The following is a 72,089-nucleotide window of genomic DNA, read 5'->3' as shown; positions in this document are numbered from 1 at the left end:
TGAAACATGTTTATTTTGGTATATTTTGATTAAAATAAAATGTCCATATATATATATATATATATATATATATATATATATATATATATATATATATATATATATATATATATATATATATATATATATATATATATATATATATATATATATATATATATATGATCATAAATTAAGGAAGATTGCAATAACATTTATACTTTTTTGTGACGGATTTGTCCTCACATTCATGCATAATCTTCGATTATATGATGTCTATTTGTTATCTTATATATAATTTATAGTCATGTCAACATGATTCTCATCATTTAACATTTTTGATATGATGATTGACATTCATGCTTGAAAGATTTAGTATTATTTCTTAGAATCTTTTGCATGCGTTATATTAACTATTTCTTTTACATTAAGAAACAAACATAACAAGTTTTATACATAAGGAAAGGTGATTGATTAAGTAAGGTGGCTCAATCAAATTGATAATGAAAAATAGGTTGGTTTATAAAGAAACGTGATGGTGTGTTATTCTTGGATGATTGGGATCGCTCCAATATATGTGGGATTGTTCAACTATTGCAGTGTTTCTACTCTGTCTCTAGCCTAAAGCTTAATGTGCATAAATCTAATTTGTATGGTGTAGTTGTAGATTTTGAAGAGGTCAAAATTTTTGCTAGAATTACTAGATGCAAGGCGGATCAACTTCCATTTTTCTACTTGAGTCTCCCTGTTGGCAATAATATGTTGAGGCTCAAAAGTTGGGATCCTATAATTGAGAAATTTAATAATAGGTTGTCTAGATGGAAAGCTAATATGCTTTCAATTGGTGGTCGCTCTGTGTTGGTTTCTGTTGTCTTGGAGTCTCTTGGTATATATTGATGGAATTTATATATTACAAAAATCATATTTTGGCGGAAAAACTTAAACCCTAAGTTTGCATGCAACCTAAAAGATCTATATTTTCACTATTGAATGAAGTAACCAATTGAACACCAAGAACCCTATAAGAACCCTAGTATTTTTCGAAAATTATAAAAGGGTTTAGAAAAACATACCTCTTGATTATGCTAGTAAATAATCAAACAAAATCCTTCTTGTAGTCACTTAGAATGTAGCACCAGAAATCTCGTGCCTCTAATGGTTCACACCCAACCCTAGCAACAAGAAGGCTTAAAGAGAGAGGAGAGGGGATGGAGAATTTCGGCTACGCCTTATGGGAATAAGATGGCCAAAATTATGAACCCCATGGAGGATTTATATAGGTGACTAAGGGAACTAGGATAAGACATGTTTCCCTAGGTAAGTCTTATCCCCTTTCCTTGTTCCCTAAGGCATCTAAGGCTCCTTAATGCCCAAGGAAACCCTAGAACCCTTCTAGAATTTGTCCCTCCTCTTAGGGAGGTTCTAGAATTGGTCGATGTTAAACTTTTAAACATTTTCACATTTAGTCCTCCCACTTTTAATTATTTCAATTAATCCCACAGTTAATTCTGATTAATTTAAAATTAAATAATATTGTTTCAAATTAATATATTATTCTCATTATATATTAATAAATTACTTATTTTTATTTCTAATTAATTTATTAATCACATAATAAATTAATAAATCAGTCTCTCTATTTAAAACTCGTCTTCTTTGAATACTAGGTTTAAGGACAACGCAAAAGGACTTTGCAAATCATTCAAGTATATATTAATTCGGTTATTGGTTTAGACACATAATCCAATAGTCTTCCACTTGGATAAGTCTATAACTGCAATTACCAATATAATTTCTAAATTAGACAACAAAGAGTACTTCAATAGCAACTGTCGAACTCTGAACTAAACATACATTTGGTCCTAAGATAAGTGATCAAGTATTCCTTCGTTCTACTAAGATATCATACAGACATGAGACATGGATTAGAATCAATATCATTGTCCAAGTTTTGTTTCACGATTTCCTGATTTGTGATGGCGACATAAAACTTCAAATTGAGCACATCAATTGAGTCTTGGCTTGGCCCAACACTATAAGTTAACACCAAATCACCGAGGGGCTGAAAGATATCGTTTTTTTGTTAGGGTAAAAGGAATAAATAAACTTTGACTTATATGCTTCTATCATTTACTCACCAAATCATACAATGACACTGCGTTTTACAACATCATGTTACTGATGTGTTTTTGCAAGACCAATGCATAACCGACTTGTAAATTACAACTCATATATCTCCGTTTCAAGAATATAAGATATTATCGTCTCAGAATTACTCGTGATATAATCCATGAAGTTGTTCTCTAAGAGTGAGTTTATCCAATACTTAAATCTTCATTTTTAAGTACTCATGAATATTGTAGCAATATTATTATTATGTCTAACCTTATTAGACAATCTACAATCCAATTAATGACAGTTTTAATTCACTACTTACTTCCCAAAGTATGAGTGACTATGAAATTTGAATAATTAAATTATTTGGGAAATAAAACATGTTAAATGAAAAAAAAAATAAGCAATTGAAAAAGACAGTAAACAAACTCATAAATAATCTTTATCATTTAATCATTACAAAACAATTACATTTATTTTGTTATAGGTTCCAGACTACTCATCTATTTTTCCGTATGTCCAAAATATATATATATATATATATATATATATATATATATATATATATATATATATATATATATATATATATATATATATATATATATATATATATATATATATATATATATATGATCTTAAAACGATTGAAATAACATTTATATATATATTTTTGACGGATTTGTCCTTGAGTTCATGCAAAATCGATTATCTAATGTCTATTTGTTATCGTATATATAATTTATAGTGATGTCAACATGATTCTATCATTTAACATTTTTGATATGATGATTGACATTCATGCTTGAAAGATTTTGTATTATTTCTTAGAATCTTTTGCATGCGTTATAGTATTAACTATTTCTTTTACATTAAGGAATAACATTAACAAGTTTTATACCTAAGGAAAGGTGATTTATTAAGAAAGGTGGCTCGATCAAATTGATAACCGAAAATAGGTCTATTAATAAAGAAATGTGAACGACATTTGTCCGAGAGCTTTTAATTTTTAGTTTCTAATTAAAAGCTCCGTTTGATAGAGCTTCTAACTTTTAGTTTTTAATTAAAAGCTCGATTTTAAAAAAAAAAAATGTTTTGTTTGGCAATAATGTTTTTAGCTTTTAGTTTAAACCAAACGTTTCAATTCAAAAAGTTATCTTACATAACGTTTAATAAAAAAAAGTTATTTAGTTTTTGAACTATTTCCAAAATTGCTCTTCAAAATATATTTATATACTTCTTTGTTTTAAACAGTTGTTCTTTCATGTAACTTTATACATTTCAAAAGTATTTAACTACTTTTACCAAACACTTGTATATTAATAAAAGCTATAGCTTACAGGTACTACGGAAGATTACTTTAATCACACCAAATACTTGTTACCAGCTTTTAGATATACTAGCTATCAGTAACCAACGACCGTCTAATTTTGCGAAACATTTTCGATTTCATCGAAGATAATGTTAACTGTTTTTATGAATATCATTAAAATTGTATACATAAATACTATATATATATATATATATATATATATATATATATATATATATATATATATATATATATATATATATATATATATATATATATATATATATATATATATATATATATATATATATAAAGGGACGGTTTACTTGAGATTCTAAAGAAATAAAGATCTTGAAATTCAACCTCAGCCACATATTTCTCATTTCCTACTCTAAAGCTCCAACGTACACGCAGTGGCGAGATATGTTTAATCATAAATGATTATACATATATGTCCATTTAGAAACTGTTTAATCATATATGATTATGGTGGTTGGTGGGGGAGGAAGTGGTAGTGGCCAAGGTGGTAGTAGTATGGTCGGTTGGAGGCAGGGTGGCGGTGGCGGTTGTGGTAGTAGGGAAGACGGTGGAGGAAAAAGGAATGGGCGGCACTGCATAGTTATTTATGATTATAAACTCTTCAGTCGTGTCGGTACGCTGGAGCGTTACACCAAATGAGAAATATATAGTTGATGTTGAATCTTAAGATCTTTATTTTTTTATATAATGTCAATGGATCCTACACCTCTCTCTTTCTCTCTCTCTCTCTCTCTCTCTCTCTCTCCCTATATATATATATATATATATATATATATATATATATATATATATAAACAAGCTTATAGCTTTAATCACTTAATAATTTAGTAGTTTTTGAAAAAGAATTAACAAAACAATGAAATACAAATATGAGAGGATACATTATATAAATAAATGACCAAGTAGTCGTAATATAAAATAAAAATATTATAATTATACATAGAGATATCGATATTGATTAATAATATGAAAAATATAAATTTTGATATAATTTAGGGAAAATGACATTGTAGCACAATAAAATTTTGGTTTTGTCCCACACTGGTCACTAATGTTTGTTTGTTTTTTTTTTTGCAGAATAGGTCACTAAAGTATTGTTTTACTTGTTAATTACACCATTTTGCAATGTATGAAACGGTCAGCTGGTAACAAAGATAACATGGCACTCCACATGATATATTGATCAACAAAACATAGCGAAAGTGGTGCTAAAATGGGCCATATAGCATCCATGTGGCTTTTATGTTTAATATGTTTACATAAAGTCAAAATACCCCTCCTTTAACGACTTCGACCATCCCAGTTGCCTCCATCTCTAGCAATAACCTCCATCTCCGGCGACACAGATCCACCATCACCATTACAACCATCGTCCACTCCAGCCCAACCTTCACCATCCCTACCTCCCACCAACACCGCCATCTTCCAAAAGACAGTATATTGTCACTGTTGAATACAACATTAAAGGCTTTAGAAAAGCGGGGCAATCAGATAACTTTAAGTTGATACAAAGGGGAATAAGGGGTCCTTCGTAGCAAAAAGAGATCTTCAATTGCTTCAATTGGAAGTTTTGTATTGCTAGGATTCACTAGAGAAAAAGGTATAATTTGGCGATTAACCCTAAAGAATTTCATATACCGGTTATGGAGAGTAAAATTCGCTCTTAATGGCGACAAAGATGGACGAGGACAAAGAGGAATTGAACATAGTCGCCACTGAACAACACTGGGAGTTAGCGGCGACTCGAATCTTCGTGTCCGACCTGGACCTAGTGTTCTCGCCTCCAACTTGAAGAAGCCATGGTTGCCTCTCTCTCTCTCTCTCTCTCTCTCTCTCTCTCTCTCTCTCTCGTGCGCGCACACGTTTTAGCCCTCCTCCCCTTCACTTCATCGATAAAACCTCAACAACCACCAATCCTGGTTTGATGGTCTTGGACGAGTGACAACTTAGATGTTGTAAACCCCGTCGACCTCCATACCCTAGAGCTTGAAAATTTCGAGGCTGAAATCTGTGACCACATGGTCATCGAAATAAAGAAGATGAAACTGAAGGAAGATATACACCATTGAATCCACGATCAGAAACTAGCTCGACAGGTTTTGCATATGCCAGAGGATCAGTGGGAAGAGGTCGACCACAATTTTGAGCGTGCTTATGGCGAGGGTGCTTCTTCAAAAAGAAAAGACAACTCAGAGGATTTTTAGGGTTTATTTCAAGAGTTTAATTTTAGAAGATGTCGTCATCATTATTTCAAGGTTTAATTTGGGAAGAAGATGTCAACATATTTTTTTTCATATGAGAAGAAGAAGAAACTTTGATTTAATTTTGGTTTTAATAAAGGAAAAAGCAACATATAGCAAGCATTAGTTTTAATTAAAAATAAAAATAAAAAGACCATATAGACTAAGTTTAACCGTTAAACCGAAATAATATTGGATTATTTCTCTATTTAATAGGTAAAACAACACATTAGTGACATATTGCACCAAAAAAAAAAAAAAACATTAGTGACGGGGACAAAGCCAAAACTTTGTTGTGCTAGAGTGTCATTTTCTCAATAATTTAATTAAAATAAAGTTTTGAAAAATATAGAGTAAATGAAATACTAACGTAAAAGAAATCTCTATCGATGTTAGGTCTGCCCTATAAAGGAACTTGAATCCGTGGAGTTCGTTGAAATATTACGAGTAGACTTCCGTTTAATTCGTTTGAAAAAAATGAAATATAATGTATTATCATGTAGTATTAATGAAGATTGGAATCTGATTATATTTATACTTTTTTTTTTTTACTAATTTGCCACTGAATTCAATTATATTCGATTATTCTATGTACATTTGTTATCTTATAATTTACAGTCGTGTCAGCGTAATTTTGATCGTTTAATCTTTTTGATATAATTTAGCATTCTTTTTTGAATCTTTTCTATACTTATTATATTAACTATTCCTTATGTACCGAGGAACAAACATAACAAATATTATACTACCTAAGGAAAGGTGAGTCGACTAAGAAATGTGGCTCAATCAAATTGATAATGAAAGATGGGTCGGTTAATTAAGAAACGTGAATCACATTTGTGCCATTGCTCACTACGTACTACTTATGAGTTATGACATGAAGTTTATAATCTGCGGTTTTTTGTCTCTTTAAAGAAGATGTTTTGTCACTAGATCTCATCAAAGACAGTGTTAATTTTTATTACCAGCTATAGAGTAAAATATATAAATGACATTAAGTTTATATAAAAATTCAATCTTGACATTGTATTATTATTATTATTATTATTTTAAATTAAGATACTAAATTTTCAAAAAATAATAATTTTGTCACTATACTCCTAATATGTTGACCATTTAACTGATCAATCCAGTTGTCAACTAACGTGGGCATAATAATGTATCGGTCTTTGATTATGTGAAATTGACATGAGATAATGATTTAATATTTTTTAAAGTGTCAAAATTGAAAAATAAAATAAAATATAGTGATTTAATTGAAAAAGAAACATAGTATCAAAATCAAATTTTCTAAAAACCTAATGTTTTTTTTTGTCCTTATTAAACATAATAATTAGAACTTGTTGGAGGGTTGAAACCTTTTAGGGGCAAACTTTTGGATCAAGACAACATAACAAAATTGGCTTTAAACACATGTAATGTCATAATCTCGTTGATATTAGTTTGCATTCCAATCCTCATTTCCTCATTTCCTGAATTTTCCTTGACAAGTTCCTTGGCTACGATCCTTTGATGTCGCATGAAGCACATAAAAACTCTATCTACCTTATTAGATTTGTGTCCTTTGATGTGGCATGAAGCACATAAAAACTCTATCTACCTTATTACATTTGTGTTTGTTTTCTTGTGTAATTGTCAAGCCTCTAATCAGATTGTTCCAATCAAGAAGCCCGACTATGTCATTGCTCATGAGCGCTTCATATATTTTTATGTTTCTATGTCTCTCTTTATTGAGGTTTGATCTTCAAGTTAAAGATAGGTCGCGTTTGGTAGTCGCATTCTTTTCAAAATAAAAGGTTTCGATTATTCGTTTATTACAAATTTATGATAACAACTAATGTCAAGATTTTGTAGCCTCACATGGTGGTCATTGGAACTTCTTGTCTTAATATCCGACTTGCTACAAAATTCACAACTCAAAACAACACTTTTCTATATAATCTTTCATTTCGTCCACTGAGTGTAGGACATTCACAATACATTGAGTTATTTAGAGTTTAATTGATAAACACACAATATATAGTGCATTGAATTCATTTCATCCACTAAGGTGTTGTTTGTTTTTTGGAAAAAAAAACCTCTTCAGACCTCTTATTACTGCGCGGCGCAACACACGCACAACACTTTTCATCTCGCAACTGTTTATTTTTCAGAAGTCTTCGGATTAAAAAACCTATGCACGTGTTCTTCTAGGCGCAACACTTGTTTTGCCTCTTCCTACCTCTTTCAACCTCTTTTTTTTTCTTGCTAAAATATTGATTATATATTGCTGAAATCTTATTTCACATTTATTTTCGTTTATTTTTGTTTATTCTTGTTGAATATTTTTTCTTTTTTTATATTGAATAATAATAATTTGTTGATGAAATATCATTATTTTATGTTAAGATATCTTTATTTTTTTTGTTAAAATATAATTATTTTTTGCTGAAATGTAATAAATTCTTGCCGAAATGTCATATATTATTAAATTTTCGGTATTAAAAAACTATTTTTGGATTATAAATCAGTTTATTTTAATTTGTTAATATCTGCAGCATATGCAAATGTTAAAAAAAACAAACACGCTTTTTATTACAGTCTGTAGCCGTTTGGTCCACCTCTTCTATTGTAAAGGGGTTGCAGAGGTGGTCCGCAGACTTTATGAATTTTTGCATCAAAAAAACAAACAACACTTATCTTTAAGATATCATACATTAGCATCAAGGACGTGGAAGATTAGAATAGTAATTTTGTTATGTTGTTTTGTTCCAAAAGTTTGCCCATAAAGGGTTTCCAACATTTTTAAGTGTCTTGATTATCATGTTATAATAAGAACAAATTGCATAAAAGATATTAAGTTTTCAAAAAACTTTGATTTTGACATTGTTTTTCCAGGCCACTTAAGTTGCTACATTTTATTTAACTTTTCAATTTTGACCAAAAAAATGTCAGATCATCATCCCATGTCAGCGCCAAGTCATCAAAGACCGATCAATCAATATGTCACGTTAGTTGGCAACTAGGTTGACCGATCAAATGGTTAACACCGAAACAAACTGGAAAATGTAATATCAAAATCACTTTTAAAAAAAAAACAAATGTATTAATTTTTTTAAAAAAATAATAATACAGTGTCAAAATCAAAATTTTATAACTTAACGTCTTTTATTCAATTAACTCTTAACTATATTAAATTTTATATATAAATAATATTTCATTGTATATATAATGATATAAACATGTTTACTAACTTTAATCGATAATAATTTGATAATTATTGTAAGACAAAATAACAAAACTCTTGTAGAGAGTTTAAACACAAGGTTGGCGCAAACTTTTCACACGTTCATTGACTTACCTTTTAATTTTGACTTTATTATTTAATTGCTTGGAAAGTCTCTTTATACATGACCTTTCGTTCTTTCAGTTTTCAATAAGAACTTTATAATTTATGGTTGCGTGGTATGTTTTAAAATATTTATTTCTAATTTATGAAATTGAACAATGTTCTTTAAGATGAGTTGTTTTTTTGGAGGTTGTTTTTTCAATTCCATAAAATACATTTTTTATTGGAAGCTTTTTTTTCTTTTTTCTTTTGTCATATATCATTATCATTATTATCAATTGCAGGGTTATCATGACACCACGTAGCCATGAACAAGGGTGGACTTGGTGCCTGTGGGTCTCGGGCCACCGCTTTAATTCCAGCTGTTAGTGTAAAAATAAAAAAAATATTTTTATATTAGGTTTAACGTTTTAAAATATGAATGTCACTATTATTTTAGATTTGTTCGAAATTTTTTTAATGGCACCACTACTCAAACGTTCTGTGTCCGTTACTATGAACATCAAAAATTAATTCACAATGCCTCATGTTCCATTGTGTTGTATTGGTTTATAAGGGATGATTTTTTTTTGTTTGAGCGAAGCATTGCGATGAGTTTGGAACCGGTATAACGCAAAGAAGAGATGTACTTGAACTTGAACTTGACCATCCATAACTATTGGGGATTTCACATCCTATTTTGTGGCTTTGCAAAGGATGCTTGCCTAAGTTTGACTTGAATGGATTAATTATTTTTAATTATCTACTTTTGCATCTAGTAGTTGAATCATGATGATAGGCCTCATAAAACGTTCAAGAATCAAAAGAATAGATTTTCTTCTTCTTATTTGAAGTTTTCATTTCTCTGCTTGCTCTCATAACTAAAAAAACTATGCAAGTTGGGTATATTCGATCACAAACATCAACAATATCTTTCAGAAACATGTATTAGGATTTAGGATTCTTATTAACATTTTTGATGTGGGTAAAACTTTCTAATTCGAAAAAGAAACTCCATGAATGCGGATGAATTATACAACATGATTCCCATGTATCTAAAAAATCTTTAGATATTTTTTACCTGATGGTATAGGAAATTATTTAGTTCAAAAAATATATACGGAAAGACCGGAATCATTGCATTGGTATATAAAATGATCTTATTGATGCAGCTTGACCCGCAACAGTACCTTGACCAACTCCAGGTCTAATACAAGCAAGGTACACTATGCACATTTCTTACCATTTATTTAGATGTGAATTATCATTTATTTTTTAACTTAAAGATTGTATTTTTGTTTATGTTATCATCAAAAAGATTTCAGATGTGACGATACAAAATGAAATTAAAACACTAGATTGAAAATCGCTGAAACAAGTTGAGTGTGATGGTAAGAAATATAATGATGAAATGCTTTCACCGTGACAAGTGATTCACAAGAATGGAAATGAACATTTCATGCACATCTTTAGCCACCAGGGACTATTCAGCTAGAGGTTATTCTTCTCGAGCAGGTAAACTTGATTCTAATATGGATAACATTAATGTAGAAGAGTCGAACCCCTCTTCATGAAACTAGTTTCCTCAATTGTGATGTTTTTTTCTGCTTTGACATATGTTGCAAGTCCAAGTGTAAATTCGACTTTATTGGGCTCTTATATGATGTAGAATATCATGTCAAAACAACCATGTTCATGTTAAATTAATAAATCCATGATCTTTTATTTCCATGTTACTTATTTATGTGTTATTTATCTCATCTTTTACTTTTTTCCTTACTTTGGCAGTCAATTTGACAACAATCACTTTGAAGGAAATACCCAAATTAGTATGGACCTTAAACATCCCAAATATATATATATATATATATATATATATATATATATATATATATATATATATATATATATATATATATATATATAAATTAGTTTATTATATTTAATGTGTAACATCGCTAATTTCACAGGTATATTTGAATCCCTCCTATTTTATCAGTTGCCAATTGAAGTCCCTGGAGTCAGTTGAGTTGGGTCATGATAAGTATGAGGACTAAAGTTGCCACTTTGAGTCAGGAAGGAGTACTTTGAGCGTTGTAACATCCATGAATTTTACACCAAATCTAAACTTTTTCAAACATAAATAAAAACCAAATACCATTGTTTACAAAATGTTTTCAAATCATTTTCCATCAGCGTGTCCCAAAAATCATAAAATAAGGATGAGGAGCGGTACGGTCACGCCATCGCCTTTCCATGATCTCTTGAAGTACCTGAAACAATAAACTGAAAACTGTAAGCCCGATGGCTTAGTGAGCTATACCCAAAATACTAATACCACACTGACAATACCATATCAGTAATAATCAATCAATCATCAAGCATATTGGGCCATCGGCCTGACTGGACCGCCCGACAGGGCCTACAGTCTGTTTGAATCTATCCCGAGCCTTCGGCATGACTGGTCCGCCACGTGGTCCTACAGTCTCCCCGAACCGCTCATAGGGTATGTTGGCCTTCAGCACAAAGCAGGACCGCCTCAACCCAACCACAAGCAAATAACCATGTGCGCATACTATCATATACAAGCATATACAAACATCAAACACATCTATCACATTGATCATCAATCATAGAATTCTCCTGTAACTAGAGTACCGACCTAGCAGGTCACTAACATACCAATCCCTATGGATCATAAGAGCATAACATACTGTCTGCCCCGATTCTGATCTAACAGATCATAACCACATGTAGCATACCATAACAGTAACAACTAAAGGGCCGACCTTGGTGCCGTAGACCCTATCGATATAGTGAGTATAACTCACCTTGCAGACGTCAACACGAAGGGTAAACTCCAACTCTCGGATCACTTGATACGGGCTCCACCACCTATCATCATAGTACATCACACTCATAAGTCCTTAACCTTATAAGGTACTCTAAAACCCACTAGTCAACCCCTGGTCAAAGTCAAAGTCCTCAGTCAAGGTCAACAGTCCATGTTGACTTCAACTCGCCGAGTTCCCTGAAGTACATTCCAACTCGCCAAGTCATCGGAGTGACTCGTCGAGTTCCTTTGATTCTCGATCAAACTTTAAGGCCACCCTTCGAGTTACCTCCTTGCAACTCGACGGATACACACTCATACATATCCAAGAGAAAACTCATCCGACTTGCCGAGTTGTTCTTCAACTCATCGATTTTATGGCAAACTTCATCGGACTCGCCGAGTTGTTCATCCAACTCGTCGAGTTCACGGCCATCTTCATGTGACTCGCCGAGTCAATCCAGTCCTTTTTCCTTACAGACTAGTTTTAAGCCATGCAACGGCTCCAACTCATAGATCCAAGCTTCTAGGGTCCAGATCAGAAGTTACAACTTCAGATCGAACCCATAGCTTATCATACCAACTTGAAAATCCATAAAAATCCCTAGAAACTCAACAAAAGGGAAAAAGAGAAGTAAGGATGGCACTTTGATACCTCCAAAGGATGCTAGCTGAGGTAAATCCTACTTCCTACTCCTTCCTTGCTTCAATTTCCTTTGCACTCTTAGCTTCTTCCTCCAAGATTCTCTTTTCCAAGCTTCAAACACCACACCAAGGCACACACATGAATTAGGGTTTTAAGGGGCTCTCAAAGACTGCAAAGAGGCCAAAGGAGGCTAGTTAGGATTAAAGCCTTGGAAAGTTTTTATTTGCATGTATAATAGAGAAAACATAGATCCAAGGTTTATAGGGTTTAACCCTAATCCTCCACACTATATAAAGATGTCCTTGGTTGGTGAAATGGGCACTAGTGTGGGTACACTAAGAGGGCTAGCCAATTTCACTAGAGAGAACCAAGTATCCATATTCTCTAAAGTCTTCCAAGGTGTTTTGGTGATTTGTGATTCCATCTGAGGCTTCCACACTATTGGGGCTAAGCTCTTAAAGCTTGAAGACATCAAGCTACACCAAAAGGTATGTCATCTAACTAGTTTTTGTAGTATAGTTCCTCATAGTATGCTAGTTAGGATTAAAGCCTTGGAAAGTTTTTATTTGCATGTATAATAGAGAAAACATAGATCCATGGTTTATAGGGTTGCATGTACACCATAGGAGTGTTAGAATGTTCAAAACCCAACAGTGGTATCAGAGCCATGGGTTGTTTTTTGTTATATAGATGCAAATGTTTTATTTTCAAATTTGAAAAAAAGGAAAAAAAAACATGACGTTTGTCAAATTTTAAGATAATTACTTTTTTTGTGAAAAACTAATTATTTGTAAAATTTGAATCATTTGCTATATGAGTTGAATTAGATCAAATTTAGTAAAGGATAAAATGATATGATTATTTTATTAGTTTTAAAAGTTTGATCTAAAGAGTTTTTTGAAACCTCCATAAGTTATGGATATGAAAAGGTTTAAAAAAAAATTTGATTCAAAGTTTTTATGGAGTTACAAAATTTGGTGTTAATGTTTTAAAGAATTCCATAACTTATTCTTAAGTTATGGAACATGAAAAGTTTCATCATAAAACAAACATTTAACTCCATAAGTTATGGATTACCTAAAGTTTTATGTTTCCTTGTTTTATGAGTTATTTTCTAGATTAATGAAAAATATGTGTTAGATGTTTTCAATCCAAATTAATCTAAAAGTTGTTCATAAAATGTTTTTTTGTAACTTGTCCTCAAGTTATATGAAAAGTCACATTTATGAATCTTAAAAACTCATAAAAATGCCTTAGGTTATAAAAAAAATGAAGAGTCTTTTCTTATAAATAGTTTTTATGGCTCCATAACGTGTCCTCAAGTTATGGATGTCCAAGAGTCTCTTCATTAAAAGTTTTAATACTTTAATTAAAACTCATAAGTTATGAAAATCCAAGAGTTTTGAATAGTTTCAAAACTTGCCCTCAAGTTTTGGAATTTGAAAAGTTTTCTTTTATGAATACTTTAATTCCAAGTTAAGCCCTTAGGATTTTAAAGACTTAAAATTCAACCCTTAAACTTTATAATATTATAAGTTAATAATATTTGTATATATGTATAAGAGTAAAGTCAGTCTTACCGTTAGTAGGCCTCATTCACGAAGCCGGTCTATAAGGGGAGTATAAGGTTATTGCCTATAAAATGGCAGTTTAATGGGTGTCCACTCTCACCCACCGCTTCCTTGACTAGTGGAGGGTCGTTAGCCGAACGGGTTTGACAGGACTATAATTCTCCCTTCATTACAAGTATTAATGATAAATACTAAGTAACTAAACTCTTAATAATACCCAATATTAGTTACTTAGGAAAATAAAAATAAGGTGCTAATCCATGAAATTACACTTTGCATTTTGTTTAAGTCGGTTAGTGGAGCGTGTGTGGTTAACCAACACACTAAATCGTATTTAACAAGGTAGGCAAAGGGTAACTTAATGCTTATCATAGTATCGATGGGGCGTGTGTGGTTAACCGGCACATCGATTGAGGGGTAAACACTTAAGGGTACCAAGTAATTTGCATGGTTACTTCACACCTTGTTTTGTGATCCTCGGCATCCCAGTCACAAAACCTGAAGGGCACACTCGAGATTGAAACATGCCATTGAAAGTTCAATGAATCTCAAAGATCTAGGAATTTCAAATCCAATTAAAACCTAATTAATTATTTCGTTTTTCATGGTGGAAATTGGTGAATCGTCATTCACCTACCTTCAAATATTCTATAGCTTGGATTACGGCATCCCTCTTCCAAGTTATAAAATAGTTTGTTGGGTCCTAGCCTTAATATTTCATATTGGGTGTTATATTAAGGACTTTAAATCAACTATCTTGAATATCTCCCAAAAGATGTCAAGTTCAGACATCTATGATCTTCCCAAATATCTTCGAACCTCACTTCCTCCACCTCCTCTAATTATTCTCCCTAACCCACAATTTCAAGGTCACTCAAGACCTATTGGCAAGGAAAGGTCTAGGTGTGATCACATCTTGGAGATGAAGTCACATGCTGACAAGCCGGGAGAGTTGGGTGTCAAAGTCTTGAGAAAGTTAGTGGTTCAATCACTTTCTAAGCCACATAGTGAGTTCCTTTGGGACTCCTATGAGATAGACTATGACAAGACCATTAATGATCCTATCTATTTGCTTGGTTCTGCTAAATCAGAAATGATTTAGTGTACTAGTAAAGCAAATTTGATTAGGAGATCAACTTCCCAAAACTTTATGGACTGGGACAATAGTGACACAGGAAATCCAGAAATGCATTCTCTTCCCAATGGAAAGGGATTGGCCATAGTCAACTTGGTTGACCAAATGGTAAAGAGAAAGGCTAAGTCTATGATAGTCCCATGTACTATTACCTAAGGATCCATATATTTCTATTGCCAAAGGAAGGGGCTTTGATTATGAAGCTGCCAAACTTACCTAAGGATGATAAAGTCAATAAGTTTGACTTTATTTCAGGTAAAGTCCATGGTCTAACTCTATTAAGTTCCTACTTGGAGATTCTCATTACATGATGTGGCTGGGTCACATGTTGATGTTTTAAGAATCAAAGAAAAGTAAAGAAACATAAAGGAAGTATATGCTGATTCTGATCGCGAAGATGGATTTCGATCGCATGGTTCGGTGATCAGAATTTTGAGCACGTGCTTAAGAGTTATGATAGATTGCTTAGGAATAGATGAAAACAAGTTTTTATATACATCTGCATTGTAAGGATTAGTTTTTCTGCAAAGTTTTAAAATAAAAGAAAAGTTTTTAATTTTATTTATTTTAAAAAAATATCCTTACAATGGCATTTGGAAAAAAAGATGTTGTTTATATGATTCCATTGATAGCAATATTCGAAATATGAATTTGAGTCTTTCATTTGTGGTAGTGTCTAAATTTACCAAATAAGGAAAGATTCTCATCACCCAAGTTTCAGTTGGATAGAAACTTGGAATCATGCAAGTTGTATAGTATGATGAATGAGAACTTTCGAGCATTGGAAAATTAAGACTAACTGCTTATTCACATGGATGTGTGAGTCAAGAGAAGGACTAAGGGATCAAGTACACTTTCTTGTGCACTTGTCAAAGTCCACCACAAAAGATGGATAAGACTATTCGTCATGATTTACTAAGGTTTAGTAAATATGATTATACTTACAAGCTTAAGTATAATTCTGAAGCATTGAAAATTTTTTCAATGTATGATAGAACGAATAAGAAGAATCAAATTAGGCAGAAGGATAAAAGTTTCTCAAATCTGAAAAGATGGGAGAGTCCTTTAGTATCATGTTTTAAGACCATCTTAATGATTTTGAGACCTTATCACAATTCATCCTCTATGTACATTCTGTGAGTTAAGAAGAGGAGTTATGAATTGTTGAAGTGGTTAAATCAAGAAGATGATTCATACTTCATTCGAAAACAGTTTATAGAGTTATACTTTAAGATTGTAACTTGAGTGACATGTCTTAAAGAAGGTTTAAAACACTTGTCAAATGTAAGAGTAAAAGTTTTCTACTCTTGTACATTTGAAATTGGTAAGTTGTGATGTTTTGGATAAAACAAAGATCAACTAAGGCTAATTATGTTAAGTGTCTGTCTTGATTAGAATCCACACACTATCTCTTGAATATTTGGCAAGAAAGTCTTATAGGTCAAGGAGACAGTGGGAGTCTAAAAGATCCTAAAAGGGTTTCAAGAATTAATCAAGAACAAAAACATGTATTTCATCACTAGCACACAACTAGAGGTTTATAACCTATCGTGTTGACATTTCTGTGACCATTCCAGTTAAATTGGCTATACATTTGAGTTCTACATGTTCTCAATTGTTTGGATAACTACTTGGAAGCAATGGCAGGCCCTTGAGCTGCTAGGTGGCAAGAAGTTAAGATTGCACAAGTTCAATCCATATGAGTTAGGATTTGTCACTAACCTAGTCATGTGGTTATGGTTTTGACAAATTCACATGGATAGGAACGCTTACACCATAAAATCTAAGTGTCATAAGGTTTCTCTTCGATTCATGAAAATGATGGTAAGGAAACTCTTTCATTAAGTAGATTTTAAGTAGATAGCAATTGTGACTTTTGCAGTTCTCAAAGTCGTTAGTGGAGCATGTGTGGTTAACTGGCACACTAACATTGACTTATGAGAAATGGCAAAAGGTCTAAACAATTAAGACTATGATTACGACATCCCTTTTCATAGTTCTGAAATTGTTTAGACACACTTGTGAGCTATCTAAGAGAGGTGTGTGATTTTTATAAAGTGTTATCAAGGCAATCTAGTATCAGAAATCTGAACTTTGGTAAGAAAGTCAATAAAGTATTGATTTCTAGAAGTCCAGTTGATTTCTGGGTACATGTCAAAGCTAGTGGGAGCATAAGTGTTATGCTATTAATCACCATGTTAGTGGGAGCATGATAATTATGATAAAGGTTGCAAGTTAGCAATGTTAATTATAGAAAAACAAAAGGTCTCACTTGGGAAAAAAGTTGTTTTGCTATAATTAAGGGAGAGGATATTATACTTCATATCAAATCTAAAAGCTTAGCTTGAGGTCTTAATCGTATTTAGTCAAGAATATATATGAATTTCATGTTGGAATGGCTCAACATAAGGAAATTCTATATATGGGTTCACTATTTGCGTTCTAAAATTTGATTATGATTACGGCATCCCTTTTCATAATCTGAATTATGAGAACTTGGCAAATAGAAATGGAAATATTATAGCAAAAGACTGGTTTAGTCTTTATGTGAGACATCATGAATCGTGTCCCATATGCTTCGGATATAGGATCGATTACATGTGCTATATTCATCCTTTCTAAAATTTTCCAAATGCCTGGGGCATTAAGAAGGGAAAAGGTCTTGAATTGGATATGACTAAAATGATTAAGCAATTGTTGAGGACAATCTAAGGTTTACCAAGGATTGGTTGCTCAAGGACAGTTGGAAGTATAGTGTTGACTTTGGAAGGACCATATTAACATAGTCTGAAAAGAGGCAACTCTTGTTCGGAAGTGATAGTCAAAATGGAATATGGAAATGGTTCAAAGTTAGAAAGTATTCAATCTGTAAGATTAGAAAACTTAATGCAAGAAGGATGTTTCCAAGGAGTTGATCTCCGTTGGAATACTCTATAATGATTGTTGCTAAGTCACGTTGAATTTGTGCATAATCATTATAAGAGGATCAATGCATATAAGTTTAGAATCTAACAGATTTCAGTAAATGGCATGAATTTGGAATTCTTGCATTTGCAGTAAGGGTTTGGGACTGTGAAAAGATGATCATTGGAGTTATGCTCAATTGATCTATTTCACAAAGTAAAGATCATAGACAAACATAGTATGCATACTTTGTGTATGGCATGAGTAGTGTTTAGAAAACATAGTGTACATGCTTGGAGCATGGGACAACTATTGTTTTTAATTCAAGTATAAAGTTGATAAAACCGGAACAATGAATAATGAGTAATCAGTATGGTGATAAATAAAAGTGTTTATTTATATTCATAGGGTTTGATACCATATTTGATTCATTTATTCTTGTGTTTCACTTTGCATGTTTTTGACTTCCAGAATAAACTAGGTTATTCTTCTGGAATGACTAAGTTATTCAAACCATCCACAGTCGGTTATATGTTGGAAGTAGATATGAATTAAGACTGTCATGGGTTGGCTTGTAGAGGTCTAAGATGTTGGACAAAGGGCTACAACACTCATGAGTGCTCATAAGTTCTGAGTATTGGATTCAACCCGCGCTCATTGGAATCACTTCATGGATTTTATCACGAGTGATCATGAGACGATAATATCTTATTTTCTTCAAACCTAGAGATATGAGTTGTTACTATGAGTTGGTTGTACATTGATTGCACGAAAACGCATTCGGTAACTCGGTGTTATAAAACGTGCCTTTGTGTATGATTCAACAAGTAGTAGAACAAGCCATATGAGTCGAAGTTTATCCATTCCTTTTATCTTCGGGATAAAAGCGATATATGTGGGCCCCTCGATGATTTAATGATGATACATGTGAGTGCTTGGCCAAGCCAGGACTGATTTGATTTGTTCAATCAGTCAGTCATCATGAATCGGAAATCGGGAAACAACAAATGGACAGAGAGAATGATTATAATCCATGTCTCGGTCCATATGATATCTAGAATGGAGGAATATATGATCCCTTATCTAATGGACAAGTTCGTTGACAAGATCAGAGTTCGACAGCGGCTTTAAGAGCTACGATTGCCAGTTAGGTTTTGAAGTCATACTCAATAATAGTTTTAGACTTATCCAAGTGGGAGACTGTTGGATTAATGTCTAAGTCCATAACTATATTTGGTATGTACTTGACCCGACCCGGCATGGTCCATTTGGGTTGCACTTCACCGGCACAATTTATATGGATAGTATTATGAGAATAGTATATATTTATGATTTATATTAATATAATCATATTATTTAATTAGTATTGATCAAGAATTAATTTATAATTAATTAAGTGATCAAAATGAACTAATTAAATATGGACTCTTAAATATATATATGTGTAGTGGGCCAAGTTCATTTAGGTTGGGCTAAGTCTTCATGGATAGTCCATAGAGCTTTAACCCATGGATCCTAGGAAATGAAAGGTCATGGGTATTAGGGTTTAACCCTAATCCTCCACACTATATAAAGATGTCCTTGGTTGGTGAAATGGGCACTAGTGTGGGTACACTAAGAGGGCTAGCCAATTTCACTAGAGAGAACCAAGTATCCATATTCTCTAAAGTCTTCCAAGGTGTTTTGGTGATTTGTGATTCCATCTGAGGCTTCCACACTATTGGGGCTAAGCTCTTAAAGCTTGAAGACATCAAGCTACACCAAAAGGTATGTCATCTAACTAGTTTTTGTAGTATGGTTCCTCATAGTATGCTAGTTAGGATTAAAGCCTTGGAAAGTTTTTATTTGCATGTATAATAGAGAAAACATAGATCCATGGTTTATAGGGTTGCATGTACACCATAGGAGTGTTAGAATGTTCAAAACCCAACAGTGGTATCAGAGCCATGGGTTGTTTTCTGTTATATAGATGCAAATGTTTTATTTTCAAAGTTGAAAAAAAGGAAAAAAAAAACATGACGTTTGTCAAATTTTAAGATAATTACTTTTTTTGTGAAAAACGAATTATTTGTAAAATTTGAATCATTTTCTATATGAGTTGAATTAGGTCAAATTTAGTAAAGGATAAAATGATATGATTATTTTATTAGTTTTAAAAGTTTGATCTAAAGAGTTTTTTGAAACCTCCATAAGTTATGGATATGAAAAGGTTTAAAAAAAAATTTGATTCAAAGTTTTTATGGAGTTACAAAATTTGGTGTTAATGTTTTAAAGAATTCCATAACTTATTCTTAAGTTATGGAACATGAAAAGTTTCATCATAAAACAAACATTTAACTCCATAAGTTATGGATTACCAAAAGTTTTATGTTTCCTTGTTTTATGAGTTATTTTTTAGATTAATGAAAAATATGTGTTAGATGTTTTCAATCCAAATTAATCTAAAAGTTGTTCATAAAATGTTTTTTTGTAACTTGTCCTCAAGTTATATGAAAAGTCACATTTATGAATCTTAAAAACCCATAAAAATGCCTTAGGTTCTAAAAAAATGAAGAGTCTTTTCTTATAAATAGTTTTTATGGCTCCATAACTTGTCCTCAAGTTATGGATGTCCAAGAGTCTCTTCATTAAAAGTTTTAATACTTTAATTAAAACTCATAAGTTATGAAAATCCAAGAGTTTTGAATAGTTTCAAAACTTGCCCTCAAGTTTTGGAATTTGAAAAGTTTTCTTTTATGAATACTTTAATTCCAAGTTAAACCCTTAGGATTTTAAAGACTTAAAATTCAACCCTTAAACTTTATAATATTATAAGTTAATAATATTTGTATATATGTATAAGAGTAAAGTCAGTCTTACCGTTAGTAGGCCTCATTCACGAAGCCGGTCTATAAGGGGAGTATAAGGTTACTGCCTATAAAATGGCAGTTTAATGGGTGTCCACTCTCACCCACCGCTTCCTTGACTAGTGGAGGGTCGTTAGCCGAACGGGTTTGACAGGACTATAATTCTCCCTTCATTACAAGTATTAATGATAAATACTAAGTAACTAAACTCTTAATAATACCCAATATTAGTTACTTAGGAAAATAAAAATAAGGTGCTAATCCATGAAATTACACTTTGCATTTTGTTTAAGTCGGTTAGTGGAGCGTGTGTGGTTAACCAACACACTAACTCGTATTTAACAAGGTAGGCAAAGGGTAACTTAATGCTTATCATAGTATCGATGGGGCGTGTGTGGTTAACCGGCACATCGATTGAGGGGTAAACACTTAAGGGTACCAAGTAATTTGCATGGTTACTTCACACCTTGTTTTGTGATCCTCGGCATCCCAGTCACAAAACCTGAAGGGCACACTCGAGATTGAAACATGCCATTGAAAGTTCAATGAATCTCAAGGATCTAGGAATTTCAAATCCAATTAAAACCTAATTAATTATTTCGTTTTTCATGGTGGAAATTGGTGAATCGTGATTCACCTACCTTCAAATATTTTATAGCTTGGATTACGGCATCCCTCTTCCAAGTTATAAAATAGTTTGTTGGGTCCTAGCCTTAATATTTCATATTGGGTGTTATATTAAGGACTTTAAATCAACTATCTTGAATATCTCCCAAAAGATGTCAAGTTCAGACATCTATGATCTTCCCAAATATCTTCGAACCTCACTTCCTCCACCTCCTCTAATTATTCTCCCTAACCCAAAAGTTCAAGGTCACTCAAGCCCTATTGGCAAGGCAAGGTCTAGGTGTGATCACATCTTGGAGATGAAGTCACATGCTGACAAGCCGGGAGAGTTGGGTGTCAAAGTCTTGAGAAAGTTAGTGGTTCAATCACTTTCTAAGCCACATAGTGAGTTCCTTTGGGACTCCTATGAGATAGACTATGACAAGACCCTTAATGATCCTATCTATTTGCTTGGTTCTGCTAAATCAGAAATGATTTAGTGTACTAGTAAAGCAAATTTGATTAGGAGATCAACTTCCCAAAACTTTATGGACAGCGACAATAGTGACACAGGAAATCCAGAAATGCATTCTCTTCGCAATGGAAAGGGATTGGCCATAGTCAACTTGGAGGACCAAATGGTAAAGAGAAAGGCTAAGTCTGAGATAGTCCCATGTACTATTACCTAAGGATCCATATATTTCTATTGCCAAAGGAAGGGGCTTTGATTATGAAGCTGCCAAACTTACCTAAGGATGATAAAGTCAATAAGTTTGACTTTATTTCAGGTAAAGTCCATGGTCTAACTCTATTAAGTTCCTACTTGGAGATTCTCATTAGATGATGTGGCTGGGTCACATGTTGATGTTTTAAGAATCAAAGAAAAGTAAAGAAACATAAAGGAAGTATATGTTGATTCTGATCGCGAAGGTGGATTTCGATCGCATGGTTCGGTGATCAGAATTTTGAGCACGTGCTTAAGAGTTATGATAGATTGCTTAGGAATATATGAAAACAAGTTTTCATATACATCTGCATTGTAAGGATTAGTTTTTCCGCAAAGTTTTAAAATAAAAGAAAAGTTTTTAATTTTATTTATTTTAAAAAAAATATCCTTACAATGGCATTTGGAAAAAAAAGATGTTGTTTATATGATTCCATTGATAGCAATATTGGAAATATGAATTTGAGTCTTTCATTTGTGGTAGTGTCTAAATTTACCAAATAAGGAAAGATTCTCATCACCCAAGTTTCAGTTGGATAGAAACTTGGAATCATGCAAGTTGTATAGTATGATGAATGAGAACTTTCGAGCATTGGAAAATTAAGACTAACTGCTTGTTCACATGCATGTGTGAGTCAAGAGAAGGACTAAGGGATCAAGTACACTTTCTTGTGCACTTGTCAAAGTCCACCACAAAAGATGGATAAGACTATTCGTCATGATTTACTAAGGTTTAGTAAATATGATTATACTTACAAGCTTAAGTATAATTCTGAAGCATTGAAAATCTTTTCAATGTATGACAGAACGAATAAGAAGAATCAAATTAGGCAGAAGGATAAAAGTTTCTCAAATCTGAAAAGATGGGAGAGTCCTTTAGTATCATGTTTTAAGATCATCTTAATGATTTTGAGACCTTATCACAATTCATCCTCTAAGTACATATTCATCCTCTATGTACATTCTGTGAGTTAAGAAGAGGAGTTATGAATTGTTGAAGTGGTTAAATCAAGAAGATGATTCATACTTCATTCGAAAACAGTTTATAGAGTTATACTTTAAGATTGTAACTTGAGTGACATGTCTTAAAGAAGGTTTAAAACACTTGTCAAATGTAAGAGTAAAAGTTTTCTACTCTTGTACATTTGAAATTGGTAAGTTGTGATGTTTTGGATAAAACAAAGATCAACTAAGGCTAATTATGTTAAGTGTTTGTCTTGATTAGAATCCACACACTATCTCTTGAATATTTGGCAAGAAAGTCTTATAGGTCAAGGAGACAGTGGGAGTCTAAAAGATCCTAAAAGGGTTTCAAGAATTAATCAAGAACAAAAACATGTATTTCATCACTAGCACACAACTAGAGGTTTATAACCTATCGTGTTGACATTTCTGTGACCATTCCAGTTAAATTGGCTATACATTTGAGTTCTACATGTTCTCAATTGTTTGGATAACTACTTGGAAGCAATGGCAGGCCCTTGAGCTGCTAGGTGGCAAGAAGTTAAGATTGCACAAGTTCAATCCATATGAGTTAGGATTTGTCACTAACCTAGTCATCTGGTTATGGTTTTGACAAATTCACATGGATAGGAACGCTTACACCATAAAATCTAAGTGTCATAAGGTTTCTCTTCGATTCATGAAAATGATGGTAAGGAAACTCTTTCATTAAGTAGATTTTAAGTAGATAGCAATTGTGACTTTTGCAGTTCTCAAAGTCGTTAGTGGAGCGTGTGTGGTTAACTGGCACACTAACATTGACTTATGAGAAATGGCAAAAGGTCTAAACAATTAAGACTATGATTACGGCATCCCTTTTCATAGTTCTGAAATTGTTTAGACACACTTGTGAGCTATCTAAGAGAGGTGTGTGATTTTGATAAAGTGTTATCAAGGCAATCTAGTATCAGAAATCTGAACTTTGGTAAGAAAGTCAATAAAGTATTGATTTCTAGAAGTCCAGTTGATTTCTGGGTACATGTCAAAGCTAGTGGGAGCATAAGTGTTATGCTATTAATCACCATGTTAGTGGGAGCATGATAATTATGATAAAGGTTGCAAGTTAGCAATGTTAATTATAGAAAAACAAAAGGTCTCACTTGGGAAAAAAGTTGTTTTGCTATAATTAAGGGAGAGGATATTATACTTCATATCAAATCTAAAAGCTTAGCTTGAGGTCTTAATCGTATTTAGTCAAGAATATATATGAATTTCATGTTGGAATGGCTCAACATAAGGAAATTCTATATATGGGTTCACTATTTGCGTTCTAAAATTTGATTATGATTACGGCATCCCTTTTCATAATCTGAATTATGAGAACTTGGCAAATAGAAATGGAAATATTATAGCAAAAGACTGGTTTAGTCTTTATGTGAGACATCATGAATCGTGTCCCATATGCTTCGGATATAGGATCGATTACATGTGCTATATTCATCCTTTCTAAAATTTTCCAAATGCCCGGGGCATTAAGAAGGGAAAAGGTCTTGAATTGGATATGACTAAAATGATTAAGCAATTGTTGAGGACAATCTAAGGTTTACCAAGGATTGGTTGCTCAAGGACAGTTGGAAGTATAGTGTTGACTTTGGAAGGACCATATTGACATAGTCTGAAAAGAGGCAACTCTTGTTCGGAAGTGATAGTCAAAATGGAATATGGAAATGGTTCAAAGTTAGAAAGTATTCAATCTGTAAGATTAGAAAACTTAATGCAAGAAGGATGTTTCCAAGGAGTTGATCTCCGTTGGAATACTCTATAATGATTGTTGCTAAGTCACGTTGAATTTGTGCATAATCATTACAAGAGGATCAATGCATATAAGTTTAGAATCTAACAGATTTCAGTAAATGGCATGAATTTGGAATTCTTGCATTTGCAGTAAGGGTTTGGGACTGTGAAAAGATGATCATTGGAGTTATGCTCAATTGATCTATTTCACAAAGTAAAGATCATAGACAAACATAGTATGCATACTTTGTGTATGGCATGACTAGTGTTTAGAAAACATAGTGTACATGCTTAGAGCATGGGACAACTATTGTTTTTAATTCAAGTATAAATTTGATAAAACCGAAACAATGAATAATGAGTAATCAGTATGGTGATAAATAAAAGTGTTTATTTATATTAATAGGGTTTGATACCATATTTGATTCATTTATTCTTGTGTTTCACTTTGCATGTTTTTGACTTCCAGAATAAACTAGGTTATTCTTCTGGAATGACTAAGTTATTCAAATCATCCACAGTCGGTTATATGTTGGAAGTAGATATGAATTAAGACTGTCATGGGTTGGCTTGTAGAGGTCTAAGATGTTGGACAAAGGGCTACAACACTCATGAGTGCTCATAAGTTCTGAGTATTGGATTCAACCCGCGCTCATTGGAATCACTTCATGGATTTTATCACGAGTGATCATGAGACGATAATATCTTATATTCTTCAAACCTAGAGATATGAGTTGTTACTATGAGTTGGTTGTACATTGATTGCACGAAAACGCATTCGGTAACTCGGTGTTATAAAACGTGCCTTTGTGTATGATTCAACAAGTAGTAGAACAAGCCATATGAGTCAAAGTTTATCCATTCCTTTTATCTTCGGGATAAAAGCGATATATGTGGGCCCCTCGATGATTTAATGATGATACATGTGAGTGCTTGGCCAAGCCAGGACTGATTTGATTTGTTCAATCAGTCAGTCATCATGAATCGGAAATCGGGAAACAACAAATGGACAGAGAGAATGATTATAATCCATGTCTCGGTCCATATGATATCTAGAATGGAGGAATATATGATCCCTTATCTAATGGACAAGTTCGTTGACAAGATCAGAGTTCGACAGCGGCTTTAAGAGCTACGATTGCCAGTTAGGTTTTGAAGTCATACTCAATAATAGTTTTAGACTTATCCAAGTGGGAGACTGTTGGATTAATGTCTAAGTCCATAACTATATTTGGTATGTACTTGACCCGACCCGGCATGGTCCATTTGGGTTGCACTTCACCGGCACAATTTATATGGATAGTATTATGAGAATAGTATATATTTATGATTTATATTAATATAATCATATTATTTAATTAGTATTGATCAAGAATTAATTTATAATTAATTAAGTGATCAAAATGAACTAATTAAATATGGACTCTTAAATATATATGTGTAGTGGGCCAAGTTCATTTAGGTTGGGCTAAGTCTTCATGGATAGTCCATAGAGCTTTAACCCATGGATCCTAGGAAATGAAAGGTCATGGGTATTAGGGTTTAACCCTAATCCTCCACACTATATAAAGATGTCCTTGGTTGGTGAAATGGGCACTAGTGTGGGTACACTAAGAGGGCTAGCCAATTTCACTAGAGAGAACCAAGTATCCATATTCTCTAAAGTCTTCCAAGGTGTTTTGGTGATTTGTGATTCCATCTGAGGCTTCCACACTATTGGGGCTAAGCTCTTAAAGCTTGAAGACATCAAGCTACACCAAAAGGTATGTCATCTAACTAGTTTTTGTAGTATGGTTCCTCATAGTATGCTAGTTAGGATTAAAGCCTTGGAAAGTTTTTATTTGCATGTATAATAGAGAAAACATAGATCCATGGTTTATAGGGTTGCATGTACACCATAGGAGTGTTAGAATGTTCAAAACCCAACAGTGGTATCAGAGCCATGGGTTGTTTTCTGTTATATAGATGCAAATGTTTTATTTTCAAAGTTGAAAAAAAGGAAAAAAAAAACATGACGTTTGTCAAATTTTAAGATAATTACTTTTTTTGTGAAAAACGAATTATTTGTAAAATTTGAATCATTTTCTATATGAGTTGAATTAGGTCAAATTTAGTAAAGGATAAAATGATATGATTATTTTATTAGTTTTAAAAGTTTGATCTAAAGAGTTTTTTGAAACCTCCATAAGTTATGGATATGAAAAGGTTTAAAAAAAAATTTGATTCAAAGTTTTTATGGAGTTACAAAATTTGGTGTTAATGTTTTAAAGAATTCCATAACTTATTCTTAAGTTATGGAACATGAAAAGTTTCATCATAAAACAAACATTTAACTCCATAAGTTATGGATTACCAAAAGTTTTATGTTTCCTTGTTTTATGAGTTATTTTTTAGATTAATGAAAAATATGTGTTAGATGTTTTCAATCCAAATTAATCTAAAAGTTGTTCATAAAATGTTTTTTTGTAACTTGTCCTCAAGTTATATGAAAAGTCACATTTATGAATCTTAAAAACCCATAAAAATGCCTTAGGTTCTAAAAAAATGAAGAGTCTTTTCTTATAAATAGTTTTTATGGCTCCATAACTTGTCCTCAAGTTATGGATGTCCAAGAGTCTCTTCATTAAAAGTTTTAATACTTTAATTAAAACTCATAAGTTATGAAAATCCAAGAGTTTTGAATAGTTTCAAAACTTGCCCTCAAGTTTTGGAATTTGAAAAGTTTTCTTTTATGAATACTTTAATTCCAAGTTAAACCCTTAGGATTTTAAAGACTTAAAATTCAACCCTTAAACTTTATAATATTATAAGTTAATAATATTTGTATATATGTATAAGAGTAAAGTCAGTCTTACCGTTAGTAGGCCTCATTCACGAAGCCGGTCTATAAGGGGAGTATAAGGTTACTGCCTATAAAATGGCAGTTTAATGGGTGTCCACTCTCACCCACCGCTTCCTTGACTAGTGGAGGGTCGTTAGCCGAACGGGTTTGACAGGACTATAATTCTCCCTTCATTACAAGTATTAATGATAAATACTAAGTAACTAAACTCTTAATAATACCCAATATTAGTTACTTAGGAAAATAAAAATAAGGTGCTAATCCATGAAATTACACTTTGCATTTTGTTTAAGTCGGTTAGTGGAGCGTGTGTGGTTAACCAACACACTAACTCGTATTTAACAAGGTAGGCAAAGGGTAACTTAATGCTTATCATAGTATCGATGGGGCGTGTGTGGTTAACCGGCACATCGATTGAGGGGTAAACACTTAAGGGTACCAAGTAATTTGCATGGTTACTTCACACCTTGTTTTGTGATCCTCGGCATCCCAGTCACAAAACCTGAAGGGCACACTCGAGATTGAAACATGCCATTGAAAGTTCAATGAATCTCAAGGATCTAGGAATTTCAAATCCAATTAAAACCTAATTAATTATTTCGTTTTTCATGGTGGAAATTGGTGAATCGTGATTCACCTACCTTCAAATATTTTATAGCTTGGATTACGGCATCCCTCTTCCAAGTTATAAAATAGTTTGTTGGGTCCTAGCCTTAATATTTCATATTGGGTGTTATATTAAGGACTTTAAATCAACTATCTTGAATATCTCCCAAAAGATGTCAAGTTCAGACATCTATGATCTTCCCAAATATCTTCGAACCTCACTTCCTCCACCTCCTCTAATTATTCTCCCTAACCCAAAAGTTCAAGGTCACTCAAGCCCTATTGGCAAGGCAAGGTCTAGGTGTGATCACATCTTGGAGATGAAGTCACATGCTGACAAGCCGGGAGAGTTGGGTGTCAAAGTCTTGAGAAAGTTAGTGGTTCAATCACTTTCTAAGCCACATAGTGAGTTCCTTTGGGACTCCTATGAGATAGACTATGACAAGACCCTTAATGATCCTATCTATTTGCTTGGTTCTGCTAAATCAGAAATGATTTAGTGTACTAGTAAAGCAAATTTGATTAGGAGATCAACTTCCCAAAACTTTATGGACAGGGACAATAGTGACACAGGAAATCCAGAAATGCATTCTCTTCGCAATGGAAAGGGATTGGCCATAGTCAACTTGGAGGACCAAATGGTAAAGAGAAAGGCTAAGTCTGAGATAGTCCCATGTACTATTACCTAAGGATCCATATATTTCTATTGCCAAAGGAAGGGGCTTTGATTATGAAGCTGCCAAACTTACCTAAGGATGATAAAGTCAATAAGTTTGACTTTATTTCAGGTAAAGTCCATGGTCTAACTCTATTAAGTTCCTACTTGGAGATTCTCATTAGATGATGTGGCTGGGTCACATGTTGATGTTTTAAGAATCAAAGAAAAGTAAAGAAACATAAAGGAAGTATATGTTGATTCTGATCGCGAAGGTGGATTTCGATCGCATGGTTCGGTGATCAGAATTTTGAGCACGTGCTTAAGAGTTATGATAGATTGCTTAGGAATAGATGAAAACAAGTTTTCATATACATCTGCATTGTAAGGATTAGTTTTTCCGCAAAGTTTTAAAATAAAAGAAAAGTTTTTAATTTTATTTATTTTAAAAAAAATATCCTTACAATGGCATTTGGAAAAAAAAGATGTTGTTTATATGATTCCATTGATAGCAATATTGGAAATATGAATTTGAGTCTTTCATTTGTGGTAGTGTCTAAATTTACCAAATAAGGAAAGATTCTCATCACCCAAGTTTCAGTTGGATAGAAACTTGGAATCATGCAAGTTGTATAGTATGATGAATGAGAACTTTCGAGCATTGGAAAATTAAGACTAACTGCTTGTTCACATGCATGTGTGAGTCAAGAGAAGGACTAAGGGATCAAGTACACTTTCTTGTGCACTTGTCAAAGTCCACCACAAAAGATGGATAAGACTATTCGTCATGATTTACTAAGGTTTAGTAAATATGATTATACTTACAAGCTTAAGTATAATTCTGAAGCATTGAAAATCTTTTCAATGTATGACAGAACGAATAAGAAGAATCAAATTAGGCAGAAGGATAAAAGTTTCTCAAATCTGAAAAGATGGGAGAGTCCTTTAGTATCATGTTTTAAGATCATCTTAATGATTTTGAGACCTTATCACAATTCATCCTCTAAGTACATATTCATCCTCTAAGTACATTCTGAGAGTTAAGAAGAGGAGTTATGAATTGTTGAAGTGGTTAAATCAAGAAGATGATTCATACTTCATTCGAAAACAGTTCATAGAGTTATACTCTAAGATTGTAACTTGAGTGACATGTCTTAAAGAAGGTTTAAAACACTTGTCAAATGTAAGAGTAAAAGTTTTCTACTCTTGTACATTTGAAATTGGTAAGTTGTGATGTTTTGGATAAAACAAAGATCAACTAAGGCTAATTATGTTAAGTGTCTGTCTTGATTAGAATCCACACACTATCTCTTGAATATTTGGCAAGAAAGTCTTATAGGTCAAGGAGACAGTGGGAGTCTAAAAGATCCTAAAAGGGTTTCAAGAATTAATCAAGAACAAAAACATGTATTTCATCACTAGCACACAACTAGAGGTTTATAACCTATCGTGTTGACATTTCTGTGACCATTCCAGTTAAATTGGCTATACATTTGAGTTCTACATGTTCTCAATTGTTTGGATAACTACTTGGAAGCAATGGCAGGCCCTTGAGCTGCTAGGTGGCAAGAAGTTAAGATTGCACAAGTTCAATCCATATGAGTTAGGATTTGTCACTAACCTAGTCATGTGGTTATGGTTTTGACAAATTCACATGGATAGGAACGCTTACACCATAAAATCTAAGTGTCATAAGGTTTCTCTTCGATTCATGAAAATGATGGTAAGGAAACTCTTTCATTAAGTAGATTTTAAGTAGATAGCAATTGTGACTTTTGCAGTTCTCAAAGCCGTTAGTGGAGCGTGTGTGGTTAACCGGCACACTAACATTGACTTATGAGAAATGGCAAAAGGTCTAAACAATTTAGACTATGATTACGGCATCCCTTTTCATAGTTCTGAAATTGTTTAGACACACTTGTGAGCTATCTAAGAGAGGTGTGTGATTTTGATAAAGTGTTATCAAGGTAATCTAGTATCAGAAATCTGAACTTTGGTAAGAAAGTCAATAAAGTATTGATTTCTAGAAGTCCAGTTGATTTCTGGGTACATGTCAAAGCTAGTGGGAGCATAAGTGTTAAGTGGAAGCATGATAATTATGATAAAGGTTGCAAGTTAGCAATGTTAATTATAGAAAAACAAAAGGTCTCACTTGGGAAAAAAGTTGTTTTGCTATAATTAAGGGAGAGGATATTATACTTCATATCAAATCTAAAAGCTTAGCTTGAGGTCTTAATCGTATTTAGTCAAGAATATATATGAATTTCATGTTGGAATGGCTCAACATAAGGAAATTCTATATATGGGTTCATTATTTGCGTTCTAAAATTTGATTATGATTACGGCATCCCTTTTCATAATCTGAATTATGAGAACTTGGCAAATAGAAATGGAAATATTATAGCAAAAGACTGGTTTAGTCTTTATGTGAGACATCATGAATCGTGTCCCATATGCTTCGGATATAGGATCGATTACATGTGCTATATTCATCCTTTCTAAAATTTTCCAAATGCCTGGGGCATTAAGAAGGGAAAAGGTCTTGAATTGGATATGACTAAAATGATTAAGCAATTGTTGAGGACAATCTAAGGTTTACCAAGGATTGGTTGCTCAAGGACAGTTGGAAGTATAGTGTTGACTTTGGAAGGACCATATTGACATAGTCTGAAAAGAGGCAACTCTTGTTCGGAAGTGATAGTCAAAATGGAATATGGAAATGGTTCAAAGTTAGAAAGTATTCAATCTGTAAGATTAGAAAACTTAATGCAAGAAGGATGTTTCCAAGGAGTTGATCTCCGTTGGAATACTCTATAATGATTGTTGCTAAGTCACGTTGAATTTGTGCATAATCATTATAAGAGGATCAATGCATATAAGTTAAGAATCTAACAGATTTCAGTAAATGGCATGAATTTGGAATTCTTGCATTTGCAGTAAGGGTTTGGGACTGTGAAAAGATGATCATTGGAGTTATGCTCAATTGATCTATTTTACAAAGTAAAGATCATAGACAAACATAGTATGCATACTTTGTGTATGGCATGACTAGTGTTTAGAAAACATAGTGTACATGCTTAGAGCATGGGACAACTATTGTTTTTAATTCAAGTATAAATTTGATAAAACCGAAACAATGAATAATGAGTAATCAGTATGGTGATAAATAAAAGTGTTTATTTATATTAATAGGGTTTGATACCATATTTGATTCATTTATTCTTGTGTTTCACTTTGCATGTTTTTGACTTCCAGAATAAACTAGGTTATTCTTCTGGAATGACTAAGTTATTCAAACCATCCACAGTCGGTTATATGTTGGAAGTAGATATGAATTAAGACTGTCATGGGTTGGCTTGTAGAGGTCTAAGATGTTGGACAAAGGGCTACAACACTCATGAGTGCTCATAAGTTCTGAGTATTGGATTCAACCCGCGCTCATTGGAATCACTTCATGGATTTTATCACGAGTGATCATGAGACGATAATATCTTATATTCTTCAAACCTAGAGATATGAGTTGTTACTATGAGTTGGTTGTACATTGATTGCACGAAAACGCATTCGGTAACTCGGTGTTATAAAACGTGCCTTTGTGTATGATTCAACAAGTAGTAGAACAAGCCATATGAGTCGAAGTTTATCCATTCCTTTTATCTTCGGGATAAAAGCGATATATGTGGGCCCCTTGATGATTTAATGATGATACATGTGAGTGCTTGGCCAAGCCAGGACTGATTTGATTTGTTCAATCAGTCAGTCATCATGAATCGGAAATCGGGAAACAACAAATGGACAGAGAGAATGATTATAATCCATGTCTCGGTCCATATGATATCTAGAATGGAGGAATATATGATCCCTTATCTAATGGACAAGTTCGTTGACAAGATCAGAGTTCGACAGCGGCTTTAAGAGCTACGATTGCCAGTTAGGTTTTGAAGTCATACTCAATAATAGTTTTAGACTTATCCAAGTGGGAGACTGTTGGATTAATGTCTAAGTCCATAACTATATTTTGTATGTACTTGACCCGACCCGGCATGGTTCATTTGGGTTTCACTTCACCGGCACAATTTATATGGATAGTATTATGAGAATAGTATATATTTATGATTTATATTAATATAATCATATTATTTAATTAGTATTGATCAAGAATTAATTTATAATTAATTAAGTGATCAAAATGAACTAATTAAATATGGACTCTTAGATATATATGTGTAGTGGGCCAAGTTCATTTAGGTTGAGCTAAGTCTTTATGGATAGTCCATAGAGCTTTAACCCATGGATCCTAGGAAATGAAAGGTCATGGGTATTAGGGTTTAACCCTAATCCTCCACACTATATAAAGATGTCCTTGGTTGGTGAAATGGGCACTAGTGTGGGTACACTAAGAGGGCTAGCCAATTTCACTAGAGAGAACCAAGTATCCATATTCTCTAAAGTATTCCAAGGTGTTTTGGTGACTTGTGATTCCATCTGAGGCTTCCACACTATTGGGGCTAAGCTCTTAAAGCTTGAAGACATCAAGCTACACCAAAAGGTATGTCATCTAAATAGTTTTTGTAGTATAGTTCCTCATAGTATGCTAGTTAGGATTAAAGCCTTGGAAAGTTTTTATTTGCATGTATAATAGAGAAAACATAGATCCATGGTTTATAGGGTTGCATGTACACCATAGGAGTGTTAGAATGTTCAAAACCCAACAGTGGTATCAGAGCCATGGGTTGTTTTCTGTTATATAGATGCAAATGTTTTATTTTCAAAGTTGAAAAAAAGGAAAAAAAAAACATGACGTTTGTCAAATTTTAAGATAATTACTTTTTTTGTGAAAAACTAATTATTTGTAAAATTTGAATCATTTTCTATATGAGTTGAATTAGGTCAAATTTAGTAAAGGATAAAATGATATGATTATTTTATTAGTTTTAAAAGTTTGATCTAAAGAGTTTTTTGAAACCTCCATAAGTTATGGATATGAAAAGGTTTAAAAAAAAATTTGATTCAAAGTTTTTATGGAGTTACGAAATTTAGTGTTAATGTTTTAAAGAATTCCATAACTTATTCTAAAGTTATGGAACATGAAAAGTTTCATCATAAAACAAACATTTAACTCCATAAGTTATGGATTACCTGAAGTTTTATATTTCCTTGTTTTAAGAGTTATTTTTTAGATTAATGAAAAATATGTGTTAGATGTTTTCAATCCAAATTAATGTAAAAGTTGTTCATAAAATGTTTTTTTGTAACTTGTCCTCAAGTTATATGAAAAGTCACATTTATGAATCTTAAAAACTCATAAAAATGCCTTAGGTTATAAAAAAAATGAAGAGTCTTTTCTTATAAATAGTTTTTATGGCTCCATAACTTGTCCTCAAGTTATGAATGTCCAAGAGTCTCTTCATTAAAAGTTTTAATACTTTAATTAAAACTCATAAGTTATGAAAATCCAAGAGTTTTGAATAGTTTCAAAACTTTCCCTCAAGTTTTGGAATTTGAAAAGTTTTCTTTTATTAATACTTTAATTCCAAGTTAAGCCCTTAGGATTTTAAAGAGTTAGAATTCAACCCTTATACTTTATAATATTATAAGTTAATAATATTTGTATATATGTATAAGAGTAAAGTCAGTCTTACCGTTAGTAGGCCTCATTCACGAAGCCGGTCTATAAGGGGAGTATAAGGTTACTGCCTATAAAATGGCAGTTTAATGGGTGTCCACTCTCACCCACCGCTTCCTTGACTAGTGGAGGGTCGTTAGCCGAACGGGTTTGACAGGACTATAATTCTCCCTTCATTACAAGTATTAATGATAAATACTAAGTAACTAAACTCTTAATAATACCCAATCTTAGTTACTTAGGAAAATGTGAATAAGGTGCTAATCCATGAAATTACACTTTGCATTTTGTTTAAGTCGGTTAGTGGAGCGTGTGTGGTTAACCAACACACTAACTCGTATTTAACAAGGTAGGCAAAGGGTAACTTAATGCTTATCATAGTATCGATGGGGCGTGTGTGGTTAACCGACACATCGATTGAGGGGTAAACACTTAAGGGTACCAAGTAATTTGCATGGTTACTTCACACCTTGTTTTGTGATCCTCGGCATCCCAGTCACAAAACCTGAAGGGCACACTCGAGATTGAAACATGCCATTGAAAGTTCAATGAATCTCAAAGATCTAGTAATTTCAAATCCAATTAAAACCTAATTAATTATTTCGTTTTTCATGGTGGAAATTGGTGAATCGTCATTCACCTACCTTCAAATATTCTATAGCTTGGATTACGGCATCCCTCTTCCAAGTTATAAAATAGTTTGTTGGGTCCTAGCCTTAATATTTCATATTGGGTGTTATATTAAGGACTTTAAATCAACTATCTTGAATATCTCCCAAAAGATGTCAAGTTCAGACATCTATGATCTTCCCAAATATCTTCGAACCTCACTTCCTCCACCTCCTCTAATTATTCTCCCTAACCCACAAGTTCAAGGTCACTCAAGCCCTATTGGCAAGGCAAGGTCTAGGTGTGATCACATCTTGGAGATGAAGTCACATGCTGACAAGCCGGGAGAGTTGGGTGTCAAAGTCTTGATAAATTTAGTGGTTCAATCACTTTCTAAGCCACATAGTGAGTTCCTTTGGGACTCCTATGAGATAGACTATGACAAGACCCTTAATGATCCTATCTATTTGCTTGGTTCTGCTAAATCAGAAATGATTTAGTGTACTAGTAAAGCAAATTTGATTAGGAGATCAACTTCCCAAAACTTTATGGACAGGGACAATAGTGACACAGGAAATCCAGAAATGCATTCTCTTCCCAATGGAAAGGGATTGGCCATAGTCAACTTGGTTGACCAAATGGTAAAGAGAAAGGCTAAGTCTGAGATAGTCCCATGTACTATTACCTAAGGATCCATATATTTCTATTGCCAAAGGAAGGGGCTTTGATTATGAAGCTGCCAAACTTACCTAAAGATGATAAAGTCAATAAGTTTGACTTTATTTCAGGTAAAGTCCATGGTCTAACTCTATTAAGTTCCTACTTGGAGATTCTCATTACATGATGTGGCTGGGTCACATGTTGATGTTTTAAGAATCAAAGAAAAGTAAAGAAACATAAAGGAAGTATATGCTGATTCTGATCGCGAAGATGGATTTCGATCGCATGGTTCGGTGATCAGAATTTTGAGCACGTGCTTAAGAGTTATGATAGATTGCTTAGGAATAGATGAAAACAAGTTTTCATATACATCTGCATTGTAAGGATTAGTTTTTCCGCAAAGTTTTAAAATAAAAGAAAAGTTTTTAGTTTTATTTATTTTAAAAAAATATCCTTACAATGGCATTTGGAAAAAAAAGATGTTGTTTATATGATTCCATTGATAGCAATATTGGAAATATGAATTTGAGTCTTTCATTTGTGGTAGTGTCTAAATTTACCAAATAAGGAAAGATTCTCATCACCCAAGTTTCAGTTGGATAGAAACTTGGAATCATGCAAGTTGTATAGTATGATGAATGAGAACTTTCGAGCATTGGAAAATTAAGACTAACTGCTTGTTCACATGGATGTGTGAGTCAAGAGAAGGACTAAGGGATCAAGTACACTTTCTTGTGCATTTGTCAAAGTCCACCACAAAAGATGGATAAGACTATTCGTCATGATTTACTAAGGTTTAGTAAATATGATTATACTTACAAGTTTAAGTATAACTCTGAAGCATTCAAAATTTTTTCAATGTATGACAGAACGAATAAGAAGAATCAAATTAGGCAGAAGGATAAAAGTTTCTCAAATCTGAAAAGATGGGAGAGTCCTTTAGTATCATGTTTTAAGATCATCTTAATGATTTTGAGACCTTATCACAATTCATCCTCTAAGTACATATTCATCCTCTAAGTACATTCTGAGAGTTAAGAAGAGGAGTTATGAATTGTTGAAGTGGTTAAATCAAGAAGATGATTCATACTTCATTCGAAAACAGTTCATAGAGTTATACTCTAAGATTGTAACTTGAGTGACATGTCTTAAAGAAGGTTTAAAACACTTGTCAAATGTAAGAGTAAAAGTTTTCTACTCTTGTACATTTGAAATTGGTAAGTTGTGATGTTTTGGATAAAACAAAGATCAACTAAGGCTAATTATGTTAAGTGTCTGTCTTGATTAGAATCCACACACTATCTCTTGAATATTTGGCAAGAAAGTCTTATAGGTCAAGGAGACAGTGGGAGTCTAAAAGATCCTAAAAGGGTTTCAAGAATTAATCAAGAACAAAAACATGTATTTCATCACTAGCACACAACTAGAGGTTTATAACCTATCGTGTTGACATTTCTGTGACCATTCCAGTTAAATTGGCTATACATTTGAGTTCTACATGTTCTCAATTGTTTGGATAACTACTTGGAAGCAATGGCAGGCCCTTGAGCTGCCAGGTGGCAAGAAGTTAAGATTGCACAAGTTCAATCCATATGAGTTAGGATTTGTCACTAACCTAGTCATGTGGTTATAGTTTTGACAAATTCACATGGATAGGAACGCTTACACCATAAAATCTAAGTGTCATAAGGTTTCTCTTCGATTCATGAAAATGATGGTAAGGAAACTCTTTCATTAAGTAGATTTTAAGTAGATAGAAATTGTGACTTTTGCAGTTCTCAAAGCCGTTAGTGGAGCGTGTGTGGTTAACCGGCACACTAACATTGACTTATGAGAAATGGCAAAAGGTCTAAACAATTTAGACTATGATTACGGCATCCCTTTTCATAGTTCTGAAATTGTTTAGACTATGATTACGGCATGCCGTAATCATAGTCTAAATTGTTTAGACACACTTGTGAGCTATCTAAGAGAGGTGTGTGATTTTGATAAAGTGTTATCAAGGTAATCTAGTATCAGAAATCTGAACTTTGGTAAGAAAGTCAATAAAGTATTGATTTCTAGAAGTCCAGTTGATTTCTGGGTACATGTCAAAGCTAGTGGGAGCATAAGTGTTAAGTGGAAGCATGATAATTATGATAAAGGTTGCAAGTTAGCAATGTTAATTATAGAAAAACAAAAGGTCTCACTTGGGAAAAAAGTTGTTTTGCTATAATTAAGGGAGAGGATATTATACTTCATATCAAATCTAAAAGCTTAGCTTGAGGTCTTAATCGTATTTAGTCAAGAATATATATGAATTTCATGTTGGAATGGCTCAACATAAGGAAATTCTATATATGGGTTCATTATTTGCGTTCTAAAATTTGATTATGATTACGACATCCCTTTTCATAATCTGAATTATTAGAAGTTGGCAAATAGAAATGGAAATATTATAGCAAAAGACTGGTTTAGTCTTTATGTGAGACATCATGAATCGTGTCCCATATGCTTCGGATATAGGATCGATTACATGTGCTATATTCATCCTTTCTAAAATTTTCCAAATGCCTGGGGCATTAAGAAGGGAAAAGGTCTTGAATTGGATATGACTAAAATGATTTAGCAATTGTTGAGGATAATCTAAGGTTTACCAAGGATTGGTTGCTCAAGGACAGTTGATAGTATAGTGTTGACTTTGGAAGGACCATATTGACATAGTCTGAAAAGAGGCAACTCTTGTTCGGAAGTGATAGTCAAAATGGAATATGGAAATGGTTCAAAGTTAGAAAGTATTCATTCTGTAAGATTAGAAAACTTAATGCAAGAAGGATGTTTCCAAGGAGTTGATCTCCGTTGGAATACTCTATAATGATTGTTGCTAAGTCACGTTGAATTTGTGCATAATGTTTACAAGAGGATCAATGCATATAAGTTTAGAATCTAACAGATTTCAGTAAATGGCATGAATTTGGAATTCTTGCATTTGCAGTAATGGTTTGGGACTGTGAAAAGATGATCATTGGAGTTATGCTCAATTGATCTATTTCACAAAGTAAAGATCATAGACAAACATAGTATGCATATTTTGTGTATGGCATGACTAGTGTTTAGAAAACATAGTGTACATGCTTGGAGCATGGGACAACTATTGTTTTTAATTCAAGTATAAAGTTGATAAAACCGAAACAATGAATAATGAGTAATCAGTATGGTGATAAATAAAAGTGTTTATTTATATTCATCGGGTTTGATACCATATTTGATTCACTTATTCTTGTGTTTCACTTTGCATGTTTTTGACTTCCAGAATAAACTAGGTTATTCTTCTGGAATGACTAAGTTATTCAAACCATCCACAGTCGGTTATATGTTGGAAGTAGATATGAATTAAGACTGTCATGGGTTGGCTTGTAGAGGTCTAAGATGTTGGACAAAGGGCTACAACACTCATGAGTGCTCATAAGTTCTGAGTATTGGATTCAACCCGCGCTCATTGGAATCACTTCATGGATTTTATCACGAGTGATCATGAGACGATAATATCTTATATTCTTCAAACCTAGAGATATGAGTTGTTACTATGAGTTGGTTGTACATTGATTGCACGAAAACGCATTCGGTAACTCGGTGTTATAAAACGTGCCTTTGTGTATGATTCAACAAGTAGTAGAACAAGCCATATGAGTCGAAGTTTATCCATTCCTTTTATCTTCGGGATAAAAGCGATATTTGTGGGCCCCTCGATGATTTAATGATGATACATGTAAGTGCTTGGCCAAGCAAGGACTGATTTGATTTGTTCAATCAGTCAGTCATCATGAATTGGAAATCGGGAAACAACAAATGGACAGAGAGAATGATTATAATCCATGTCTCAGTCCATATGATATATAGAAAGGAGGAATATATGATCCCTTATCTAATGGACAAGTTCGTTGACAAGATCAGAGTTCGACAGCGGCTTTAAGAGCTACGATTGCCAGTTAGGTTTTGAAGTCATACTCAATAATAGTTTTAGACTTATCCAAGTGGGAGACTGTTGGATTAATGTCTAACTCCACAACTATATTTGGTATGTACTTGACCCGACCCGGCATGGTCCATTTGGGTTGCACTTCACAGGCACAATTTATATGGATAGTATTTTGAGAATAGTATATTTATGATTTATATTAATATATTATAAGTTCTAATATATTAATATAATCATATTTAATTAGTATTGATCAAGAATTAATTTATAATTAATTAAGTGATCAAAATGAACTAATTAAATATGGACTCTTAGATATATATGTGTAGTGGGCCAAGTTCATTTAGGTTGGGCTAAGTCTTCATGGATAGTCCATAGAGATTTAACCCATGGATCCTAGGAAATGAAAGGTCATGGGTATTAGGGTTTAACCCTAATCCTCCACACTATATAAAGATGTCCTTGGTTGGTGAAATGGGCACTAGTGTGGGTACACTAAGAGGGCTAGCCAATTTCACTAGAGAGAACCAAGTATCCATATTCTCTAAAGTCTTCCAAGGTGTTTTGGTGATTTGTGATTCCATCTGAGGCTTTCACACTATTGGGGCTAAGCTCTTAAAGCTTGAAGACATCAAGCTACACCAAAAGGTATGTCGTCTAACTAGTTTTTGTAGTATAGTTCCTCATAGTATGCTAGTTAGGATTAAAGCCTTGGAAAGTTTTTATTTGCATGTATAATAGATAAAACATAGATCCATGGTTTATAGGGTTGCATGTACACCATAGGAGTGTTAGAATGTTCAAAACTTAACAGTGGTATCAGAGCCATGGGTTGTTTTCTGTTATATAGATGCAAATGTTTTATTTTCAAAGTTGAAAAAAAGGAAAAAAAAACATGACGTTTGTCAAATTTTAAGATAATTACTTTTTTTGTGAAAAAATAATTATTTGTAAAATTTGAATAACTTTCTATATGAGTTGAATTAGGTCAAATTTAGTAAAGGATAAAATGATATGATTATTTTATTAGTTTTAAAAGTTTGATCTAAAGAGTTTTTTGAAACCTCCATAAGTTATGGATATGAAAAGGTTTAAAAAAAAATTTGATTCAAAGTTTTTATGGAGTTACAAAATTTGGTGTTAATGTTTTAAAGAATTCCATAACTTATTCTTAAGTTATGGAACATGAAAAGTTTCATCATAAAACAAACATTTAACTCCATAAGTTATGGATTACCTAAAGTTTTATGTTTCCTTGTTTTATGAGTTATTTTTTAGATTAATGAAAAATATGTGTTAGATGTTTTCAATCCAAATTAATCTAAAAGTTGTTCATAAAATGTTTTTTTGTAACTTGTCCTCAAGTTATATGAAAAGTCACATTTATGAATCTTAAAAACTCATAAAAATGCCTTAGGTTATAAAAAAAATGAAGAGTCTTTTCTTATAAATAGTTTTTATGGCTCCATAACTTGTCCTCACGTTATGAATGTCCAAGAGTCTCTTCATTAAAAGTTTTAATACTTTAATTAAAACTCATAAGTTATGAAAATCCAAGAGTTTTGAATAGTTTCAAAACTTTCCCTCAAGTTTTGGAATTTGAAAAGTTTTCTTTTATTAATACTTTAATTCCAAGTTAAGCCCTTAGGATTTTAAAGAGTTAGAATTCAACCCTTATACTTTATAATTATAAGTTAATAATATTTGTATATATGTATAAGAGTAAAGTCAGTCTTACCGTTAGTAGGCCTCATTCACGAAGCCGGTCTATAAGGGGGGTATAAGGTTACTGCCTATAAAATGGCAGTTTAATGGGTGTCCACTCTCACCCACCGCTTCCTTGACTGGTGGAGGGTCGTTAGCCGAACGGGTTTGACAAGACTATAATTCTCCCTTCATTACAAGTATTAATGATAAATACTAAGTAACTAAACTCTTAATAATACCCAATCTTAGTTACTTAGGAAAATGTGAATAAGGTGCTAATCCATGAAATTACACTTTGCATTTTGTTTAAGTCGGTTAGTGGAGCGTGTGTGGTTAACCAACACACTAACTCGTATTTAACAAGGTAGGCAAAGGGTAACTTAATGCTTATCATAGTATCGATGGGGCGTGTGTGGTTAACCGACACATCGATTGAGGGGTAAACACTTAAGGGTACCAAGTAATTTGCATGGTTACTTCACACCTTGTTTTGTGATCCTCGGCATCCCAGTCACAAAACCTGAAGGGCACACTCGAGATTGAAACATGCCATTGAAAGTTCAATGAATCTCAAAGATCTAGTAATTTCAAATCCAATTAAAACCTAATTAATTATTTCGTTTTTCATGGTGGAAATTGGTGAATCGTCATTCACCTACCATCAAATATTCTATAGCTTGGATTACGGCATCCCTCTTCCAAGTTATAAAATAGTTTGTTGGGTCCTAGCCTTAATATTTCATATTGGGTGTTATATTAAGGACTTTAAATCAACTATCTTGAATATCTCCCAAAAGATGTCAAGTTCAGACATCTATGATCTTCCCAAATATCTTTGAATCTCACTTCCTCCACCTCCTCTAATTATTCTCCCTAACCCACAAGTTCAAGGTCACTCAAGCCCTATTGGCAAGGCAAGGTCTAGGTGTGATCACATCTTGGAGATGAAGTCACATGCTGACAAGCCGGGAGAGTTGGGTGTCAAAGTCTTTAGAAAGTTAGTGGTTCAATCACTTTCTAAGCCACATAGTGAGTTCCTTTGGGACTCCTATGAGATAGACTATGACAAGACCCTTAATGATCTTATCTATTTGCTTGGTTCTGCTAAATCAGAAATGATTTAGTGTACTAGTAAAGCAAATTTGATTAGGAGATCAACTTCCCAAAACTTTATGGACAGGGACAATAGTGACACAGAAAATCCAGAAATGCATTCTCTTCCCAATGGAAAGGGATTGGCCATAGTCAACTTGGTTGACCAAATGGTAAAGAGAAAGGCTAAGTTTGAGATAGTCCCATGTACTATTACCTAATGATCCATATATTTCTATTGCCAAAGGAAGGGGCTTTGATTATGAAGCTGCCAAACTTACCTAAGGATGATAAAGTCAATAAGTTTGACTTTATTTCAGGTAAAGTCCATGGTCTAACTCTATTAAGTTCCTACTTGGAGATTCTCATTACATGATGTGGCTGGGTCACATGTTGATGTTTTAAGAATCAAAGAAAAGTAAAGAAACATAAAGGAAGTATATGCTGATTCTGATCGCGAAGATGGATTTCGATCGCATGGTTCGGTGATCAGAATTTTGAGCACGTGCTTAAGAGTTATGATAGATTGCTTAGGAATAGATGAAAACAAGTTTTCATATACATCTGCATTGTAAGGATTAGTTTTTCCGCAAAGTTTTAAAATAAAAGAAAAGTTTTTAATTTTATTTATTTTAAAAAATATCCTTACAATGGCATTTGGAAAAAAAAGATGTTGTTTATATGATTCCATTGATAGCAATATTGGAAATATGAATTTGAGTCTTTCATTTGTGGTAGTGTCTAAATTTACCAAATAAGGAAAGATTCTCATCACCCAAGTTTCAGTTGGATAGAAACTTGGAATCATGCAAGTTGTATAGTATGATGAATGAGAACTTTCGAGCATTGGAAAATTAAGACTAACTGCTTGTTCACATGGATGTGTGAGTCAAGAGAAGGACTAAGGGATCAAGTACACTTTCTTGTGCACTTGTCAAAGTCCACCACAAAAGATGGATAAGACTATTCGTCATGATTTACTAAGGTTTAGTAAATATGATTATACTTACAAGTTTAAGTATAACTCTGAAGCATTCAAAATTTTTTCAATGTATGACAGAACGAATAAGAAGAATCAAATTAGGCAGAAGGATAAAAGTTTCTCAAATCTGAAAAGATGGGAGAGTCCTTTAGTATCATGTTTTAAGATCATCTTAATGATTTTGAGACCTTATCACAATTCATCCTCTAAGTACATATTCATCCTCTAAGTACATTCTGAGAGTTAAGAAGAGGAGTTATGAATTGTTGAAGTGGTTAAATCAAGAAGATGATTCATACTTCATTCGAAAACAGTTCATAGAGTTATACTCTAAGATTGTAACTTGAGTGACATGTCTTAAAGAAGGTTTAAAACACTTGTCAAATGTAAGAGTAAAAGTTTTCTACTCTTGTACATTTGAAATTGGTAAGTTGTGATGTTTTGGATAAAACAAAGATCAACTAAGGCTAATTATGTTAAGTGTCTGTCTTGATTAGAATCCACACACTATCTCTTGAATATTTGGCAAGAAAGTCTTATAGGTCAAGGAGACAGTGGGAGTCTAAAAGATCCTAAAAGGGTTTCAAGAATTAATCAAGAACAAAAACATGTATTTCATCACTAGCACACAACTAGAGGTTTATAACCTATCGTGTTGACATTTCTGTGACCATTCCAGTTAAATTGGCTATACATTTGAGTTCTACATGTTCTCAATTGTTTGGATAACTACTTGGAAGCAATGGCAGGCCCTTGAGCTGCCAGGTGGCAAGAAGTTAAGATTGCACAAGTTCAATCCATATGAGTTAGGATTTGTCACTAACCTAGTCATGTGGTTATAGTTTTGACAAATTCACATGGATAGGAACGCTTACACCATAAAATCTAAGTGTCATAAGGTTTCTCTTCGATTCATGAAAATGATGGTAAGGAAACTCTTTCATTAAGTAGATTTTAAGTAGATAGCAATTGTGACTTTTGCAGTTCTCAAAGCCGTTAGTGGAGCGTGTGTGGTTAACCGACACACTAACATTGACTTATGAGAAATGGCAAAAGGTCTAAACAATTTAGACTATGATTACGGCATCCCTTTTCATAGTTCTGAAATTGTTTAGACACACTTGTGAGCTATCTAAGAGAGGTGTGTGATTTTGATAAAGTGTTATCAAGGTAATCTAGTATCAGAAATCTGAACTTTGGTAAGAAAGTCAATAAAGTATTGATTTCTAGAAGTCCAGTTGATTTCTGGGTACATGTCAAAGCTAGTGGGAGCATAAGTGTTAAGTGGAAGCATGATAATTATGATAAAGGTTGCAAGTTAGCAATGTTAATTATAGAAAAACAAAAGGTCTCACTTGGGAAAAAAGTTGTTTTGCTATAATTAAGGGAGAGGATATTATACTTCATATCAAATCTAAAAGCTTAGCTTGAGGTCTTAATCGTATTTAGTCAAGAATATATATGAATTTCATGTTGGAATGGCTCAACATAAGGAAATTCTATATATGGGTTCATTATTTGCGTTCTAAAATTTGATTATGATTACGACATCCCTTTTCATAATCTGAATTATGAGAAGTTGGCAAATAGAAATGGAAATATTATAGAAAAAGACTGGTTTAGTCTTTATGTGAGACATCATGAATCGTGTCCCATATGCTTCGGATATAGGATCGATTACATGTGCTATATTCATCCTTTCTAAAATTTTCCAAATGCCCGGGGCATTAAGAAGGGAAAAGGTCTTGAATTGGATATGACTAAAATGATTAAGCAATTGTTGAGGACAATCTAAGGTTTACCAAGGATTGGTTGCTCAAGGATAGTTGGAAGTATAGTGTTGACTTTGGAAGGACCATATTGACATAGTCTGAAAAGAGGCAACTCTTGTTCGGAAGTGATAGTCAAAATGGAATATGGAAATGGTTCAAAGTTAGAAAGTATTCAATCTGTAAGATTAGAAAACTTAATGCAAGAAGGATGTTTCCAAGGAGTTGATCTCCGTTGGAATACTCTATAATGATTGTTGCTAAGTCACGTTGAATTTGTGCATAATCATTACAAGAGGATCAATGCATATAAGTTTAGAATCTAACAGATTTCAGTAAATGGCATGAATTTGGAATTCTTGCATTTGCAGTAATGGTTTGGGACTGTGAAAAGATGATCATTGGAGTTATGCTCAATTGATCTATTTCACAAAGTAAAGATCATAGACAAACATAGTATGCATACTTTGTGTATGGCATGACTAGTGTTTAGAAAACATAGTGTACATGCTTGGAGCATGGGACAACTATTGTTTTTAATTCAAGTATAAAGTTGATAAAACCAAAACAATGAATAATGAGTAATCAGTATGGTGATAAATAAAAGTGTTTATTTATATTCATAGGGTTTGATACCATATTTGATTTATTTATTCTTGTGTTTCACTTTGCATGTTTTTGACTTCCAGAATAAACTAGGTTATTCTTCTGGAATGACTAAGTTATTCAAACCATCCACAGTCGGTTATATGTTGGAAGTAGATATGAATTAAGACTGTCGTGGGTTGGCTTGTAGAGGTCTAAGATGTTGGACAAAGGGCTAAAACACTAATGAGTGCTCATAAGTTCTGAGTATTGGATTCAACCCGCTCTCACTGGAATCACTTCATGGATTTTATCACGAGTGATCATGAGACGATAATATCTTATATTCTTCAAACCTAGAGATATGAGTTGTTACTATGAGTTGGTTGTACATTGATTGCACGAAAACGCATTCGGTAACTCGGTGTTATAAAACGTGCCTTTGTGTATGATTCAACAAGTAGTAGAACAAGCCATATGAGTCGAAGTTTATCCATTCCTTTTATCTTCGGGATAAAAGCGATATCTGTGGGCCCCTCGATGATTTAATGATGATACATGTAAGTGCTTGGCCAAGCAAGGACTGATTTGATTTGTTCAATCAGTCAGTCATCATGAATCGGAAATCGGAAACAACAAATGGACAGAGAGAATGATTATAATCCATGTCTCGGTACATATGATATCTAGAATGGAGGAATATATGATCCCTTATCTAATGGACAAGTTCATTGACAAGATCAGAGTTCGACAGCGGCTTTAAGAGCTACGATTGCCAGTTAGGTTTTGAAGTCATACTCAATAATAGTTTTAGACTTATCCAAGTGGGAGACTGTTGGATTAATGTCTAAGTCCATAACTATATTTGGTATGGACTTGACTCGACCCGTCATGGTCCATTTGGGTTGCACTTCACCGGCACAATTTATATGGATAGTATTTTGAGAATAGTATATTTATGATTTATATTAATATATTATAAGTTCTAATATATTAATATAATCATATTATTTAATTAGTATTGATCAAGAATTAATTTATAATTAATTAAGTGATCAAAATGAACTAATTAAATATGGACTCTTAGATATATATGTGTAGTGGGCCAAGTTCATTTAGGTTGGGCTAAGTCTTCATGGATAGTCCATGGAGCTTTAACCCATGGATCCTAGGAAATGAAAGGTCATGGGTATTAGGGTTTAACCCTAATCCTCCACACTATATAAAGATGTCCTTGGTTGGTGAAATGGGCACTAGTATGGGTACACTAAGAGGGCTAGCCAATTTCACTAGAGAGAACCAAGTATCCATATTCTCTAAAGTGTTCCAAGGTGTTTTGGTGATTTGTGATTCCATTTGAGGCTTCCACACTATTGGGGCTAAGCTCTTAAAGCTTGAAGACATCAAGCTACACCAAAAGGTATGTCATCTAACTAGTTTTTGTAGTATAGTTCCTCATAGTATGCTAGTTAGGATTAAAGTCTTGGAAAGTTTGTATTTGCATGTATAATAGAGAAAACATAGATCCAAGGTTTATAGGGTTGCATGTACATTTAGGAGTGTTAGAATGTTCAAAACCCAACAAATCCCAACTCCCAACAAAATCGATGATGCACGCCCTCAACATATCCTCGAGGTCTGAATGGTCCGCTCACTCTGCCCATCAGTCTGCGGATGGAACGTTGTGCTAAAATGCAGTCTCGTACCCAGTTCCTCGTGGAACTTCTGCCAAAAACGGGAAGTAAACCTAACATCTCGATCGAAAACAATATAAACTAGAACCCCGTGGTGAGAGACAATCTCTCTAACGTACAGGTCGGCCAACTTCTCTGCCGACGAACTCTCCTATATGGCTAGAAAATGGGCACTCTTGGTCAATCGATCCACGATGACCCATATAGCATCGAACCCCCTTGCCGTTTTCGGCAACTTTGTGATGAAATCCGTCGCGATCCGTTCCCATTTTCACAAGGGAATCTCCAGAGGATGTAGCTTACCATGCGGCCTCTGATGCTCGAGAATCTCCAGAGGCTGTAGCTTACCATGCGGCCTCTGATGCTCGACCTTGACCATACTACAGGTCAAGCACCTCTCAACAAACCAAGCGATATCTCGCTTCATGCCAGGCCACCAATAGCTCGAACTCAGATCACGGTACATCTTGGTGGCCCCCGGGTGAATTGAAAAATGAGACTTATGAGCCTCCTCCATCACTGTATGACGGACCCCTCCGGACATCGGAACCCAAACCTGACTGTAACGGGTCAACAACCTGTGGCTAACCTGAACAAACCGGGCGCTTTCGCCCTTAATCCTTTCCAACTTCAAGTTCTCTGGTCTCATGCCCTCAATCTAAGCATCCCTGACCAAACCCACCAGCGGGGAATCCACCGCTATCCTCATACATTTGGATGGGGTAGAAGACCCAGCTAACTTGCGGCTCAAAGCGTCCGCAACCACATTCGCTTTACCAGGATGGTAAAGGATCTCGCAATCATAGTCCTTGATTACATCCAGCCACCTGCGCTGTCTCATATTCAAGTTCGGTTGATCCATTATGTGCCTCAAACTCTTGTGATCCATGTATATGGTACAACGGACCCCATACAGATAGTGCCTCCAAATCTTGAGAGCGAAGACCACCGCTCCCAGCTCAAGATCGTGCGTGGGGTATCTCGTCTCATGCGGCTTCAACTGTCGTGACACATAAGCTATCACTCGCCCCCTTTGCATAAGGACTGCCCCTAAGCCTATGATGGACGCATCACAATATGCCACGAAATCCTCCACTCCTTCGGGGAGTGTCAACACTGGCACCTCGCATAACTGCTGCCGGAGGGTCTCAAACACCCTCTGCTGCTCCGGGCCCCACCGGAAATCCACTCCCTTCCTCGTTAGACGAGTGAGGGGTATGGAAACCTTGGAGAAATCACGAATGAATCTCAGATAATACCCTGCTAATCCCAGATAACTCCTGATGTCTGAGGGAGATCTCGGAGTCTCCCACCGCTATCCTTATACACCTGGCTGGGGTCGAGGGCCCAGCTGACTTGCAGCTCAGAGCATCCACAACCACGTTCGCTTTACTAGGATGGTAAAGGATCTCACAATCATAGTCCTTGACCACATCCAACCACCTGCGATGCCTCATGTTTAGGTTCGGCTGATCCATGATATGTCTCAAACTCTTGTGATCCGTGTATATAGTACAACGGACCCCGTACAGATAGTGCCGCCAAATCTTGGGAGCGAAAACCACCGCTCCCAACTCAAGATCGTGCGTAGGGTATCTCGTCTCATGCGTCTTCAGCTGCCGCGATGCGTAGGCTATCACTCGTCCCTTCTGCATGAGGACTGCCCCCAAGCCTGTGATGGACGCATCACAAAATACCACAAAATCCTCAACTCCCTCGGGGAGTGTCAACATCGGTGCCTCACATTAAACATCGCCGAAGGGTCTCAAATGCCCTCTGCTGCTCAGGGCCCCACTAGAAATCCACCCCGTTCCTCGTTAGACGAGTGAGGGGTACGACAATCTTGGAGAAATCATGAACGAATATCTGATAATAGCCTGCTAAACCCAAGAAACTCCTGATGTTTTAGATAGATTTGGAGTCTCCCACTGCATTACCGCCTCCACCTTGGCTGGATCGACCAAAATCCCCTCCTGGTTAATGAGATGTCCGAAGAACTAGACCTCTCGTAACCAAAAATCGCATTTCGAGAACTTGGCATACAACCGTTCTCGCCTCAAAACCTCCAGCAGCTCCCTAAGATGCTCCTCATGCTGCTCTCGAGTCTTGGAATACACCAAGATATCATCTATGAACACAATGACGGATCGATCGAGCATCGGTCTGCAGACTCGGTTCATCAAATCCATGAACACCGTTGGCGCGTTGGTGAGCCCAAACGGCATCACCACGAACTCGTAATGACCATAACGAGTCCAAAACGCGGTCTTCTCCACGTCCTCCTCCCTCACCCTGACCTGGTGATATCCTGACCTCAAATCAATCTTGGAAAACCAAGATGCACCTTGCAGCTGATCGAAAAGATCATCTATCCTCAGGAGTGGATAACGGTTCTTCACCGTTAACTTATTCAGCTCCCTATAGTCAATGCACATCCTGTGCAAACCGTCCTTTTTCCTGACGAAAAGGATCGGTGCTCCCCAGGGTGAACTACTCGGACAAATAAACTGCTTACCCAGCAGTTCCTGCAACTGAGATGACAACTCCTACATCTCAGGAGGTGCCAGTTGGTACGACGCCTTGGCGATAGAGGCCACACCTAGCACTTGGTCAATCCTAAACTCAACCTGCCTCTCCGGAGGCACTCCGGGTAACTCCTCCGGAAACACATCAGCAAACTCCCTCACCACCGAGACCTCAGAAACTGAGAGTTGCTCTCTAACCCGCGTATCTACCACATACGCCAAATAACCGGCACACCTGTGCTGAATATATTGTCGAGCCCTGGCTGCCGAACAAAACCCTGATCCCAACCTGGTGCCCTCACCATATACTACAAGTTCTCCCCCACTTGGGGTTCGAACCACCACTCGCTGTCCTTCACAGTCGATCTTGGCGCCAAAACGGCTAAGCCAATCCGTCCCTACAATCACGCACGCTTCCCCCATGGGTATAGGAATCAAATCTATCAGGAAGGACACCTCAAAAATCTCCAACTTGCATCCCCGGTAGACCGAAGAAGCAGAAACCCTGTGCTTGTTGGCCATCGAAACTCGCAACGGACACTCAAGATCATCTATCGGCGCACTGAACCCTCTAGAGAAGGTCTGAGATACAAACGACCGAATCGCCCCCGAGTCAAATAATACCAAAGCGGGCAAAGAATTCACTAAAAACGTACCTACTCGCAGGTACAATCAATAAGCATAACACAAATACAATAACTGAGACACAGAATAGAAATGTACCATCAACCACATCTGGTGCTGACTTGGCCTCCTCGGTCGTGAGCTGGAAGGCGCGACTCTGGGCCTTCGGAGGCTCCACCTTGACTGGCCTCCCATATCCAATACTCACAATAGTGGGCGCGGAACCCTGCGCCGACTTGGTGGCGATCTGCGGACAGTTGGTCTACACATGACCAACCTGGTTACAATGGTAACAAATCCTCATATCTGCTGGAGGGGCGGACTGACGGTCCCTGACATAGTGCCCCTCCTTGACACATTTGTGGCTCCCACCTCCTGCTTGACAAACTCCCGAACGAACCCTGCCACACTTTCCACAAGTGCGGATCTACTGACCCCCAGACCGTGTATCAGCGGTCTTAGACCGCTTAGGCGCCGGCTAAGACTGTTCCGATGCCTGACGCTACTCCTTCAGCTGCAACTCTATCTCCAACTCACGCCGCTTCGCGGCTTTCTGAAGATCTAGTAGAGTATCACATCCATGTGTAGACACAAAACTGTCGAATATCGGTCTTGAGCATACTCAGATAATGAGTCATCTGAGACTGCTCTGAAGCAAACTCCAGGCAAAACATATCCCTCTCCGTGAACATACGGGTAATCTCCATCACAGACTCCCCATCTTGTCTCAACGTCAAAAACTCATGCGCAAGCTGTTCCCGTTCGACGTGTGGAACATAGCGGGTGCGGAACATATCTCTCAACTGCTCCCAAGTAACAGCATCCCGCTGATCATCAGTATACGACCCAGTTGTCAGCCTCCACCAGTCCTTTGCCCCAAGCCTTAGCAGGTTCAGGGCACACCTGACCTTTTGGTCAGCAGGGCATGAGCATGTGAAGAAACAGCCCTCCACGTCAAATAACCACCTCATAGCCTTAATCGCATCCTGTGTACCATCAAACGTCGGGGGCTTCGTATTATCGATGTCCCGGTACTGGAAAGCCTGTCGGCTCCTCTTCCAACCCCTGTCGCGGTTACAGCCGAAGTGGCTGCAGTGGTAGCTGTCTCTGCTAGAGCTACATATCGCTCATCGAAGTACTCAACCATCGCGGTCTTAATCGACCCAAACATCTCTAGCAGCTGCGCTCGGAACGCAGCAGCAATCTCGTCGTGCATGATCTCCCGGATCCTGGCATCCAACTCCTTGGTCCCTATCTAAACAACGGGCTCAGGTGCTACCGGCACCTCCAACCCTCCGTCTCCCGACTCCGATCCTGATCCTGATCAATATCCCGAAGCAACATGTCTCGTCACCACCATACTGAAATAGATATACAAGTCATCAGATAAATAACATAATGTCGGGAGACCAAAACCCAAAAACCATAGGGGTTGTGATTTCCTTGCTACGCGTATGGGTCCTGTGCTTTCAGTAGTACAGGCCCATACTACCTTCCACACCTACCCATATTTGTCTCAAGTATCACCACAACGCCCTAACAATATCATCAACATAGGAAATGCACTCAACCCTCATTTCTAGGGTAATACCAAATATCTCGCATCTAGTCTCACTACTTATAACGACTCACACATCCATGAAACTTCTATCATCCCCTGCAGCGCTAGTGCATACTAGCTGCACATAACGTTGGACCCAATAGACTTTCGAATATCCAATCCTACCCGAAGGTTGAATCAACATTCTCAGGCTATAAGATCTTTATTATGCACAGCCGTGATGCATACACTAAACATCTTCAGTTATGATGTCAATTCCTCATACAAGAAACCCTAGGCGAATGGGCATCATGCAATCAGGAAAATTTATCATCTGATTCCTGAAGATCCCTAGCCTAGCGCTAGCATGTTGTTCTAACATATCAGAATATCAAATAACTGCATGGTATTTTTGTTGGGTTTTGAGCATTCTAACACTCCTAAGTGTACATGCAACCCTAAATACCTTGGATCTATGTTTTCTCTATTATACATGCAAATATGAACATCCAAGGTGTTATCCTAATCTAGCATACAAAACTATCAATATAACAAGATAGAATACATACCTATTTGATGTAGAATGTCTTCATGAAGCTTGAGTGCCTAGTGCCCCAAGTGTGACACCTCAAATGGTTCACACAACACCAAATACACTTGGAATAACTTGAGAGAAATCTACACTCATGAAATCGGCTAGCCCTTCTTTTTTCACACACTAGTCACCGATTTTGTCAAGAATAAGATCTTTATATAGTGTTACAATTAGGGTAAACCCTAATTGTCATGACTTTCCATTTCCTTGGATCCATGGGTTCAAATACACCATGGAGCATCCTATGGGTTTTAGCCCAACTTGATTATCCATGGAGCATTAGCCCACTATACAAGTATGGATTATTTACACAATCAACCCATATATTTAATTAGTCTTCTTTTGATCACTTAATTAGTCCTATATTAATTCTTGATCAATACTAATTAAATAATCTTATTATTCTTATTATTAATATACTAGAACTTATAATATATTAATAACCATAAGTGTCTTATTTCTCTCATTATAGTCTATCCAAGTGCATGATGCCATGCAACCCAAATGGACCATGTCGGGTCGGGTCAAGTCTTACCAATTATAGTTATGGACTTAGACATTAATCCAACAATTTTGGGGTTTACTTATAGGCTCCGGCTGATCGTACCCTCTGCGTCCTCCATCCTTTATTTTGAAAACCATTTTAAAACTTATTTTCTGAAAATCTCCTTGATTTGAGACTGGATTCACACGAGTGTTCCTCCAATTAACTCAAACCAAGGCTCTGATACCAACTTGTAACATCCATAAATTTTACGCCAAATTTAAACTTTTTCAAACTTAATTAAAAACGAAATAGCATTGTTTACAAAATGTTTTCAAATCTTTTTCCATCAGCATGTCCCAAAAATCATAACATAAGGATGAGTAGCGGTACAGTCACGCCTTCGCCTTTCCATGATCTCCTGAAGTACCTGAAACAATAAACTGAAAACTATAAGCCCGAGGGCTTAGTGAGCTACTCCCAAAATACCAATACCACACTGACAATACCATAACAGTAATAATCAATCAATCAACATGCATACTGGGCCATCGCCCTGACTGGACCGCCCAACCGGCCTACAGTCTATCTAAATCTATCCCGAGCCTTCGTGACTGGTCTGCCACGTGGACCTACAAAGCAAGACTGCCTCAACCCAACCACAAGCGAATAACCATGTGCGCATACTATCATATACAGGCATATACAAACATCAAACACATCTATCACACTGATCATCAATCATAGAATTCTCCTGTAACTACAGTACCGACCTAGCAGGTCACAAACATACCAATCCCTGCGGATTATAAGAGCATAACATACTGTCTGCCCCGATTCCGATCTAACAGATCATAACCACATGTAGCATACCATAACAATAACAACTAAAGGGTCGGCCTAGGTGTCGTATACCCTATCGATATAGTGAGGATAACTCACCTCGTAGATGTCGACACGAAGGGTAAACTCCAACTCTCGGATCGCTTGACACGGGCTCCACCACCTATCATCATAGTACATCATACTCGTAAGTCCTTAACCTTATAAGGTACTCCATAACCCACTAGTCAACCCCTGGTCAAAGCCAAGTCATCGGAGTGACTCGTCAAGTTCCTTTGATTCTCGATCAAACTTTAAGGCCACCCGTCGAGTTCGCTCTTTGCAACTCGATGCATACACACTCATACATATCCAAGAGAAAACTCATCCGACTCGCCGAGTTGTTCTTCAACTCGTCGAGTTTATGGAAAACTGCATCGGACTCGCTGAGTTGTTCATCCAACTCGAAGAGTTCACGGCCATCTTCATGTGACTCGCCGAGTCAACCTTGCGACTCGCCGAGTCAATCCAGTCCTTTTTCCTTACAGACTAGTTTTAAGCCATGCAACGGCTCCAACTCATAGATCCAAGCTTCTAGGGCATGCTTATCACGTAAAGTTGCAAACTTTACGTGCATGCATGGCTATAAAGGCTCTAAATGCCTAATTTATGTTCTTAATGGAACTTTATGCTCAAGAGGGGCCTTAATCACAACCAAGACTGTGACTTTATGCTTCTAGAATCCAAGGAGGGTCCAGATTGGAAGTTACAACTTCAGATCTAGCCCATAGCTCATCATACCAACTTGAAAATCCATAAAAATCCCTAGAAACTCAACAAAAGGGAAAAAGAGAAGTAAGGATGGCACTGTGATACCTTCAAAGGATGCTAGCTGAGGTAAATCCTGCTTCCCACTCCTTCCTTGCTTCAATTTCCCTTGCACTCTTAGCTTCTTCCTCCAAGATTCTCTTTTCCAAGCTTCAAACACCACACCAAGGCACACACACACACGAATTAGGGTTTTAAGGGGCTCTCAAAGACTGCAAAGAGGCCAAAGGAGGCTAAGGCTCCTTTAAATAGAGGTGCAAACCCCGAGATTTAGGGTTTCCACTGCCAGCTCCTACTCGTCGAGTCCCAACATGGACTCGTCGAGTAGGTCACTTAAAACGCGATCTCATCTAGCTGCTACTCGATGATTGGGTCAACCAACTCATCGAGTAGAGCTTAACCCAATAAATCTTATTTAAGCAATACCTGAGAATTGGGCTTTACAAGAATACGAGGCACGCCCTAGTATGATGGGCGTACACTCATGTACGTTGGGCGTACTCGTGTCAGGAGAAAACCCTAATATTTAGGGTTAGGGACTATATAAACAACCTTATGGCTCATTCATTTGTTTATCCTCAGCCTCCATACCCTAGAAAAACGTTCTAAACCCTAGTTTTGTGTGAGAAGTGTGAGTTGGTTTTCATTTTGAACCTTTAAAGGTAAAGTCATTGCTCAAAGGAGTTGAAGAAGGAGAGCAAGGCTATAGATCTGAAGTTGTGTTGTGTCCAAGAAGCTCCAGAAGGTAAAAAGCTTGGAACTTTATGCTTGTGTGTTATAGATCTAGTTATTTTAGTTTTATGGAAGCTTTCTTGTCCCAAAAGTCCCAAAATGATGCATGTGATGTCTTGGACGAAATGGGTTGTCATTTCAGACACTAGAAGATGTCCTAAGTGATAAAAATGAGGTCCCAATAGCTAGATTTGACTCATGCATAAAGTAGGAAGGTCTTAATGGATTAAGACCATGTGTTAAGAACTTTCTGGACGTCCAAAGTGATAAAATTCAAAACTTTATGGTTCAATGGCACATTTGGTCGATGAATCAGGAAGTTGAGCTTAAGTGCTTAAGCCATTAAGCACTTTTTAGGGTTTTGGTGAAACCTTGCGTACGCCCCGCGTAGTTTCTGTACGCCCAGCGTACGGGGTCAACCGCTCCGATGGCGGTTGTAACACCGTAAATTTCAAAACAATTTTTTTATTTAAAAATAATCGTTTAATTCTTCAAAAACACTTTTCTTAAAATCTCATTCATAATCGAATTACAAAACATAACTCCATTTTCACTTGCATAAATAACCAGTATCCTCAAAACAAAAGTCAACGATCAAACTTTGACCCAACTCGCCGAGTGCACTCCGGTGACTCGGCAAGTACACACATGTCCACTAACTCTTTGTCCCGCTTGGTAAGTCGAGTCCCTCCCTATGCTCAACGAGTCACACCAGGCATAAATCGCGAGGCCACCCCGATTAAACTCGCCGAGTCCCAAGAACAACTCGGCGAGCACCTCCTTGAACTCCAGTCCTCTAATCCCTTTCTGACTCACTGAGTTATCCCCCAACTTGGCAAGTCCATTCACTGAGTGATTTACGCGAAACCCTAACTCTACTCGCCGAGTCTCAAGAACAAATCGGCGAGTTCATGCCATGCACAAACTCTAATGTCCTCCTGAGGTCAGATCTGTGCCCCTAAGCCCTAGATCTGGCCTTCCCAAGCATGAATGTCACGTAAAGTCCGAATCTTGATGCTTATCTACCAACAACAAGGCATCAAATGGTGATTTAGCCCCAAAAATGACAACCCTAGTCCAATAACCCCAAAATGACTCATAAAGCTCCAAGGGTTAAGGTATCTGGACCTCTTTGAGTCCAAATCCAAGGCACAAACTCGAGGAGGGACCAATTGCTCCACATAACCACCCTCAAAAGGGGTTAGAAAACCCTATCTCTAAGGATCAACACCAAAACTGAAGAAGGTTAGAACTATTACCTCAAAAATGAAATCTCTGAACTCTAGAACTGCTAGAATCGCACCTCCTCTTGCTCTTGGTCACATTCTTCTTGCTAAACCAAAGATACAAGGATCAATTGTGACTTCTCCTTCCTCTCAAACGATTTAGCTCACTTAGGGTTCTCTCAAGGGACTGGTAGCCGCAATGGGAGGCTATAAGTGCCCTTAAATAGGCCCCAACCCCCGGGGGATTAGGGTTTCATTAAACAGCGTGGACTCGCCAAGTCCACGAATGGGCTCGCCGAGTCCGGACGTGACCTGGATGAAAATCTGCAACCCTACGCGGCGAGTCTAAGCTCCAACTCGCCGAGTTCTTCCGCGAACTCCACAAATAATTGAGTAAAATAATATACCTGGGAATCCGTATGTTACAATTCTCCCCCACTAGAATTAGACTTCGCCCTCGAAGTCTCACTCTGCAATTAAATCCAGATGCTGCTCACGCATCTCCCGCTCCAGCTCCCAAGTAAGCTCTGACCCCTTCCGATGCTGCCACTGGACCAGCACCAGAGGCACTTCCTTGTTCCCCAAAACCTTGATCTTCCGATCCCTAATCGCCACCGGCCTCTCAACGTAGTTCAGGCCCACATCCACCTGAATATCCTTTAATGGCTCCACTGCCGACTCGTTGGCTATACACTTTCTCAGCCGCGACACGTGGAAGGTGTCATGAATCTGACCTAACTCTACAGGTAGCTCCAAACGGTAGGCTACCCTACCTACTCTCGCAATCGCCCTGAAAGGACCAACACATCGGGGCCCCAGCTTGCCTCCAGGGCCGATCCAATGAGTTTTAATGCCCAGGGCGAGATACCAAAATAATGCTCTTTTAGCTTATATATATATATATATATATATATATATATATATATATATATATATATATATATATATATATATATATATATAAGCCCCATACATTAATCTCGTTTTGAACAATACAATTGATATAAAAATAATGGATTTTCCTATTTGATTATCTTTCATCACATTCCTCTCTGTTAAAAAATCAAACCTTAGAATAAAACATATAACCAATCAAAACCCAATTTAAATTTTAAATAGTCCTAATAAATTTCAATCAAATGAACAAATCACTGCCACCATCGACCTTCTTCATGCTAAGAATCCCAATCTACCTCTCTATTCCTCATAAACCATCAGGTGCATCAGTTTTTTCAAGAAAATAATAAAAACTTTGCATCATTTTCTTCTTTTAATTAAGAAAAAACAAGACTTCATGACTCCACACCTTCCATTATTTAACAAACACAAAAGGCATGGGTGTTAGAAATAGGAATTGCTATAGGTTTTCTTTACTCATTTCAAGTTACAGATGTTCAAATTCTTCATTAACTTTGAGCTTTTAAAAGAAATATATTGTCTTTTAAGCATAATTAAAACAGATCGTAATAGACAAGAGTGTTATTTTTTTAAAAAATAATCATTCTATATCTAATGAGCAAATATGTAAAGTAACTAAAAGATAACAATTTCAAAATTGGAAGTAAAACTAATGTATACACAGATAGAAAGAAACTATATCTCAAACAAAATCTTCGAAGTTGCAATAAAATGTTCAAATATGATGTACGTTGTTGTGGGTTGATTCGGACCACCAGATTCTTCAACACTGGACAATCTCCCTCTGTAAATGAAAAAAATGAAATCTGCTAGTCATCTAAAAACTCAAAGTTGCATCGTGAAAGAAGAAGAATCACTGCAATATCATAAAAGCTTCAGAAAATTTGAATCTACTGAAATAAAAAATTAGAAGAATCAGAAACTAAGAAAAGATTTAGAATTTAATGCAATTGAAATAAAAAAATCCAATTATCAAAAATCAAGCAACTCAGTTCTCCAAATGAAATCAGGATTGTAATTTAGGGTTTAGCGACTAACATCTCCAATGGAAATAAGAAATCATAAATCAATTACCATTGTTATCTTCGTGTATTGTTGATATACCACCTTTGTCTCCTCGTTTTCTCCAGTTCCTCCCGACTCTCGAAATCCTACTAGGCGTGCCATGACAGTTGCTAATTTAAATAAAAGGCAGTCTTTTTTTTTCAGCCGCTGGAAATGAATCGCCGCTTCTTGGTTTATGTCGTTTGATGGACTCGAGTGGTGGACATGTGATATGGACAATTTATTGGGCCCTAATTAAAATATACCTATGAGAATTGTGTATATTTTGATGCCCCCTGCCACATTGCTGCCCTGGGCTTTAGCCCAGCTCGCCCTGCCCTTGGGTCGGGCCTGCTTGCCTCTCTTCCTGAATCGGATCACTCGTTTCCAAGGAGAGATCTTCAGGAGCACGAAGTCATCGACCAAAAATTCGAGATCAAACCGGTGCCTGTCCGCATAACTCTTCTGGCGACTCTGAGCGGTCAACAACCTCTTCCTGACCTGTTGTATCTGCTCTGACGTCTGAAGCACGATCTCTATACTTCCCATCACACGTTGCCGTACCTCTCCCCAGCAAATGGGTTCCGATACCTCCTTCCTTACAACAGCTCAAATGGCGGCACACTGATGCACTAATGATGGCTGTTGTTGTAGGAAAACTCTGCCAAGGGCAAATACGGGCCACAATTCCCACCCCCCCCCCCCCCCCCCCGAAATCTAATACACATGCCCGAGGCATATCCTCGAGCGTCTGAATCGTTCGCTCGCTCTGAAGTGTCCACAGACATCACCATGGTAAACTCTAGCTCATTTCTCATATTCATCTTCGATACCGAGCACCAGGTCAGGTTTTGGCCCCATAGCTGAACCCCCAAAGTTTACATATAACATGATCCAAAATATCTCACTAACTTCCTCCCCGTGACCACTATCACGGCCCAGTGACACGCAAGTCATGAAATTCTCTTTTCCTCATAAAAAATACAATCCAATCGAAGATCGACTCAGCTCTAACCTCTGCCGTCTGCTGCGCATATTCTCCCGTACGCCTCGCTGACCCTCCCGACAGAGACGGAGACCCCAGTCTCACCCTGGTTTAACCACTAGGCTCCATAAACTCAACACTAGGGCTACTTAAGCCTAAAACTCTTCTGCATCATGCACTTATCAGAGAACACTCCATCATCACACTCTCTTGCTGTCTAGTGGGTACTATGGTTTCCCGCAACATTACGACAGCCTCTGACTAGTGAGTACTACGGATCCCCGTAGTACCACAACGCCAACTAACTAGTGAGTACTACGGCTCCCCGTAGTATCACGACTCCCTCCCTCTGACTTGTGAGTACTACGGCTCCCCGTAGCATCACAACACCCTCTGACTGGTGAATACTACGGCCCCCCGTAGTATCACGACTCTCTCTCTGGCTTGTGAGTACTACAGCTCCCCGTAGCATCACAACACCCTCTGCTTGGCGAATACTACGGCTCCCCGTAGCATCACGACTCTCTCTCTCTCTCTCTCTCTCTCTCTCTCTCTCTCTCTCTCTCTTTGACTTGTGAGTACTATGGCTCCCCGTAGCATCACAACACCCTCTGACTGGTGAATACTACGGCTCCCCGTAGCATCACGACTCTCTCTCTCTCTCTGACTTGTGAGTACTATGACTCCCCGTAGCATCACAACACCCTCTGACTGGTGAATACTACGGCTCCCCGTAGCATCACGACTCTCTCTCTCTCTCTCTCTGACTTGTGAGTACTACGGCTCCCCGTAGCATCACAACACCCTCTGACTGGTGAATACTACGGCTCCCCGTAGCTTCACCCTATACTCTCATTCTCATTACAATGCCACACTATGTTCACTAACTCATGCACCGAAGACTATCATAGATAGTTACACACACACTTGCCCCGATATGCATTACAGACTCTAGCGGCAACCGCCATAACACAGAACCTACCACTGCGGAGATCCACTTCCTTAAATAATCCCTCTTGATGACAATACACGAGGGGCTCCCACTGGAACCATAGATACATGATACATCACTAGTCGTCTTAAACCCAAGACTCTAAATAACTCTGAAATCGGGACGCTATACGCGGAAACCACGGAATACCATAACAGAGCATCACAATGTCCTGCCTCTACCACTGATTCCCTTACTCCCAACACCATACACATACAACAATACATTTCCTCTGAATCCCATAAATAATTTCCTGTTTCACTCAATGCGCAACTTCAGTGCATCCAAACACTCAATTAGAATACAAGGAAGGCGCTAACTCTTCAGAACACACTGATGATCCTCCGAAACCCTTTCCACTACTGCTCAAAATCCAAGCAAGAATACACATCCCAGAAGTTCTCAACTGCCCATACCATCATTACAAGCCTTCCACTTGAAACGACTCTGACCACCACCAGATTCCTGACCATTGACCACCCGCCGTGGAGACACCCATCCTTCTCTCAGACATATACAATATGCATTATCTCGCCCTGCACCTTTCCTTGATCACCAATGACCCTAATCTCATGAATCAAGCCGCAGGTTTCTGTATCCAACCCCTAACCGCTCTTGCACAAATCTCTGGTTCTCTCAATAAACCACCCGGTTCTCCCCCACTTAGGATTCGAACCATCACTATCTGACACATCAACAATCTCACAAACTATTTTCACCAGCAAAATTGCACCTGCCCCTAGAAAGTGCTACGCAACGCCCGATAATCCCCTTTAAGGAAATCAATCGATCTCATATACACTGAACCTCAGATGAAATTCTCAAGAACTTCTCGTCGCGACTGCCTCTAGTCGTTCGAAGTCTCGTACCAATCCAATAGCAAACAACTCAACTGTCCAATAACATCACTGACTCATAGACTGAACCACGAAATCATCATACTCCCCCACCTCGACTCATCAACCAATGTTCCAACACATGGATCATCCCAAGAACAGAGACCCACTCCCATATTCAATACCCAACATAGATTGAAAAACCACTGCACTGATAAACTCGACTGAACTCCCCACTGATACCTCTACAATACGCCCTACTATACTCAGATAGGTGTAACATGGTCCTCGACTATCTCAGTCCCAACTGACTATCTGCTCATGGTAAATCACTGCCTCATGGCACACATGCTACCTGATACTCTGATGGAAAATCATCATCAATGACAACCTGCAGGGTTTACCCCCAAACCTAAAACTTAGATATCATGCCTCTCATGTTCGCTCACGAACATAAATAGCACCACCCAGGTCATAGAAGGTGACATCTCCTCTATCGACTAATTGCTCAACTCAGACCGAAATTCTCCCCTCCCTCTGACTCCTTACCAAAATACTCTGAAAGGCTCTCAACCTCCCTCTCAAGGGACGCCTCTTCGAACTCAATCATGGCCCACAGGCCTAAAACCCATAGCGTCCAATCTCTACCTCATCAATCATGACCGGATAACCGGAGAACCATAAGCATCATTCACTACGAACCATGGTACTCATCCCATGACATCTCTTCTCAATATGCTCCGGTGTATGGTACCGAACCATAGCATCACTCCTCCATCTGCTCCGATGTATGGTACTCAAACCATAACATCACTCCTCCATCCGCTCTGATGTATGGTACTCGAACCATAACATCACTCCTCAATCCGCTCCGATGTATGGTACTCGAACCATAACATCACTCCTCAATCCGCTCCGATATATGGTACTCGAACCATAACATCACTCCTCAATCCGCTCCGATGTATGGTACTCGAACCATAACATCACTCCTCAATCCGCTCCGATGTATGGTACTCGAACCATAACATCACTCCTCAATCCGCTCCGATGTATGGTATCGAACCATAACATCACTCCTCAATCCGCTCCGATGTATGGTACTCAAACCATAACATCACTCCTCAATCCGCTCCTTAGAACCTTCAGAATACTCCCTGTATCAAGTATGGGTTCGCTGCTTTCAGTAGTACGGGCCCATACTACCTGCCACATCTACCCATACTTTCCACACGAACTATCCCGGAGCTCATAAGTAGCTACTCGATCTTCTCGTTCACCAATCCCATCGCGCGTGCTCGCTCCCCAGCGAAATTCTCTACTCTGCCAGCGCACTCATCTGGCTAAGGTTACTCCATAGGCTCTTCCTAGATTCCCACACTTCTCTGCCATCAGCTGCTGAAGAGCTCCTAATGATGCCAGCCATCTACCTCCTGAATATCGTCATATTCGCTTGGTAGCTGACTCCCATCATCGAGAGTTCCACATAGCACGAAGCAAGCAGCATTCGAGCATCGAAGAATACATAGGACTCACTCTGGGTGATAACTCCGCTTGCTCTCCTCATCCTCGAAAGTACCACCGAACTCTGCAACTCTTCCCCTCACAGGTTCTAACTATTCTTTCGCTAAGTACCATGGTACTCATCTAGGCATCTCCCCTAGATTACTCCTCTACTCAAATCCCCTAAAGGATTCCAACTAAATATTCTCACTCATCACATACTCAAAAGCACATCGCATATAACAGCAATTCCTAGGCTAAGGTATCACAAATCAGGCCACTCTAGTCCTAAGATATGAAATACCTAGCCTGTCTCTAGCATGCAATAATATCTCATAAAGTGCATCATAATTATCTCATAACACAAAAGTAAGGGTATTTTGGGAAATCACCGTTCGGGCTCTGGCTGATTGTACACACTGCTCTTTCTCGCTTTCTCTTTGAACTCTTATTCGCTTTAGAAAATTATTTCTTTGAAAACTTTTCTTACTTCCTTAGTTTGAGTCCAGATTTACCCGAAAGTGCATCCGAATCCCTCAAACCAAGGCTCTGATACCAACTTGTAACACCGTAAATTTCAAAACAATTTTTTTATTTAAAAATAATCGTTTAATTCTTCAAAAACACTTTTCTTAAAATCTCATTCATAATCGAATTACAAAACATAACTCCATTTTCACTTGCATAAATAACCAGGATCCTCAAAACATGACTCTTTCTCTGGTGTGTACAATCGAGCCGGTGTCGTCCCGTGATCCTGAGAGAAACCTGAAACACATAACACAAAACACTGTAAGCACGAAGCTTAGTGAGTTCCCCAAAATACCACACATAACACATATTAGCCACTCGAGGCTATAACTCTGTGGGTTCGTGGACCCTACTCTGTGAACCTTCCGGTTCTAACTCTGTGAACCCTCCGGTTCTAACTCTGGGAACCTTCTGGTTCTAACTCTGTAAACATGCACAACATAAATCACATAGAAATAATGCAATACAACACATAACATACATAGCATACAAATACTCTGTCACATCACTCTGGTTACCTACTCAAGGTAAAGTATAGTGAGAAGACTCACCTGGCAAGCAGGAAGCAGATATCCTCACGCTTGCATCTCGAACTCGCCACCATCTAATCATAAGGCAAATGCTCTCATGAACATAATTCTCGAGACTAGACTCAATCCTCTCTTGGCACCCTCTTAAGGGTAAAAGACCAGTTTACCCCCTTCTTGGCCCAAAGGCCACATTGCTGACCAAACCCTAAAAGTCAACAAAAGTCAACGATCAAACTTTGACCCAACTCGCCGAGTGCACTCCGGTGACTCGGCAAGTACACACATGTCCACTAACTCTTTGTCCCGCTTGGTAAGTCGAGTCCCTCCCTATGCTCAACGAGTCACACCAGGCATAAATCGCGAGGCCACCCCGACTCAACTCGTCGAGTCCCAAGAACAACTCGGCGAGCACCTCCTTGAACTCCAGTCCTCTAATCCCTTTCTGACTCACTGAGTTATCCCCCAACTCGGCAAGTCCACTCACTGAGTGATTTACGCGAAACCCTAACTCTACTCGCCGAGTCTCAAGAACAACTCGGCGAGTTCATGCCATGCACAAACTCTAATGTCCTCCTGAGGTCAGATCTGTGCCCCTAATCCCTAGATCTGGCCTTCCCAAGCATGAATGTCATGTAAAGTCCAAATCTTGATGCTTATATACCAACGACAAGGCATCAAATGGTGATTTAGCCCCAAAAATGACAACCCTAGTCCAATAACCCCAAAATGACTCATAAAGCTCCAAGGGTTAAGGTATCTGGACCTCTTTGAGTCCAAATCCAAGGCACAAACTCGAGGAGGGACCAATTGCTACACATAACCACCCTCAAAAGGGGTTAGAAAACTCTATCTCTAAGGATCAACACCAAAACTGAAGAAGGTTAGAACTATGACCTCAAAAATGAAATCTCTGAACTCTAGAACTGGTATAATCGCACCTCCTCTTTCTCTTGGTCACCTTCTTCTTGCTAAACCAAAGATACAAGGATCAATTGTGACTTCTCCTTCCTCTCAAACGATTTGGCTCACTTAGGGTTCTCTCAAGGGACTGGTAGTCGCAATGGGAGGCTATAAGTGCCCTTAAATAGGCCCCAACCCCCGGGGGATTAGGGTTTCATTAAATAGCATGGACTCGCCGAGTCCACGAATGGGCTCGCCGAGTCCGGACCTGACCTGGATGAAAATCCGCGACCCTACTCGGCGAGTCTAAGCTCCAACTCGCCGAGTTCTTCCGCAAACTCCACAAATAATTGAGTAAAATAATATACTTGGGAATCCGGATGTTACAGCGGTCAACATAGGGCAGGCGTAAGCCCAACGTACTGGAGGAGTACGCCCCGCGTACGTCCTCAGTTGGACTTTTGACTCGTGGCTTTGGTTTGGGCCGCTGTTAGACTTTTGGACTTAGGACTTGTTGGGCCTGAATATTTGAAGTAGGCCCAGTTTTGATAAAGGGTTCCATGGTAAGGCCCAATTAGGAAGTTAGGCCCAATTAGGAAATTGGGCCATTATTGGGCTTGTATGTATGGACTTGGGTTAAGTGAATTAATCTTGGGCCTTACGCCCAAATTGGTAAAATAGAAAATATGGACCCTTTGGCAATTTTGGAGAGCCCACTTATTAATTGAGTGTTCACCATTTTAGGCAATCAGGGTGGTCGGTGATATAGCGGCGGGAGACTCACAGTTCAGTTCTACATTACTTGCGAGGTGAGTTATCCTTACTATATCAACAGGTTTTAAGGCACCAAGGTCGGCCCTTTATATATATATATATATATATATATATATATATATATATATATATATATATATATATATATATATATATATATATATTGTAAGTCCCTAATCTGCCTATATATCAGTCAGATCCGTTTGATGGTGCGGAATCCCAATCAAACGGATGATGTCAGATTAAATAAGAAAAGGAGAAGAAGAATATGATATGAATCTTGTATGTATTGATATGAATTATGATCCGGATACAAGAGATTCACACACACATAAAAGCTCATGTTTCTCTCTCTGGCCGTAAACTCTCTAGGGTTCATCAATCTCTACTCCTCACCCTAACACCTCTATTTATACTTGAATATGGGCCGGACACACATGGGTCGTAAAAGAGTTTACGGTCGTAAGGTGTTTACGGCCGTAAACTAGGCTATAAATTCATAAATATTACACAAAAATACAACTGTCCAGAAAAGTAAAGTATAAACCATATTTTGACCCAACAATCTCCCCCTTGGTTTATAGCTTTCTTTTCTTAATGACCCAACAAGCTCCCCCTAAAAAGTAGCTGGATTTGCTTGTTAATCTTCATTGGGAACTTGGCTTCAGCATTAATCTTCAAATTCTTCATAGCATCAGGATGAACATATGAATCTTCCATGAATGACTTCATCTTGAGCAGTTGGGCATTTCTTCAGAATTTGGCATTGATCGCACATTGGGTGAGGAGGCTTGACGTACTGATTCTTGAAAGATAACGCTTTCAGCTTGAGAATCTTCAGAGAGAACATCAGAGAGAACTAAACTTCTAGATCACTTCAGCAGGTACAACGATAGCAGCAGACTGATTGATGAGGCTTCAATGCAATCTGTCACATAATCTTCAGTTTCTGCTTCACCTTGCTTCTGGGGTTGAAAGATTGAATTTGAAAGAATAATCTTCATTTCTTGCTCCTTCGAATGCGAATTCTTCGATGCTCACGGACGAGGCTTTGGCTCAGAAATCTTCAACACAAACTCCATGAGTCTTATCTATACCTGAAATCACTATTCAAGACAAAAACAAAACTAAAAGAAAACTTAGCACACAAATTAAAATAGAAACAAAAATATTTTTGGATTTTTGATTTTTCTGAACAAGAAATAAAACAGAAATAACATTATTTTTGGATTTTTAATTTTTTTTAATTTTCATTATTTTTAATTTTTAATTTTCCCCTAATATTTAAATTAGAAGAAACTCTGACAAATTTAACAAAAATAAAATTGATATCTAACTTTAAGAGTGATTTGGGATCAAAGTTTTTACACAGCCTTTATCCACTTGTCGGTACCTTTCATATTCACATCTTTGTCTGGTCGATCGTCGGTATTGTTGTCCACTTAAACACGAAAAATTGTGACAAATTTAGGACATACTAGTTGTTACAAGACAGGATGAACTTAAAATCCTAAAATTTATATCTGATCCTAATTTCTTAGATACTATATCTTAAGGTCCATTCATCTGACGACGACCAGGGATATTGTTGTCCACCTAAATTGAGCAGCGAGATCTATAGACAATCTGTATGAGTTCAATTTTAAGTGTACTGGAACGTGTTTCCCGCTTCCTGATATGCCCCAGCCATCAAGAACTTCCAGAGTACTCCTTACACCGGGTGAGCAGACAACAATTCAGAGAGAGAAGAGATTCAAAATTCTATTGCTAACTACTTCAGAGGGGTTGAGAAGAAGAAGGTTGCATATGCTGTGTACCAGGTCGGATTAGAAGTCGCGCAAAGGAGACAACATATGGCTTACAGATGAGAAGTATTTCACACATATATTTCACATATATATATATATATATATATATATATATATATATATATATATATATATATATATATATATATCCTGCAGAGAAATAGAGTTGCATATGTTGTGTACCAGGTCGGATTGGAAGTCACGCAAAGGAGACAACATATGACTAACAGACGGAAACAAAGAAAATGATATTCTACAGACCTAAGTTATCGGAATTTACCAGTCGCCCCATCAAACCGGAATTAAGGACAGAATTTGCACATCGAGGAAAAGTTAAACCACGGTTCCAAGTACGGGTTTAATTAATGTGACGAGTAGATTCCCATATATATCTCCCTGCTCAACCTATCCGAGCTTCGTATTGTCAGGCTGAACGTATCTAACTAGGTCAAGATTTGTCAAGTCTATAAATTTCCTAAGTTCAACTCTGCCTAGTCATGTCCATTTAAAATTTTTCGTGCCTATTGATGCATCAAGTCAGAGCATAGACCCTTCAACTTTGGGTACGTTACGTAGACTCAGATTGCCTGTTATCACTTGATAATATCACTTCCCAAAACATCCCCCTCAAACACAGACTCATAACCAATATATTTTTTTATTTTCTGATTTTCTGATGTTTTTGGATTTTTTTAAATTTTCTAATTTTTGTTTTGTTTTTATTTCTCCCCCTAAATTTGTGCATAGGAGAGAAACGAAAGTAAATGCGCAAATTTAAACTAACCTAAAACAAAAATTAGTCTTTAAAGCGAATCAGGTTAAGAAAAACTCAGGAGTATAGAGAAGAAAACGCAAACTATAATTCACCGATTGAATCTGCATCTAGAAGGTCCCATGTGATGCCTTCTTTTCTTCCTTTCCCGCAAAAGGACACATGCTCTCAAACAATGTTCTGAGTGTTGTATAGTTGAGAGATGTCCCCAATCATATGCCAGGAACAACCACTACCAACAAATCGAAGTCTGATGATATGCCTCCATAGCTGCTCCGACACATAGCGAGATTAGTTGGTCTTTGGAACCCAGTCCATTTTGAAACTGGGTCGACGTTTTTCATCCTTGCACGGTACTCTCTCCCATGACATGTCCTGCTTATCACAAACAGAAGACATAGAAATATTAGAATCGTTAGTTGATTTGGGAGATTGAGCCTTCGGAACCCATTTGTAGTTGGGTTTAACCCATTCCTTTTTCGATCTGAGGGGTGGCTCAGTACTTGCTTTGGAACTTGAACTCGGCTGCCTAGATGACTTTGACCTAGCCGGTCTTGGTTTTGTTGGGGCATCTCTTGGATTAGACTTCTTGGTCGGCATTCCCTTCTTGCCCTTGGGATTTTGATTCTTGGCCTTGGAAGATTGATTATTGGCCTTCTGCGCGTTCCAATCAGCATTGTCTGAACGTGACTGTGAGGGGTTTCTTTTGGAGTATCTCCCACTTGGCGCGTTTTTCCATCCATGTGCGCAGTAGGGAACGTATGCACGATTTGGACAGTTTCTGGCAATGTGTCCAGGTGTTCCACAGTGAAAACAAGTCTTTTTCTTCACTGTGAAGTTATCTCTTCCTGCCCCTGGTGGCGTATCCTTGCCTTGTCTCTCGTTGTTCCTATATTCACACTTACAACAGGCACTTTGTTGCGCTGGAATTGGTGGCCTGTATTTACCAACGACAGGTTGATTAGAAGCAACAGATTTAGAGTTCAAGGGGTCGTTTGTTTGTTCAGAAGAACTCCCCTTGTTCTCATCCTCTGCTACTTTACCTGCACATGTAACAGAAGCATCAGTATTTTCAACATTAATAACTCCTCCTGACACAAATCCAGCTCGTTTGCCATATTGAAGATGTGCCTCCCTGTCAATTTCTTTCTTTGTCATGGGGATGGATGTGTAGTTATGATTGAAAGGAGGAGGTACACTATCATACCCTAGACCCTTGTTTTGATTCCTTTTAAACTGCATGCTTTGGTATATCATATTTGCAACCACCTCACTTGAGAAATCATATTTTCTAACATCAAGTTTGGCGGTTTCAAACTTTCCTTTCAAAGATTCAACTTCAGCCACTAGCTCATCATTTTGTTTGACTACATAATCATAGTTTTCACATTTGTTACTGTAGTCTTCCTGAAGTTTCCAAAAGTCCTTGGTTTTTGCTTCTAACTCAGCCTTCAGGGGTTTCTGTCCTTTCCTGAGTTGATATCCTTCATATCTCAAGTCCTCAACTTCTCTTTTAAATACATCAATTTGTTCTCGAAGAAACTTAATCGTATCTTCACATGATTGAGAACATGAAACTTCGCATGAATGAGAACAAGACACTTCATTGACCGGAAGGTTTACAGAACTCTTTAAAGCGTCAAGCTCTTCAATTACTTCAGCAATTCTAAGACGATTGAGATCTTTTGTCTTCTTGATGACAGCTACGTTCATATCCCACGATTTCGGAAGTGAATTTAGCAACTTTTTGTTTATCTCGGACTTAGTCAAGAAGATCCCGGCTATATTCATCTCAGTAGTGAGTGTAGTAAATCGCTGCAACTGAGTTTCGAGCGTTTCTCCAGGGACATAATCGAAAAAGTTGAAATTTTGCATATCCTGACTACTTTCTTTCATGTTTTCAACTCCCTCGTAGACCTTAAAATCAATAAAAAACTAGAAGCTAAAATAAAAATTAAACGTCAAATTTAAAATGCCTTTTTTTTAAGTCAACCTTAAAAGTCAAATTAAAAAAAATCAATCTCAAAAGTCAAACTTGAAAAGTCAAACTTAAAAGTAAAACCGAAAAGCTAAATTTGAAATTTTAAAAGTTAAACGAGAAAGTCAAAGTTTTTTAAAGTCAAAGGTCAAATTTTCAAAGTCAAAGTCAAAGATTTAAGTAAAAAAGTCAAAAATAAAAGTCAAAATTTAGAAACTAAACTTTTTGGGTTGAAAAAGGATTTTAAAAATAAAAATTTTTGAATTTTTGGGCTGATTTTGTCAAATTGCGAAAATGGGAACCGAGAAAGACAGGTTTTGAACTAAATTTCGAAGGGAAGTAACATGAGATATGTCAGCCCAGTTGGTAGGTCGCTTTGTTCCTCAACAAGAGTACACATGTTCGATTCCTGTCCGTTGCAATGTCCTTCCTTTCCTTTTTAATTGAAGCTGCGATGCGAGCTGCTTCTTAGCCGGCCACTGAGCCGAGCCTTCAAGCCGCAAACGGAGCCGTAAACGCCGAGCCGCAATCCGAGCCGAGAACTATTTCCGATTGGCTGTAAGCTCTGGTGCACCCTAGCCGTGAACTGTTTCCGGCAGTAAGCTCCGGCCGAAAACCCTTCAAGATTACGTGAAAAACAGCGATTTTTCGACTTTGAAACTCAAAAACCCCTTTTTATGAAAAATACGAAGAACAAACCCCCCTTATTTTTGCGAGATCTATCCAAAAACGCAAAAATATTTTGAAAATAAGATCAAATAATGCCCCAAATAGAGTTTACGACCCAAGAACTCGGTGTTTACGGTCGTAAGCTTGGATCGTAAACACCAATTATTCAGATTCCAGACGAAACAATAATCCTTTTGACTGATACAACTTGGCTCTGATACCAATTGTAAGTCCCTAATCTGCCTATATATCAGTCAGATTCGTTTGATGGTGCGGAATCCCAATCAAACGGATGATGTCAGATTAAATAAGAAAAGGAGAAGAAGAATATGATATGAATCTTGTATGTATTGATATGAATTATGATCCGGATACAAGAGATTCACACACACATAAAAGCTCCTGTTTCTCTCTCTGGCCGTAAACTCTCTAGGGTTCATCAATCTCTACTCCTCATCCTAACACCTCTATTTATACTTGAATATGGGCCGGACACACATGGGCCGTAAAAGAGTTTACGGTCGTAAGGTGTTTACGGCCGTAAACTAGGCCATAAATTCATAAATATTACACAAAAATACAACTGCCCAGAAAAGTAAAGTATAAACCATATTTTGACCCAATATATATATATATATATATATATATATATATATATATATATATATATATATATATATATATATATATATATAT

Source organism: Lactuca sativa, chromosome 8 (genome assembly GCF_002870075.4).
Source record: "Lactuca sativa cultivar Salinas chromosome 8, Lsat_Salinas_v11, whole genome shotgun sequence".
Classification (NCBI taxonomy): Eukaryota; Viridiplantae; Streptophyta; class Magnoliopsida; order Asterales; family Asteraceae; genus Lactuca; species Lactuca sativa.
The sequence above is the reverse complement of the archived record's forward strand: the minus strand, read 5'-3'. Positions refer to the sequence as shown.